The sequence below is a fragment of the Oratosquilla oratoria genome, chromosome 12 (assembly GCF_046742065.1).
Source record: "Oratosquilla oratoria isolate Oo_2021 chromosome 12, ASM4674206v1, whole genome shotgun sequence".
NCBI classification, from domain to species: Eukaryota; Metazoa; Arthropoda; class Malacostraca; order Stomatopoda; family Squillidae; genus Oratosquilla; species Oratosquilla oratoria.
The window spans coordinates 41,837,744-41,909,832 of NC_134788.1; the positions used below are offsets into that span (position 1 = coordinate 41,837,744).

The following is a 72,089-nucleotide window of genomic DNA, read 5'->3' on the forward strand; positions in this document are numbered from 1 at the left end:
GTGATCGGATGATCGGATAATCGGGTGATCGGATAATCGGGTGATCGGATAACCGGATGATCGGATAATCGGACCGCCCACCTCTAAGGTAACCGACCTTGAATTTACAAACGATGACGTCATTCTTGCAGAATCTTTGGAGGACCAGGTTCCAGTCCTCTAGTCACTTAGGAGACTGCAAGAGACCATAAGGCCTACGCTAGGCAGTCCCATGTCCATTACCATCTGTCATCCACAAAGTTGTCTAGCCAGGAGCCTGTGGGCTTATATAAGAACATAAGAATGAAGAAGACTACAAGAGACCATAAGGCCTACGCTAGGTAGTTTCATGTCCACAAAGTTGACTAACCAGGATTCTGTGGGCTTGCCTAAGAGCATAGGAGTGAAGGAGACTGCAAGAGACCATAAGGCCTACATTCGGCAGTTCCATGTCCATGACTACCCATCATCCATAAAGTTGTCTAACCTTTCCTGTAATACAACCGATAGTTTCAGCGCTCGTTAACTACATCAAGGTTACTAAGTCTATTCTATTCGTTGATCACCCTATTAGTAAACCAATTCTTGCCTATTTCCTTCGTAAATCTAAGTTTGTCCAATTTAAACTCATTACTGCGAGTTTTTCGATGTTGCCTTAATATGATGACCTTGTTTGTATCACCCTTATTAAAGCCTTTGATCCACTTGAGCACCTCTATTATATATGTATATATATATATATATATATATATACATATATATATATATATATATATATATATTACAGGTGAAAAATGTAATCACACATTTGTCAATCACGTTAAAACCACTGTTGGAGTAGAAAGGACTGGAGACGGGGAATCTATATATTTCGATTGCAAACTGCAATCCTCTTCAGCAGATACAAATAAGAGTAGTGAGAGGTCTCTACCCTCAGCTCACTCCGTGTGTGAGGTCAGGAGGCAAATGTGTTTTAATAGTCTGGTGATAAAAAGTCCTGAAATTATATCCGGGGGCCATTGCCCCTCTGAAATATTCATATTGGGCTGGTATTCAATTTATAAATAAGCTCAGCTTATTTATAAATCCAGGTGTGAGTTCAGGAGAAAAATGGTAGAATCTACTATAATTGAATACCAGCCCAATATGAATATTTCAATATTTGTATCTACTGAAGAGGATTGCAGTTTGCAATCGAAATATATAGATTCCCCGTCTTCAGTCTTTTCTACTGCAACAGTGGTTTTAACGTGATATATATATATATATATATATATATATATATATATATATATATATATATATATATATATATATCCTTACATGAATTTTATATAAATCATTGGAAGGGAAATATTTATATAAGTAAAGAATACCAGCGTAAGAATCTAACGGTGGTATACTTAGAAAAATATGCATATAAATATTTCCTTTCCAAAGATTTATATAAGATTTTTTATTTTATTTTATCTTATTTTGTTTTATTTATCTATTTATTTATTTATTATTATCAATATTATTATTATTATTATTATTATTATTATTATTATTATTATTATTATTATTATTATTATTATTATTATTATTATTATTATTATTATTATTATTATTATTATTATTATTATTATTATTATTATTATTATTATTATTATTATTATTATTATTAAGAATACCACCGTATTTGTCTTCGGAAAATCATGAAGTATCAATGAAATTATTTTGTATCAAACCAGAGACTACTGTGAGACTCAGTCTAGGCCAATTACCAGAATAATTCGTGAAAATCAACCTCGGCTAGAGATGTTTGGAATGGGAAGGGCATCTACATGGGAGATGGCTCGGAAATACCGCGGCGACAAGCATCGGCGTGTGAGTGAAGAGGAGGATCAAGCTTCCTGTCGTCGCGATTTTGGTTTATCCACTATAAATAACCCACAGGCAGAGACAGAAGCGCTTGGGATGGGTCGGGGGACTCCTTGGGAGCTTGATAAGACTGGCGAGTTGTGGATGAGGCTTTGCGTCGCCTACATGTCTGCCTTTACCGTTTGATTGACGATAATATGTGAAGTGACATCTTGATTTATCCTCGAATGTTCCAGCTTTGTTTTGTTTATATATAAAATTGTTTATTTGCTATTTACTTGTTTGTTTGTTTATTTGTATATATCTATTCAATTATGTATATGTGCTTGATTATCTATTTATGTATTCATTCGCTGATTTATTTTCCTGTTACCATGCAGATTTCTTCATTTCGCGCAGATATATTTTCATTCTGGCAACAAAATCAGCAAAATAAAACTTATTATATACTTCATTGACTGTACTCTATTTCCATGATCCGTTTCTATTCTATCGAGAGTAGTTTCCCGTTTGTTATGCAATTCACTATTATTTCTTTTTTGCTGTTAATCTATAGCAAATGCCGCATGAAATGGCGTCACAGAATTCTACCAATCATGACGACTCGTATGTTCGCGCGCGCGCACGCATACGTACATACAAAACACGTACTCGCTGGAGCGACAGTAATTACCGCAGGAGGGGAGGGGGAGAGGAAGTTTGTAGAAGAAAAAAAGAGCGAAATGGGGAAGACAGAAGAATGGGTGAGGTACAGAGGGTATAAAAATGAACGCTTGGGACGAAGAGATATGGAGGACGGGACGGAAAAACAAACGAGAAACAGAAGGCAGCCATATCTGAGGCCAATGTCTTTGTTCGCGGTCGTACATTCATACGTACGTCGTCATGTCGTCCAACCTGGTCGCTGGCGGCGGCGGCGGTACGTACGTGGCTGAACCAGACTGCAGGCGGCAGTCTTTGAGTCCCAAAAAATCCGTCCGACCTTTCCCAATATCGCGCCATTAGTCACATTTGGGGGGAAATTGTCGTCGTGGGCCGAATCCTGTAGGCGGCCTTACTTTGAACCGCGCGTGATTCATTATATGCGAGGATTTCCATTTCCGGCAGGTAGAAGTCAGTCCTGCGTTCCCACCTTCCCTCTATCCCCCACTCCCTCCCCTCCCTCGACCGTCCGTCCGTTCCCCCCATTTCCTCACCTCCTCCTCCTCTTCCTCCACCACCTCCTCCTTCCCCCTCGAGCGAGCACTTCCCACCAACAACGTATGGATAAGAGATTAGCATTGCTTGGGAATGATTGCCAATGATGCGCCAAGAAGCTCGAATTTTGAAATTATGTAATAAAGTATCGTAATAATCAAGGAAACAATTTACGTATTTCCTTGATTGGTGTGATCCACCTATCAAATATTAATGTGTGATGTTCAACAACCCGATAACCCAAATTACCTATGCCATGCAACTGCCATTTGATTTATTACGTAGCTCTTTATTTGTAATTGTGTATGACAAGCCTATTAATTACTGTAATCCTATAAGTGTCTAAATGTTGACATTATCATCATATAGATAATGTACAACACCAAATTTAGACAGTTTTTCTTGTAGCGGTGATTCAGTTCTATTTTAGCGTCATTTCTTTGACTTCGTTTCTATTCGTATGGCTTCGTTCATTTCAAACTTGATAAAATTCTTCGTGTAGATGTATTAAAAGAATATATCTAGTTGTACGATATGCATTAAAATTTACTGTTTTGTAATTTGTTTATCTGATATTTTGAATTCAGGGTCAATTAGTTTGTCGATTAAACTAATGACGATCCATCACGATCGAACTTTGTGTTGTTGATCAGCGTCAGAATCTCAGTAATGGCGGACAGGAGAGTGGAGGAGATAAGGATCTTTGTGTAATTAGTCCTTTGCACACCTAGTGAGATTAGGAATTGCGTCGTTTAAAGTTGTCTTTGGGTGTTGTTGTACAAAGAGATTGGTCCCCAGTGAGCATCAAGTTGCCCTAGGATGTGGAAAGACGAGAGTTAGTGTGTTGTTGGTAGAAATTCCTGGAGCTCATGTGAATCCACTGGATTCTTTTACATTGCGTTGCAGTCACGCGCGCGCTGCAATTTCAAGGTAAGTGGAGATATTAAAATATTGCAGCCTCTTACTCAAAATAAGTTATATGCAGTTTGTATTGTAATTAGTTGGGTAGGCGGGCAGTCATGTGGTTTGTTTATATGTGGCAATATGTGGGGCAAAGTTACGGAGTATAGGGGGATTCGAACGGAACCGATACCAGGAAAAGTGTATCCCGTCTTATCCAATATAGAGATAAATGGAGCGAGGGTAAGCGTATTAGCTTAGAAATGGTACCAGCTGTTGGTTTGTTTTGGTTGTGATTGTTTACTGTAAGATTGTGAAGAGTCAGGTGGCTGGCTAGCCTAGGCTCTAGCATAGTCGAGAGTCGAGATAAAATAGATGACAACAAAGTCTTTGTGTACAGAAAAGAAACTGTTTCAAAGATTAAATACCAGTGTTCACAGGATATATAAGTTTATAGCTCCTTTTTTTCTATATGAAAGATATTGTTAAATTAAATGCTGTTTAGAATGAAATTGTGAAGTAAGGTTTGGTGTGGTAATCTATAATACATTGTTTTGCCGTGGATAACGTTATGAAGAAAGTAAACTTTTTGAAAAGATATGATTAGTTAATCAAGTGTATTGTTCAGAATTTATAAGTTAGTTAAAACTTTGGTATTTTTACATCCACACATTGAAAAACTTTGACTTTTTGATAGAAATAAACAAATTGCCATGATTGATCAGTAAAACAAGTCAGTCTAGAACATAAGAACAAGAATGAAAGAGACAATAAGGTAAATAATATCGTAACTATCATTGTTACCTGACATCTTATATACATTGTTGTAAAAAGATAGAAAATTAGTCACACATGACTTACCCATGGAGAAACCATGCTGTGAGTCACAAATCAAATTATGTCTCGATATGATCTCTTGAGTCTATTAATTATTATTAATTCAAGCGTTTTACTTATAACTGATTGGCCTGTAGTTGCATAGACAACTTATCTCCCTTTTTGAAAACGCGAACAACATTTGCCTGCCCTAAAGCAATAGGCACAAAACTATTAGTAGTTTGCGTTACTTTTTATTTTATTTTATTTATTTTATTTTTTATTTATGTTGCTTGATGCCAGTCTAGAAACAGGTAAAGCATAGATATTGGCATTGCTTTTGGTCAGTATTGGTTATAGCTAAATATTAAAGAAAACAATTCTTATGTGTTTCTGTGGTTCTGATTAATAATAGTGGTCAGTATTGGTTATAGCTAAATTTTAAAGAAAAAAATTGTGTATTTCTGTGGTGCTGATTAATAATACATACATATACCAAAAGATTTTTCCCCCTTATAAGAGAGGTAGCCAATAAATGAAGGCAGAAAAACCCATCCCACCCATTCCATCCCCTACATACTCCACTCCCCCCCACCCTCTTCCCTCTCTCCCTATTATCTTGGCACCTCCTGGATGACGGGTCATCCCTGCATCTCACCACCTGCCTTAGATTATTAATAGTTCTGAAAATATTAAATAAAGGCTTGAAGAACTTGGGAAAGGACAAAAATATCATTATCTTAACATACCCATTAAGAATTTTTTCCCGAGGATATTTTCAATTAAATCATTGCAGATATTAATAATATTATATGGAAGGATAATGCTTAAGCATTATTTGTTTGGTTCTATAGTGTATTGTTTTAAGTACCGTGGATTATTTCAAAGCCAGTAATCAGAGGAATGTTATGTTTACAAGCACTTTGCACCTAAACACAGTGTACTCAATAAGTTCTCCTTGATATATTAATATGTGTGCTGTTTATATATATATATATATATATATATATATATATATATATTTTATGGACATGGTTTAGAAAAAATGTCAAGCGAAATAGAAAATTAAAATCCTTGCATACAGGAAAGTAATATAATTTATACATATACATACATATACCAAGGCTTTTTCCCCCTTACCAGGGGGGTAGCCAAAAAGGACAAGGCACAAAAACATTCCCACCCATTTCATCCCCGAAAACACTCCACACCCCACCACCCTCCCTCCCATCTTAGCACCTCTTAGATGACGGGTCATCCCTGCACCCTGTCCACTGCCCTGGGTCAGAAGCAGTGTCGCAGGACACAGCACATCCACAGCAAGGCCGCTTCATTAAATCGGCGACCCCCCATATAAAGGAGAGGACGGGGAGAAATCCCTTTGGGCTGCGTAAAAAATTTCTGCTCACACACACTACCTCACCCCCATTCCCCCGTCCAATCCACCTCATGCATCACAACACTTTCCGTATACAACCATTCTCCATTCATACCCATCAAAATAAATATAACTCGTACATTTGTCCCTGATATGAGAACATAGTAACATAAAATTAAGGAGACTGCAAGAGACCATAAGGCCTACACTAGGCAGTTCCTTGTCCATGACCACCTGTCATCCCCATCCATAAAGTTGTCTGTTTCTTAAAACGACCGATAGTTTCAGCAAGAAATTAAATCTATGAGTATTTGTGCATTATATTATTGTTTCAATCTATACAAACAAGGCTCGGTCTTGCGTAAAAGCTGGACAGGAAGACTTGCTACGGGAGTTTGGGTATTTCTTTAGACGTGCACACCGATGTGATATAGCATTAGAAAATTAAATATTAACTTTGTAAATTGTAATGTATCAATATAATAGATATTTTGGTAAATTTTTAGAAGTCCATACCAACGTGATATAGCATTAGAAAATTAAATATTAACTTTGTAAATTGTAATACATCAATATAATAGATATTTTGGTAAATTTTTAGAAGTCCACACCAACGTGATATAGTATTAGAAAATTAAATATTGACTTTGTAAATTGTAATGCATCAGTATAATAGATATTTTGGTAAATTTTTAGAAGTCCACACCAACGTGATATAGCATTAGAAAATTAAATATTAACTTTGTAAATTGTAATGCATCAATATAATAGATATTTTGGTAAATTTTTAGAAGTCCACACCAACGTGATATAGCATTAGAAAAATGGATATTAACTATAATGCATCAATATAATAGATGTTTTGGTAATTTTTTTAGAATTGCACACCTACATGATATAGCACTAGAAAATTAATATTAACTTTGTAAATTATAATACATCAATGTAATAAGTATTTTTTGTCAATTTTTAGAAGTGCACACCTACGTGATATAGCATTAAGAAATTAGATATTAACTTTGTGAATTATAATGCATCAATGTAATAAGTATTTTTTGTCAATTTTTAGAAGTGCACTCGAATGTGAAATAGCATTAGAAAATTAAATATTAACTTTGTAAATTATAATAGATCAATGTAAATATTTTGGTAAATTTTTAGAAGTGGCCACCTACATGATAGAGCATTAGAAACACATACGTAATATAGCATTAGAAAATTAGATATCAACTTTGTAAATTATAATACATTAATGTGATAAGTATTTTTCAAAAAAATTAAGTGTACATCTACATGATATATAGTATTAGAAAATTAAATATTAACTTTGTGAATTATAATACATCTTCTGTAATGTATAATTTGGCAAATTTTTAGAAATGCATGCCTGCGTGATATAGCATTAGGAAATTAAATATTAACTTTGTAACTTATAATACATCAATGTAATAGATATTTTGGTAAATTTTTAGAAATGCACACCTTCATGATACAGCATTAAAAAATTAAATATTAATTTTATCAATTATATCAATGTAATAGATATTTTTCTTGGCGGAAGTCAATAACAGAAAACATTGCTAAAAGCTGTGCGGAAATGAACAAGTTGCATTGTCTCGTTTAAATGCCATATTTGTTTTGAAAGATTCAGAAGTCGAGGATGACGATGGCGACCCGGATGACCTCTAGAATTACAGGTACCACATTAGTAAATACAGGTTCGGTTGGAATAGATAAATTTATTATATTTCACTTTCTTTGACTTCCGCAACTTTGAAAAAAAAATGGCATCTCAAGCAGTCAAAGCAGCTACATTTGTTTGTGTACAGCTCTTAGAACCTTTTCTGTTATTGATTTCTGCCAAGAGTAATGTATATTACATTGATGTATTATAATTTACAAAATTATCATTTGATTTTCTATTGCTATACAGTGAGTCCTCCTTATACGGCAATTCTTTATCCGGTAAATTCAGTTACGGTATTTGGTAATTACTACCCTCGATTCTATTTACGATAAGAAAAATTCACAGATACGGTATCCGCTCGTATTTTAAAGAGGAAAGTGCAGGATGAAGGTACGTCTGCCATATCCTATTATTATGCTTTATAATGGGTTCGGTATACGGTAATTTCGATTTGTGGTAAGGTTTTCAGGAACGCATATGTACTGTATAACGAGGACTTACTGTATCACGTACGTGTGCACTTCTAAAAATTTATCGGAGATGGTGTTGGTTGCAGACATGTGCGAACAACAATCCCAAGTAACGCTGTAGGAAGCAATGCAAACAAGGTCATCATATTAAAGTAACAGGGCAGGACTCGCAGTAATGGATTTAAACGGGACAAATTTAGATTTAAGAAGGAAATAGTTAACCCATTAAACTCCGATGACAAGATGTCTTGTCATTTGGTCAAATAAAACAAAAAATCATAAAACACCAAAATGTTTGATCAAACACCAGAAAAATATGACGTCAGTCCTCGCTTCGCTCGCAGCGAGGACTGACGTCATATTTTTCTGGTGTTTGATCAAACATTTTGGTGTTTTATGATTTTTTGTTTTATTTGACCAAATGACAAGACATCTTGTCATCGGAGTTTAATGGGTTAAGAATTGGTTTACTAATAGGGTGGTTGACGAACGGAATAGACTTAGTAACCATGTAGTGAGCGCTGAAACTATCGGTTGTTTTAAGAAACAATTAGACAACTTTATAGATGGGACGACAGGTGGTGATACACATGGAACTGCCTAGTGTAGGCCATATGGTCTCTTGCAGTCTCCTTCATTCCTATGTTCTTATGTAAGCCCTCAGACTCCTGTCTAGACGGCTTTGTGGATGACAGGTGGTCATGGACAAGGAACTGCCTAGTGTAGGCCTTAGGGTCTCTTGCAGGCTCCTTCATTCTTATGTTCTTATACTGCACTGTTTGAGTAAAGCAAGGGTAGGGTGGTGTTGTTTGGTGTTAAGCATGTGGTGGTTGCACAAGGGGCAATTGGAATCCGTTTCTAGACTGGGGCTACTAAACTTGGGATGTATGCCCCACAGATGGGACATTTGCCCCACAGGGGCGACATTTGCCCTACAGATGTGACTTTTTTTTTCTTTCTTTCTCTCTCTCCTCTCCTCCATTAGTGCCTTGTTCTTGTGAAGGAATTTTAAACCAAGGTTTTATGCCTCTTCAGCTGAAGGGGGTGTTGTTATTATTATTATTTATTTATTTATTTATTTATTTATTTTTTATTATTATTTTTTTTTTTCATAAGAATTTTAGACGTAATCTTTGTTGGTGCTGTTTCGTTGGTGGGTGAAGGTCCAAACACATTTGTGCCAGTGTGGTTCTTGTTTGCTGTTGGAGGGATATAGTTTGCGTAATGTAGGGGGGAGCCTAGGGAAGTTTGGAATCAGTCTTGGATTTTTTTTTTTTTTTTTTTTTATGATTATTATATATATATATATATATATATATATTTATATATATATATATATATTTATATATAGATCTGAGTCAACCTGTGATACACCATGATCTTGGATCACAAGTTTGATTTGTGATTGACAGCTATTACCCTCCTGGATGAGAGCTTGGAGCTAGTATACTGTATGACCAATCTATGGGTAATGCTGTGACCTTACACACACACACACACATGCACGTATACGTAGTGGCTTGCAACCCTTGCACCATCAAGCCATGTGTTTTTGTGTAAATGTGTTGTGAAGTATTGGTGAGAAATTGTTTTTTTGTATTATTATTATTGTTGTTATTATTATTATTATTATTATTATTTTGTTCTATTTAATTATTATTGTTGATTTTTATTTTACTTTTTATTTGTTTATTTGTTGAATTCTTTATTTTATTTATCTAATATTATTTATGTATTTTTATTGTATTTTATTTATGTATTTATATTTTATGTATTTATTTTTAGTTAGTTATTTTATTTATTTAATATATACATATATATATATGTATATATATATATTTTGTGTGTGTGTGTGATTGTGCAATGTGGCAGGAACGATGGGTTAGATTTAGAGGGAGGGGTTTAGGAGTATAACTTGAGACTAGGATCCTGCATAAAGGCTAGTTGGGGCAAAGATCGGAGTGTGGAGGGGGGGGGGCGTCCATGAACAGACCCTAACTAGCGTACAGGTGATAGAGCTGGGTCATTACGACTTTGTTAATCGCACCGTAGTTGGGTACGTTTTTACGTGGAATTCGTGGGTTCCAAAGAATACATACTGATCCAAAGAATAATGTGCGATGTTGTATCACATTTATTTACGTCCAAATGTCACAGAAGTTGTTTTCCTTCTTTGTGTATGGTAATAAAGAGAAGCGAGTAAAATGTACCCGAGGCCAGCACATCTGTTTTTATCGCAAGTCATGTCCCTCTTCTTGAGATTGTTTACAACTCTTCTCGCTCCCTCTTTTCTCCTAAATCTTTCACTAATATTCAGTTATTCATTTTAAACCTAGTCCATAATGGGCGACTCTTTAACTTTTTATTACGGGTCAAATTCTCACGGGTGGCGTCAGCTGCCTGATGGACGATGATTTAATGATGCACCACAATTCTCGTGTTGTAAAATATAAACTTTCAGCTGTAATAATCGTTCTTTTTCACTCTGAATATTAATAACCACGGGAAATATGATCTGGCCAGTTCACGGACTATGGGGGTCACGCAGCTACGACTACAAAATAAATATAATCAAGACGCCAATGCCGGCATCCTTGTATATTCACTCATGACGCCTACTTAGACATCATCATATGGAAGGGGTTAATTGTTTCCGCTGCCAGGTCGTAAACTGGGCCGTTACACTCTTCTCTGGCTTGTTTCCAGTCAACACTAACATTTACCCCATTGTTCTGGATGTTTTTATACAATTTAATTTTTGTGGCAGCCCCAGTTAATGCTTTATCGTACTGTCAAATACTTTTGACACATTTATAGATCCTCTGCATCTTTTCCAATTGCGGCCATATGGCATGAACTTTCATAAGTGATTAGTTACATTCGGCTCTAGACAAATTGTATACATACATATATTTTTGTAGTTGTACACAAGTTACACCCAGATTGTGTGAACCGGTTTGATGACGTTTTCTGTGTTAATTATTACAGTGAGTCCTCCTTATACAGTAGTTCTTTATCTGGTAAATTCACAGTTATGATATTTGGTAATTACTACCCTCAATTCTATTTACAGTAAGAAAAATTCACAGATGCGGTATCCGCTCGTGTTTTGGAGGTAAAATTAGATATTTTGAAGAAGAACAATCAGGGAGAAGGTACGTCTGCCATAAGTTTAAACTTGGGTTCGGTGTACGGTAATTTCAATTTGCGGTAAGGTTTTCAGGAATGCATATGTACCATATAACGAGGACTCAATGTACTCAGAGTAGAAGAGAACGAGTAATACAGCAGCGATTTTATATTTTACAATGCAAGTAGTGTGATGCATTGTACATATGGCAGTCGATGCTGTGCACAAGAATTTGACTCGTATTGAAGTGGTTAAGGATGAAAAAATCATACTAATACGACCGAATGCCTGGCTTTTGAATCGCCTGGCAATGCTTACAAAGCTGTTCTTGTTTGTTTAGTTGCAACGTAACTCTTACTTAATGTGAAGTCATTAAAGTTCTTAGGACGTATGATGGTTATTAATTAGGAAGGATAGTATAAACAAGCATTTGACCCCTTCGATACAATGACGCCTACGTAGGCGTCATGAGGAGCAAGTGGGTACGCAAGGATGCCGATGTCGGCATCTTGATTATATTTTTTGTAGTCGTACCTGTGTGACCCCCATACTCTGTAAACTGGCTTCGTCATATTTTCTATGGTTATCAAAATTCAAGGGTGAAAGAGAACGAGCAATACAGCGGTAACTTTATTTTTTATAATGCGAGTATTATGACGCAACATCGCACGTCTGGCAGCTAATGCTGCCCACGAGATTTTGGCCCGTAGTGAAGGGGTTAATCACCAGTTTAACATTAATGTGGGACGGGTAAACATCAATTACTTAATGTAAATGGAGAAGAGATGGAATATTGTTAGTTTAGCTCGTTTCCAGAAAGTTACAGAATAGTAAAAACACACACACACACATGCAAAAACTCATGTAAGAAATGGTAAACTATTGCAGATAAGTTAAATGGAATATGCTCGCAATATATATATATATATATATATATATATATATATATATATATATATATTTTTTTATAGCTTTTACTGTAGGAGTCAATACACTGACTCCTATAGTACATACATATACCAAGGCTTTTCCCCCTTACAAGGGAGGTAGCCAAAGAGGGAAAGGCATAAAATCATTTCCACCCATTCCATCCCTGAATACACTCCACACCCCTCCACCCTCCCTCTTATCTGAGCACCTCCTGGATGACGGGTCATCCCTGCATCTTGTCCACTGCCCTGGGTCAGAAGCAGTGTCGCAAGACACAGCACATCCACAGCAAGGCCGCTTCATTAAATCGGTGACCCCCCTCTCCATCCCCCCATTGCATAAAAGGAGAGGACGGGGAGAAATCCCTTCGGGCTGCGTCAAATTTTACTCACACATACTACCTCACCCCCCATCCCCCCGCCCATTCCACCTCATGCAATCACAACATCATCCATATACAACCATTCTCCATTCACCCCTATCTTCTGTCCTCTCCCGTCCTTCCTCAACAGACATTCCCCTCTTCCCCAAAGCCCCCTTCACCCCATCCATCCACCTTATCCTAGGACGTCCCCTCATGTTCACTCCCTCCACATCTGCCTTCCACACCTCTTTTACTAGTCTTTCTTCACTCATTCTTTCCATGTGTCCAAACCATCCTAATATTCTTTCATCAACCCTATCTCCCAGCTCCTTTTCCACCCCTGTTCTCCTCCTCACCTCCTCATTTCTCACTCTATCTAGCCTAGTAACCCCCATCATACTTCTCAGACACCTCATCTCAAACACATTCAAACTCCTTCTCTCTTCTTCTCTTATGTTCCATGTTTCTGCCCCATACAGTGCTGTTGGCACAATCACTCCTTCATACAGTCTCCTCTTAGCATCCATTCCCAAATGTCTATTCCTCATTACACTCTTTAATCCACCAAGGCATTTACTTGCTTCTCTCAATCTACATACTACCTCCACCTTCACTCCACCTTTTCCTGCCACATTTGCACCCAAGTATCTAAAACTATCCACTTCCTCCAGTCGCTCTCCCTTAATGCTCACTTCCAGTCTACTTCCACTTTCACCCCTTGTACATCTCATCACCTTACTTTTACCCACATTTATCTTTAGCTTTCTTCTATCACATACTCTCCCAAACTCTGACACCAACTTCCTCAATCCCTACTCCGATCCTTCCACAAGCACAGTGTCATTCGCAAACAACAGCTGGCTCACCTCCCACTTTTCTCCATTTTCTTTAACCATCTCCAATCCCTTGCCCACTACCCTTGCATTTACCTCTCGCACCACCCCATTTATGTACAAGTTGAACAGCCAGGGCGACATACCGCATCCTTGACAAAGTCCCACCTTTACCACGAACCACTCACTCTCTCCTATTCCAATCCTGACACAAGCTCTACTACTCTCATAAAAACTCTTGACAGCTCCCAGAAGCTTTCCTCCTATCCCGTATATCTGCATAACCTCCCACAGTGCCCCTCTGTCTACCCTATCATAACCCTTTTCCAGATCCATAAAAGCCACAAAAACATCCTTCCCCTTTCCTATAGCTTTCTCACATATCTGTCTTACCACAAAGATCTGATCTACACAACTTCTACCTGTCCTAAATCCACACTGTTCCTCACCAATTACTCCTTCTGTTCCTCTCCTAATCCTCTCAATCAAGATCCTCCCATAAGCCTTCCCAACTACACTTAACAAGCTAATCCCTCTGAAACTACTACATTTACACTTGTCCCCTTTTCCCTTGTAAAGAGGAACTATACAGGCACTCTTCCAGTCCTCCGGCACTCTACCCTCTCTCCAGCAAACATTAAATAACCTCACCAGCCAGTCGACCATCACTACCTCCCTTTTTCAGACATTCTGCATGGCATCCATCCAGACCAGGTGCCTTACCTGCTTTCATCATCTTAACAACTGCCTTCACCTCATCCTTCCTTATTTCTCCTCCATTCTCCTCACTCATCACTCTCATTTTCTTCGCATTTCCCACTGCAGCTATCTTTCCCTCCCTATCATCCTTCACATTTAGCAACTCCCTAAAATATTCTGCCCATCTTCCCCTTACTGCCTTCTCTTCCATTATCATCTCTCCATCTGCACCTTTTACCTTTTCTTCTCTACTTGATTTGCCTCCTCTTCCTCTCTTAATTTCTTTCCAAAACATCTTTCTATTACTTTCAAAATTTTTGTCATACTCTTACACCATTTCACATCTGCTCTCCTCTTTGCCTCCTTTACCTTTTGCTTTACTTCTCTATTCTTTTCTTTGTACCTCTCATATGACTCCCTCGTCCTATTTTGTAACCAATCTGTGAAAGCTCGCTTCTTCTCTTCTACAACCTTCTTTGTTTCCTCATCCCACCATTCACTACCCTTTCTTCTATTTCCCCCTGTCCTTCTTGTTCCACACACTCCTATAGTAAAAGTTATTAAAGAAATTATGAGTCTCTTCCAGTTAACTTTTTGTGCGAGTTTTTGCCTGTGTATGTATGTGTGTATTTACTAAAGTGGCCTTGCTGTGGATGTGTTGTGTCTGGTGACACTGCTTCTGACCCAGGGCAGTGGGCGAGATGCAGGGATGACCCGTCATCCAGGAAGTGCCAAGATGTGAGGGAGGGAAGTGGGTGGAGGGAAGTGAAGTATGTTAGGGTTAGAATGGGTGGGAGTGGTTTCTGTGCCTTTTTATTTTGGCTACCTCCTGTATAAGGGGAAGAAGCCTTTGGTATATGTATGCATGTGCTATAGGAGTTACTTTCAGCAGATTAAAAGTGCTTGATAGTTGATGAAAGTCCGATGATGCAATTGTATCGGGGTGGCCAATGAAAGAGTCAATCCAATAATGAAAAATATTGTATTAGTTATAAGTACTACAAAAATGAGCATGCAGTCGCTTCATAAACATAAACAAGACTGACGCTAAGCGACACGACCAAGCTCCGATTTGGCGGGAAAACATACACGCTCAAATGAACACTTGGTTCTCACAATAATGTATAATATATAATGTGTATAATAATGTCATATCTCACAATAATAATAGATAAACAATATTACAAATACGTATGTACAACACACAAAGAATATTCTATGTCACCATTACACAGTGAGCGTTCACAAAACATCCTCATTATAACCTTGCTAATATTTTCCAGGTGGCAATGAGCGACAGGATGCTGAAATAAAAAGTGCTTGATCGTTGATGAAATTCCGATGATGCAGTGAGCATTCACAAAACATCATTATAACCTTGCAAATATTTTCCAGATGGCAATGAGCAACAGAATGCTGAAATAGAAAATGCTTGATAGTTGATGAAAGTCCAACAATGCAGTGAAAGAATATGCAAAACATCGACATTATAATCTTGCAAATATTTTCCAGATGGCAATGAATGATGGGATGCTGAAGCTGCGGTGGAACAACCACCAGGCCACCATCTGTCACGTTCTGGCCAAACTCCGATACAAGGTGACCTATTTTTACTGTTATTATCATAGGGATGAACGATAGGTATATGAATGTTGGTCTTCACAGAGGTTACTTCAAAAGTATGTATATATATATATATGTATATATATATAATTTTTTTTTTTTTTTGGGGGGGGGGGGGCTGTCCATATTAATTTGCCAGAAGATTTCCAAGGATAGTTTAAAAGTGTTGAAAATGTAATTTTATCATGGCCTAAGAGAAATTGAGAAACATTTTAATAATGGAATTTTAACATATTCAAAGGGAAGGGACAAATGTAATTATGAGTACCTCAAAATAAAAAAGCCAAGATGAGAGGGGGAGTGGAATGGGTGGTTGAGGGGAGTTGGAGTGGGTGGGAGTAGGTATGTGCCTTTGACTTTGGCTACCCCCCTTATAAGGGGGAAAAAACTCTTGATATAGATAGATCACTGAATGGTGTCAATGTACAAGTTGCCTTTCCTAATGCACTCAACCCTCGATTTAGCAGACCTCAAATTTGTGGACTTTCGATTTAGCTGACAAAAAAGAGTGTCTGGTAGTAACAGTGAAATACCGGACAAAGTCCGTAAAACGAAAATTTGTCCGATAGGTGTCCTCCTGTAGTAACAGTCAAATGCTGGACAAAGTCCGTAAAATGAAAATCTGTCCGATAGGTGTCCGGTAGTAACAGTCAAATAGTACCTGTATTGTACATATGTAAATATCAGCGACTAGATTTAAAGTAAGAATTGGTTCAATGTCTTCTTTATATGTAATGTACATCATTTTACATATGTACTGTAACTTTTTATTACATATCTAATAAGTATGTGCACGCCGAAACCTAACGGACAATTTTCTACATAATGGACTTATGTCTGGTATCCAGTGTTGGTAACGGATGGACCCGATTTTCAAATAACAGACTTTAGCAAATAACGGACAAGGGTTTGCACGCATTTGTCCGTTAAATCAAGGGTTAAGTGTACACTTTAGAGTTTGTTTTTGTGTGCAGGAGACCTGTGTCATGATAGAACCAACGCACCGAAAACTCGATACATTTCATTACACCCCCCTTCACCCACTACAAAGAGGTCCACACAATCTCCTCACCAGATGATTTAGGGGCTTGGCAGGTGGGGTTCAGTTTTCTTGAAAGGACCAAAGGATGGCTTGGATGAAGAATTACATATGAAACACACTTGATAACCGTTTTAGCCACCAAGTAACATCTTGGTTTCTTATGTTAGGAAGAACTGTCTTGCTACATTGCTTCTGACCCAGGGCAGTGGACAGGATGCAGGAGTGACCTGTCATCCAGGAGGAGCTAAGATGAGGGGGTGGGGAAAGTTGGTGGAGGGGAGTGGGTACATGCCTTTGAATTGGCTACCTCCCTTATAAGAGGGAAAATGCTCATGGTATATATAAATAAATGTGTTAGTGACATGGGATTTTGTTTACTTGGTGGGGGAAGAATTTTTTAAATATTTGCCTCATACGCTATAGATTAACGAGTATATTGAATTACACCTTTGAAAATATTTTATGTTTGGGTTAATAAAAGATTGTATGTCTAAGATGAGCCAAGAAAAGAGGGAGGGATGGAGGGGGGTGGATGGGAGTGGAGTATGTGGGGATGGAATGGGTGGGAGTGGATTTTATGCCTTTTGACTTTGGCTACCTCCCTTGTAAGGGGGAAAATGCCCCTGGTATCTATATGTATATTTGTGGTTGTCATTAATTTATCTTTGGCAGTCTCGTTACTCGGATGCAACGCTGGCGTGCGACGGGAAGGTATACGCTGTGCACAAACTCGTCCTGGCCACCTGTAGCGACTTCTTTGACGAGATTTTCGAGCAGACGCCGTGCAGCAATCCGGTCATCGTTCTGAATGATGCCACAGCTCACGACATCGAGGCGCTACTCGACTACATGTACCGTGGACACGTAAGTAAACGGTCGTCTGGTTTGTATCCAGTGCAGGAATACCTCACTATATGACCGAGTGCTATAAGAACATAACATAAGAATGAAGGAGACTGCAAGAGACCATAAGGCCTACACTAGGCAGCTCCGTATCCATCACCACCTGTCATCCCCATCCATAAAGTTGTCTAATCGTTTCTTAAAACAACTGATAGTTCCAGCGCTCACTACTACATGGTTACTAAGTCTATTCCATTCATCAACCACCTTATTAGTAAACCAATTCTTGCCTATTTCCTTTTTAAATCTAAATTTGAATTTTATAAAGTAGGGAAAACAAATGTTAGGTGCATATATGTGAAAGCCCCATGAGGCAAAAATAGAGGAGGGGGGGTTGACAAGGTCCGTGAGCACAACCCTCCCCCCTATTTATGTACACATAAAACCCTTAAATCGATATACAGTACTACCTCTCATTAGCGGACTAAAAGGGGGGGGTAACGGTGTCCGTTGATGTGAATAATCCGTTAATTTGGAGTGGTTTTTGGGTGGCATAGTGATTGCATGCTCTAAACAACAGCACCGAAAACACAGCAAAAAAACCCGCAAACACAGCTAATTAACGTCCGTTAATGAGAGGTCTCACTGTACACATTTTCGCATTACAACCTGTCAGCTTGGAACACAACTCAGTTGTATAGTGAGGTATTCCTGTACCTGGGACTGCCAAACCCTGAAGACCTCATCTTATGCTCTCTCTCTCTCTCTCTCTCTCTCTCTCTCTCTCTCTCTCTCTCTCTCTCTCTCTCTCTCTCTCTCCTGCCCTCCCCCCCTCGAGGGGTACCAACTGTCACGTCAGTTGTGACGAGTAGTTACTTGCTGAATTTTCTGGGAATGGGTGTCTGTGGAGTATCTGGGCTCAAGAATTCTCTGTCTCTCTCTTTCTCTCTCTCTCTCTCTCTCTCTCTCTCTCTCTCTCTGTCTCCTCTGCCCAGGCATATAAAGCTTTTTTTTTTTTTTTTTTTTTCTCTCTCTCTCTTCTCATGGAAAGGAAAATGCTGAATGTATTTTCAAAGTGTAATTTCACAGGGAATTTACCATATAAGTTCTCACTGGCTCACATGTGTACTGAATTCAACGCCCGCTCACTTGTGACTGCTGCACGATGGTTCCATGCTGTTCACGTCTCAAAATAGTTGCCAATTGAATTAAATTTTCTACATTCATTCCTTACACAAAGAAATCAGCATATACCAAAAATGTAATATAATGATTCAAATTTTGATAATATACTAATCTCTCTCCCATTCATTCAACTTTTGCATACAAGAATGAAATGATAATTAATGTAAACAAAAATGGCAATTTGATTGTTCTAGAAGATTCACGCCCACTAACACATGTACTTACATACGTACACACTTCCAATTACGCATTTACTTGTATCCCCTATATGTATACAAAGTGCTACAATCTATAAATGCTCGGCCAGCTATCAGGAGCTGACCACAGCGATGTATAATGTAACTTACATGAAAGATATATTTGAAATGAACATGCAGGCATATGGAACATTATATATATAATCTTATAATAGTATGATTGGAAAGGACGGTAGTGGAGAACATTTTGGCAGCTAAAGGTTTGAAAGTTCAAGAAGTATGACAGCTGCAAAGACTATAGGGGTGGGAGGCAGGGGACATTGAATGGGGACGGTAAGGAGGAAGGTTGTCCTTGGGAGTTGGAGGGTCATTGTCACAGTCTACACCTCGAGAGAAAAGCTTAACCACTTCCATACGGTGACGCCTACGTAGGCGGCATGAGGAGCAAGTGGGTACTCGATGATGCCAATGTCGCCACCTTGATTTTATTTATTGTAGTTGTACCTACGTAATTTTCATTCTCTCTAAACTGGCTTCATCAATTTTCTATGGTTATCAAAATACATGGGTGAAAGAGAACGAACGATTGAGCACTGACTTTATTTTTTATAATGCGATTATTAAGACGCAACATCGCACGTCGGGCAGCTAATGCTGCCAGATGTGCAATGTGCCCCGGAGTGAAGAGGTTTAGGGTGTCCAGGTGCATGATGGATTCTGTGTCTGAAGGTAAATGTTTGACTTTGACTTTGCAGGTTCTAGTGCGAGGACACGGAAGGGACCAAGGAATATTGATGAAAGCTTGGAAGATGGAGAATGGTTCTGGGCATAGACTATGCCACCTATTGCAATGTTAGATTCTCTTGCATTTTTATTGTGAAAACGGGCCATCTCGTCTTTGGCGAGAGAAAGAGAATGAGTAATTCTCTTGAAGAGAGAGCTGAAATTTGAAAGTGAAACCTTTACAAAATCATCAAGGTTGTAAATGGGACCTATTTCTGAAGCAAGAAGGTCACATGGGAGTCGCTTGTCGGAACCAAAGATAACAAAGTGAGGTGACTCTGATATGGACCTGTTGATGGCACTGTTGAGGCAAGACTGAATCATAGGGACATGGTGATCCCAGGAGAGATGGAGGTCAGAAGCGAGGTGTCGGAGAACATTGAGAATCTTTCTGTTTTGGCGTTCAACAAGGCCATTTGAACTGGGGTGGTATGCAACGATATTACATTTTGTTATTTGAAAGAATCTCGTTGTTGAATTCCGTGCCATTGTCAGAGAGAAGAACTTTGGGAGTAGTGAAGGGGCAAATAACTTTGTTAATTGAATGTCTTTGCATTTGTTGTCGCAGTCTTGTCGGGAATAGGTTCAAGGATGCAGAATCCGGAAAAATTATCCATATACACAAACAGGTACTGATTTCCACTAGAAGTGAGTGGTAATTTGAGAAGGTTAATTGCAACCATATCAAGGGGTTTGCTAGGGATTGGGTATTTCAACATGGGAACTTTACTCTGAGTATGACCTTTATGGCTAGCACAAGAATGACAGGCGTCAATGTGGACATGGATGTCCTTTCTCGTAGTAAGCCAAAAGTACTGAAGTCTGGCTTATGTCAAGCATTTGTCCTTACCTGGATGTGCAGTAAATGGAGAATCATGTAAAAGGAACAGAACTTCAGGTACTAAGTCAGAAGGAACTATGAGTTGTTGTACAAATCTTTTTGGTTCATGCTTGTTGGAAAGTGTGGTTTCGTGATAAAGAACGTCATCGACAAGTCTGAAATGGTCCGAGGAGGTAGGGAAGTCTGTAAGATCTGATGTATCTCCTGACTCGAGAGAAAATATCACACGTTTCCACATTGGGTCGGATCTTTGAACTGCATAAATACGCGCACGAGTAAGAGTGACTGGCTGAGGGAGGGAATTGATAGCAGCAACATTCCGAGAAAGTGCGTCTGCAACATGGTTTGCTGATCCACACACATAAGAGAAGGTGGGATTGAATTCTTGAATGGTCAAGAACCACCGAGCAAGTTTCCCGGACAAGTTCTTGCCTTTGAAAAGTCGAAGAAGTTCCTGTTGGTCTGTATGGACGGTGACAGGATAGCCTAGTATGATTTCCTTATAATGTCAAAGAGCACATACGACAGCAAGAGCTTCAATTTCTGTGTCAGAATAGTTACGTTCAGCTTTGTTAACCTCTTCACTCCGGGGCACATCACACATCTGGCAGCAGTAGCTGCCCGACGTGCGATGTTGCATCATAATAATCGCATTATGAAAAATAAAGTCAGTGCTCAATCGTTCGTTCTCTTTCACCCGTGAATTTTGATAACCATAGAAAATATGATGAAGCCAGTTTAGAGAGAATGGAGGTTACGTAGGTACGACTACAATAAATATAATCAAGACGCCGATGTCGGCATCATCGCATACCCACTTGCTCCTCGTAACGCCTACATAGGTGTCACCGTATGGAAGTGGTTACGGAGTCTGCTGGCAAAGGCAATAGGGCGAAGGTGTGTATCTTGTTCTTGCATGAGGACACCACCAAGACCTTGGAAGGAGGCATCGGTGTAGAGAATAAAGGGTAAGTCATAGTTAGGGAAAGCTTAGACAGGAGCAGTGGTAAGGGCATTCTTTAAGTCTGCAAAGGCTTGTTCTTGGGCAGATGACCAGTGGAAAGGTACATCTTTCTTTAGCAGTGAAGTAAGAGGGGCTGCAATTTTTGTATAATTGCGGATGTACCTTCGGTAATATCCTGAAAGACCAAGGAAGGAGCGAAGGTGCTCGAGGTCCGTTGGACGGGGGTAGTCAGCAACAGCCTTGACTTTATCAGGAACAGTAAGAATGCCATTGGAAGTTAGGACGTGTCCAAGAAAACGAATCTCTCTTCCTCCTCCTCTTTTTTTTTTTTTCTTCTTCTTCTTCTTCTTCTTCTTCTTCTTCTTCTTCTTCTTCTTCTTCTTCTTCTTCTTCTTCTTCTTCTTCTTCTTCTTCTTCTTCTTCTTCTTCACACTATATTGGGTATTTACTGCATAAAATTTTAGCATTTTGGATTTACTAACACTCTGACAGACCGAACACATACGGCATTGTTTTACGACTGGAGGCTAATCACTGTATGAGGACCTGATAGCCAAAGCATATGATTCCCTTATCTTGTTCAGGTCAACATAGCAGAGTTCGTTTCACTTAGGATTCCCATATCTTCTACAGGTCAACGTGCTGCAGAACAACTTGGGGTCGCTCCTGAAGACAGCGGAGTGTCTGCGGATCAAGGGCCTGGCCGTACCAGAGGAGTCGCCGTCGCCAGGTACGACCGAAGGTGGCTGTTCAACAGAATGTTTACGTAACTCCAGATGAGCCTCAGCGGTATTTACCTTGAGAGCAGAGTACATACAATACATATACCAAAGGCTTTTTTCCCCCCTCACACGGGGGTAGCCAAAAAGACAAAGGCATAGAAACCACTCCCACCCTTTCCATCCCTTTCATACTCCACTCCCTTCCACCCTCTTCCCTCCTTCTTATCTTGGCACTACTTTTTTAAATTAAATATGTTTTTAGTTGGAAAACTCGTCCTAGACCCTTTTATGCCTTTACTTTTTTTTAGGAATGTCCTCTTTGGGCCAGGAGAAGAGGGTGGAGAGGAATGGAGTATGTAGGAGATGGAATGGGTGGGAGTGGTTTCTATTTTTGGCTACCTCCCTTATAAGGGGGGGGGAGCCTTTGGTATATGTATGTGTGTATTTGCAGAAACCACATGGAAAATAAAAGAATTGAACACCAAACATTTTTGTCAATTCAAGACATAATTTGTACCCTGACAATGTCTTGAATAGAGGAAAACATTAGGTATTTTTATTTTCCAAGTGGTTTCTGCAAGTATTGTTATCACGTGTGCTTTGTGATTTGCTTTGTATGAATGTTTTTAGTGATGTGCAGTATGAACAGGACCCTGACATGGGTAAGTACCGACCACCACACACACACACACACACAGATAATGAGCACCCCAGTTAACGAACAAGTTTTATTAACAATATTTTGCCTCTGTTAACAAACGATACCTCGGAATACGAACATACACATACGCTTTTACACCAGCTCAGTAGTGTTTTGGCACATTTGCCCCAAAATTATTTCAGTTTGCAAACATTTCAGTATAAGAACAGAGTCACAGAATGGATTTAGTTCGTAATCCAGTGTTTCACTTTACACTCTTTGTTTATTTGTCCACTGTCTACTTTCGCAGGGAAAATAAATACAGTTGAGCCTCAGTCAACGAACAAATTTTATTAGCGATATTTTGCCGCTGTTAACAGACGATACCTCGGAATATGAATATACGCATACACTTGTACACACCATCCCACTGTAATTGTTTTGGTTTGCAAACATTTCGATTTAAGAACGGAGCCACAGAGATTAAGTTCGTAATGTGAGGTTTCAATACACGCTTTCTTCGTTTATTATTCCACTATCCACTTTCTTTTGTAGGCGGACGAGAAGAAGGACGATGGTCAGGCCGAGGAAAGAAGCGCAAAGTTGGACCGGGCAATGCAGACGGAAACTTCACCATGAACCACAAAGCCCCCAGCAAGGCCGTGCCTTCACCAACAATCGTAAGTAACGAGACGATAATGGGTTGTAATCGACGTTCCCTCTAGATTTTTTGCCGCAAGTGTGTGCAGAGATTTGCTTGTGCACAAACTTTGCCGTCTCTGGAAAGTACGTGTGCACCTGTGTGAGTCACTGTCTGATCGTTTAAGCAGATACGCACAATTTGTAAGTTTGTATTACGTCTTACCTCCAATTTGATGGTTGGCAGTGTGTGTGATGTTAAACCATATCATCATCATGTATATATTATTATTATTTATTTTTTATTATTATTTATTTATTTGTTTTACGATTCTTCATTCTTCAGCTGTCGTCATCACCCTGTGTTCCTCGCATGGTGCCCCTGCAAGTCGGGTCTCCTCCGCACATGCCCTCCCCACTGCAGGGGCCACTGCAACCCACACAGAGCGAGTCGCCAACACTCCAGGCCTCCCCAACCGACCTCAGTACCTCAAACACGTCTTCGAACCCATCCGCTGCCTTGCACAATCCCCCCGCCTCCACTTCCTCTACCTCCTCCTCGGTCACCACCACCACGAACCCCAGCAAGGACACCAAAAGCTTCCCCACGACCATTTCTACCGCGTCATTGGGAACCTGGCAACCGATACGGTTAGTCCTCCAGTCGAAGCTGTCGTCGCCTTCGACCACACCCTCCGGCCTCACCACCACCACGCACCACTTCCATCAGAAACCGGTGGCGGTGACGACCAAGGCCCTGGAAAACGTTCGGGTACCAAAGGTGAGTCTGGGTTGTTGCGTGCGTCTTTTCGTTTGTTTTTGTGTCAGAGGAGGGATATACGGGATAGGAGGAAAGCTGTTAAGAGCACTCGAGTTTTTACGAGAGTAGTAGAGCGTGTGTCAGGATTAGAAAGGGAGAGAGTGAGTGGTTTGAGGTAAAGGTGGGACTTCTTCAGGGATGTGTTATGTCGCCCTGGCTGTTCAATCTTTACATGGATGGGGTGGTACGAGAGGTGAATGCAAGGGTGGTGGATCAGGGATTGGAGATGGTTAAAGAAAATGAAGAAAAGTGGGAGGTGAGCCAGTTGTTGTTTGCTGATGACACTGCACTTGTAGCAGGATCAGAGGAGGGATTGAGGAAGTTAGTGACAGAGTTTGAGAAGGTGTGTGAAAGAAGGAAGCTGACGGTAAATGTGGGCAAAAGTAAGGTGATGAAATGTACAAGGGCAAAGAGTGATAGCAGGCTGGAAGTGAATATTAAGGGAGAGAGACTGGAAGAAGTGGATAGTTTTAGATACTTGGGTGCAAATGTGGCAGGAAAGGGAGAAGTGGAGGTGGAGGTAGAATGTAGATTGAGAGAAGCGACTAAATGCCTTGGTGGATTAAAAAGTGTAATGAGGAATAGACATTTGGGAATGGATGCTAAGAGGAGACTATATGAAGGAGTGATTGTGCCGACAGCACTGTATGGGGGCAGAAACATGGAACATAAGAGAGGAGGAGTTTGAATGTGTTTGAGATTGAAATGCTTGAGAAGTATGGTAGGGGTTACTAGGCTAGAGTGAGAAATGAGGAGGTGAGGAGGAGAACAGGGGTGGTAAGGGAGTTGGGAGATAGGGTTGATGAAAGAGTATTAGGATGGTTTGGACACATGGAAAGAATAAATGAAGATAGACTAGTAAAAGAGGTATGGAAGGCAGAGGTGGAAGGAGTGAATATGAGAGGGCATCCTAGGATGAGATGGATGGATGGAGCAAAAAGGGCACTGGGAAAGAGGGGAATGTCTGTTGAGGAAGGAAGGGAGAGGATAGAAGATAGGAATGAATGGAGAATGGTTGTGTATGGATGATGGTGTGATGCATGAGGAGAAGTGGGTGGGGGATGAGGGAGTATGTGGGTGGAGAGGGGGGGTTGCCGATTTATTGACGCAGCCTTGTCGTGAATGTGCTATCTTGCGACACTGCTTCTGACTCAGGGCAGTGGACGAGATGCAGGGATGAACCATCATCCAGGATGAGTCAAGATAAGAGGGAGGGAGGGAGGCGGATGGGAGTGGAGTATGTGGGGATGGAATGGGTGGGAGTGGATTTTATGCCCCCCTCCCCCTTGTAAGGGGAAAAAAGCTGTTGGTATATGTATGTATTTGTTTTGTGGATGAGATTGGGTATATGCATTTTGACTTTGTTACCTACCTAGTATAGAGTTAACTTTTGTCTTAATGGAAAAAAATAATAATAATAAAGAAAAAGAGAAAGAAAATAAATATCAGTGGGAGGAAGGTGTGGTGGATGGGAGTGGAATAGGTGGGAGTAAGTAACATGTCTTTGTCTGCTACCTCACTGACACTTTGATCTTCCGCAGATTGAAATAAAGGAAGAAAAGGAAGACTTGTCTGTTCAGCTGGGTCCGGACGACCCACTCGCCGTGGACGACAACAGCTGGGACGACGGCCCGGAGGAGGAAGAGCAGAGCATGTCAAGTCCTCGGCTCCAGGGTGGCCCACCTCCCCCGCCCCAGGCTACGAGCGGACCGCCCCCGGCGGGTGCCTGCACGCCCCTGCTGCCGGTCCCGTTCCTCAGGTTCACCCCATACTCGGTATGAAGACCGGTCTTGTTGGTGACCCTGATCTCATTATTAAGTCGTTTTTCTTGTATAGTTTGTGCTAGTTAATTAGGACCAGTGATGAGTCTCGGTGGTGCCTGTGATCTCGTTATTAAGTCGTTTTTCTTGTATAGTTTGTGCTAGTTAATTAGGACCAGTGATGAGTCACGGTGGTGTCCGTGATCTCGTTATTAAGTCGTTTTTCTTGTATGGGTCGTGTTAATTTATACCAGTGGCTTTTCCTCCTTACAAGAGAGGTAGCCAAAGTTAAATGATATAAATCCACTCCCATTCACCACCCCTCCCTCCTTCCCTCCCTCCCTCCCTCCCTCTTTTCTTGGCTCCTCCTGGATGACGGGTCATCCCTGCATCCCGCCCACTGCCCTGGGCCCTGAGTCATAGTACATACATATGCCAAGGCTTTTTCCCCCTTACAAGGGAGGTAGCCAAAAAGGAAAAGGCATAAAATCATTCCCACCCATTCCATCCCTGAATACATTCCACCCCTCCACCTTCCCTCTTATCTTAGCACCTCCTGGATGACGGGTCATCCCTGCATCCGGTCCACTGCCCTGGGTCAGAAGCAGTGTCGCAAGACACAGCACATCCACAGCAAGGCCGCTTCATAAATTCGGTGACCCCCCTCTCCATCCCCTCATGCAGAAAAGGAGAAGACGGGGACACATCCCTTCGGGCTGCGTCAAAAAAAATTTCTTCTGTCCTCTCCCGTCCTTCCTCAACAGACATTCCTCTCTTATGTCAAAAATTATAAGTTATTCTTCTATGGCCTGGCTGTGGATGTGCTGTGCCTTGCTGCACTGCTTCTGACCCAGGGGAGTGGGCAGGAGACAGGGATGACCCGTCATCCTAGAGGAGCCAAGATAAGAGGGCTGGAGGGGGGTGGATGGGAGTGGAATATGTGGCAATGAAATGGGGTGGGAGTGGATTTATGCCTTTTGATTGTGGCTACCTCCCTTGCAAGGTGGAAAAAGCCCTTGGTATATATATATATATATATATATATATGTGTGTGTGTGTGTAAGTATATGTACATCTGGGGGGACAGAGAGCGGGGGTAGCCGATTTAATGAAGCGGCCTTGCTGTGGATATGCTGTGTCTTGCGACACTGCTTCTGACCCAGGGCAATGGACAGGATGCAGGGATAACCTGTCATCCAGGAGGTGCTAAGATAAGAGGAAGGGTGGAGGGGAGTGGAGTAGAGTGTATTCAGGGATGGAATGGGTGGGAATGATTTTATGCCTTTTCCTTTTTGGCTACCTCCCTTGTAAGGGGGAAAAAGCCATGGTATATGTATGTATGTACAGTGAGACCTCTCATTAACAGACGTTAATTAGCTGTGTTTGCGGTGTTTTGGGTGGCATAGTGATTGCACACACTAAACAACGACACCAAAAAAACACCGAAAACACAGCTAATTAACGTCCGTTAATGAGAGGTCTCACTGTATGTACATCAGTATGTATTCTACGAAGGACAACGGGTCTCCATCACGAACAAATACTACGTGACTCTGGTCAGAAGGGGTGCCACTCAAGGCCCTAAGTATTGACTGCGTAGTTATTACACGGCCAATCTCCCATCCAGAGAATCATGCTGGTTAGAGCTTCATATCTGGTACCTCACAGCCAAATACATAAAGCTTGTAGATCAAAGTCAGAATGAAAGTAGTCTTTAATTTTTTCTTCATTTTATTGATTTATTTTTATTACTCTTATTATTATCTTATTATTATTTATTATTATTATTATATATATTTTTTATGAATATTATTAGTAATGGACAGGAGTGCATTTCATGCCTTTATTTTTTTTGGCTACCTCCCTTTGGTACACATATTATTGTTATTTAATTTATTTTTACATGTTTGTGTTTTGGCTGTCTCCTTTGTCGGGGGAAAAAGCCTTTGGTATATATCTTATTTTATTTTATTTATTTGTTTACTTTTTTTTTTTTTTATTTGTTTCGTTTGTTTTCTTTTATTTGTTTTGTTTGTTTTTTGCTTTTCCATGTTCGGCTCCAGACTTACAGTCAGCAGCCGTGGGACGGAGTGGCCAACTCGCCTGGGGACCGAGTAAGTTATTATTTATTTATTTATTTATTTTTGAGTTTTGTTTTAGAAGTATTATTTCATTTTTGTTATAGGTCTCAGTGTTCTCTCTCTGTCTCTCTCTCTCTCTCTTCCCCCATTCCCTCTCACCCCCTCTCCTTCCCTCCTCTCTCCTTCCCCCCTCTCTATCTCTGTATTTCTCTCCTTCCCCTTCTCTCTCTCTTGCTCTCTCTCTTGCTCTTACTCCCTCCCTCTCTCTTTCTCTCTCTCTCCCCCTTCTCTCTCCCTTCTCTCTCCCTTCTCTCTATCTCTCCTTCCCCCTCTCCCCTTCTCTCTCCCTTCTCTCTATCTCTCCTTCCCCCTTTCTCTCTGCCCTCTCCCTCTCTCCCCTCTCTCTCTTTCTCCCTCTTTCTCTTCCTTCCTTCTCTCTCTCTATCTCTCCCTTCTCTCTTTCTCTAAGACTTCTCATCCAGTAATAACAATTGTCCATCTGCCTCCCCCCCCTGTTATCCCCTCCTATCTACCTCACCCTCCTCTCCACATTCTGAAATTTTTAATTCAGATTGACCTCTCATTAATGGACTAAAAGGGGGGTAACGGTGTCCATTGATGTGAATAATCCATTGATTTGGAGTGGTTTTTGTGTGTGTGTATTGGGGGGGAAATCACCAGAAACACCGGAAACACCGCAGACACAGCTAATAAACGTCCAAACCGATCACGATCTTGTTAACTAGTAAACAAAACAAAGTGTGCGTCATCACACCATCAGCCACTCAGCGGACAAACACCGAACTAACGGATGCATTCACCCTATCCGCGAAATTTAGACTGTCGGACCGGACCAGCGGATTTTGTCCGTTGCATCCGATATCTGGTAATGCAGTGTCCGTTAATGAGAAGTCAATCTGTACATACATATACCAAAGGCTTTTTTCCTCCCTTACAAGGGAGGTAGCCAAAAAACAAAGGCATATAAACCATTCCCAGCCATTCCATCCCTAAATACACTCCACTCCTCTCCACCCTCTTCCCTCCCTCTTATCTTGGGTCAGATGCAGTGTCGCAAGACACAGCAAGGCCGCTTCATTAAATCAGCGACCCCCCCCCCCCCTCCATCCCCTCGTGCAGAAAGGGAGAATATGGGGAGAAATCCTTTCGAGCTGCGTCAAATTTATTTCTCATACTCCCTCACCCCCCATCCCCCCACCCATTCCAACTCATGCATCACTTTCATTTTCTATTAATTCCAAAAGTAAGTGTCTATTCATTTCCACATTCAACGTCTTACCTACCTCATGTGTTTCATGGCATTGCCTTGGGCGGTGTTGACGTATGAATGATAATTTCAATGCAGCCCGAAGGAATTTCTCCCTGTTTCCACTATTTTCTGACATCTTACCTGATGTGTTTCACAGCATTGCCTCGGGCGGTAATTACGTAGGAATGATAACTTGATGCAGCCCGAAGGGATTTCTCCCCGTTTCCTCTGTTTTCCGCATAGAAGGATGGAAGGTAGATGGGATCACCGATTAAGTGAAGTGACCTTGCTGTGGATGTGCTGTGTCTTACTGCATTGCTTCTGACCCGGGGCAGTGGGCGGGATGCAGGGATGACCCATCATCCAGGAGGAGCTAAGATGGGAGGGAGAGTGGAGTGGTGGATGGGAGTGGGTATGTACCTTTTGACTTGGCAACCCTCCTTATAAAGGGGAAAATCCCTATCTCTCTCTCTAAGGGAGGTAGCCAAAAAACATGTATACATATACCAAAAACTTCCCACTTACAAGGGAGGTAGCCAAAAATTATACATACATATACCAAAGACTTTTTCCCCCCTGACAAAGAACGTAGTCAAAAAACATACATACATACATACATACACCAACAGGTTTTATCCCCCTTACAAGGGAGGTAGCCAAAAATTAAAAGGCATAAAATCCACTCCCACCCATTCCATCCCCAATACACTCCACTCCCCTCCACCCTCTTCCCTCCCTCTTATCTTGGCACCTCCTGGATGACGGGTCATCCCTGCATCTCACCCACTGCTCTGGGTCAGAGGCAGTGTCGCAAGGCACAGCACATCCACAGCAAGGCCGCTTCATTAAATTGGCGACCCCCTCCCCTCTCCGTCCCCTCATGCAGAAATTGAGAAGACGGGGAGAAATCCCTTCGGGCTGCGTCAGTTTATTTCTCACACATACTCCCTCACCCCCCATCCCCCACCCACTCCCCCTCATGCAGAATTTGAGAAGACGGAGAGAAATCCCTTCGGGCTCTGTCAATTTATTTCTCATACATACTCCCTCACCCCCACATCCCCCTCACGCATCACAACATCACCCGTAAGCGGAAGATCCAAGTACCCATGAAAGACTAACAGAACCCAATTTCTCTGTTAGCAGCAGCAGCAGCAGCCGTCGCCCAAACACATGGAGGTCATGTGCTCGAACTGCACCACAAACAACACGAAACTCTGGAGACGTAACGAGAAAGGTGAGTCGTCGCGGCCCTGGATTGCACGTGTACGCACGGCTTGGGAAGTAATTTAACCACTTCGGTACGAGTCAAATTCTCATGCACAGCACCTACTGCCATATTGTACAAGGATGGCTAATGAAACAATACTAACAATGTAAAATATAGTATTAATCGCTTAAATAAGCGCTACAACCAAAAGCATTTGTACGCTTGAAAGCGTAATTGAATGTGTGGTTCTTACAACATGTTTATAAATACAAAATACAAACAAAATATACAATGATGATAATGCACAACATGTTTATAAATACAAAATACAAACAAAATATACAATGATGATAATGCACAACATGTCTAACCAACCACATGCCGGTCCCAAGCCCGGATAAAAAAGGAGGGTTGTGCGACAGGCCTAGCAAGCCGGCATTTAAAACAAGAAAAGCTCACGATACGCAAACTGAGCCTCGGAATGGACGGACTTTTCGGCTACGACACGAAAATCGTTCATCGGGACTCAGTGGCTGACAGGCACTAGCCTACCAGGTGTCTGGTGAAAAAAAAAAAAATGGGAAACCACGTATCTCCTGATCCAACAATATACAAACATACCAAAAGCTTTTTCCCCCTTACAAGGGAGGTAGCCAAAAACAAAGGCATAAAAACCATTCCCACCCATTCCATCCCCAATACACTCCACTCCCCTCCACCCTCTACCCTCCCTCTTATCTTGGTAACAATATACAATAATAAATGTACAATGATGAATATACAATGCTACAATTACACCATTACAATATGTTCAGTGCGTCACACTTCTCGCAATATAAAATATAAAGTCACTGCTGTATTGATTGTTCTCTTTTACTCTTGAGTAATAATTAACACAGAAAACGTGATCAAACCAGGTCACAGAATCTGGGGTTAACTGAGTGTACAAAAAGAAAAAAATAAATAAATAAATAAAAGTATAATAGATAAATAAATAAAAAAGTGTAATCAAGATGCCGATACTGGCATTTTTGTGTACCCACACGCACACCTCATGACACCTACCGTATATTTCGGGGAATAAGACGACCTTCGGATAAGACTACCCCCGAGCTACCAAACATTCTGTGGCAAAGTTTAAGTCAGTATAAGGTTATATACTGATATAATGAATTACATATCTATATGTATTACCAATAATAACATACCTTGATGTATTACCAATAAATGCTGTTGTAAATACCTACAGTATTAGGTTAGTATGGTATTTTGAGTAAAATTTTAAAGAAACTTTTTTTATATCTTGCCTATAAGACGACCCCCTAATTTTAATGTGTGTTTTGATGCTTTAAATGTTGTCTTATCCGCCAAAATATACGGTACTTAGATGTCATCATACCGAAGTGGTTAAATGAGTATTTGTGTTTTGTGTCGCTTAAGAGGGATTTTTTACGCAGTCATGCGGAAAAGAACGTTTATGCAGCTTCTTGAAGGCTTTTGTGATGTTTGCTGATTAATTATTTGTGGGTTGTTAGTCCTGTTTGTGTGGGTCTTTGTACTATTTTGTGAAGTTATTTGCGTTTATTGATGTCGGTATTTGTGCCGTCGCAATGCAGGTGAGATTGTTTGCAACGCTTGTGGGCTGTACTTCAAATTGCACGGAGTCAACCGGCCAAGCCACCTGTTCCGTGACGCTCCCATGACCCGTCGACGGCTGCCCAAAAAGAAAAAGGAGATTCTTGTCCAGGCTCAAGGTACCTCGTGCAGACGGGTTTCTCTTACGTAGTTCTAACCATACGTAGTTCCTTTTAATCTACTTACCACTGTAGATCATTCTTCAGATAGTTCTTACCATTTATGTTATTTGTTTCTTTGTTTATTATTATCTGCTTGATTATTACTTATTATTATTTATCTGTTATTATGTACTATTTACCTGTTTGTTTATGTGCAAAATTCACTAGTAGACAGTGACATCAATCAGATCATTTTTATGGCCGTTTCGCATAGGACTCGAATCTACCGCTCTGAGGCCAAGTGTGGTCGTTGTAGCCTCTTGGCCTCAGAGCGGTAGGAGTCCTATGTGTGACGGCCTTAGAAATTATCTGTTTATGATTAAACTTTACCTATTTATTTATTTTTCTATATGGATGTGTGTGTATATATATATATGAAGTTTTTTTTAATCTGACCTAGTTATGGACCAAAAGGTCTCCTATCGACGTGCTCCTCCTTTGTAATCCTTTGTAAATAGTCACCCCCTCCCCATCCCTTCAGAGTTCCTTCCATAGATAATTTCTATTACAGACCGTTCCTCCCATAGGTAATTCCCATTACAGATGACCTTATGTTGATTCTTCATGAATTAAATCGATTCCGTTCGCTTGGTGTAAACGCAGCCTAAAGGTAGCTCTTTCAGAGTCCAGCAGTTAACAGAAGAATGAAGGAGACTGGAAGAGACCATAAGGCCTACACTAGGCAGTTCCATTTCCATGACTACCTGTCATCCCCATCCATAAAGTTGTCTAACCGTTTCTTAAAACAACTGATAGTTTCAGCGCTCACTACTACATGGTTATTAAGTCTATTCCATTCATCAACCACCTTATTAGTAAACCAATTCTTGCCTATTTCCTGCTTAAATCTAAATAGGTCCAGTTTGAATCCATTAACCCCTTGAGTACCGGATGTGTGTTTTGTGACACCTGCGTGTCACGGCTGAGTGCACCCGCCAGGAACCGAGCGTGCTCCCCGTGACACGCACGTGTCACAGTTATACGCTGTGTGTATTGAGGGCTCTCAAGGCCTCGGTTTCTGGGTTATTTCTACCCACGTGGTGGCAAGCATCTGTGTTTACAAACATAAGGCTCCAGCCATTCATGGGATGGTTTGAAACGTTTGTTTACGTAAGGTTGACGGGTCGGTAACGAAGGGGTTAATGTGAGTTCTTCCTTGTTCTCTCTCAAAACTGCCGTGTTCTCATAGGCCTACTCTTTACAGACGGAACCTCACAAGACAAGACGGATGAGAACCTTGCGGTGCTGAATGCCGCCCTAACGCTCAACTCCCTCCTGGCCAACGCCAAAGCTCACGAGGCAGCAAACGCCTTCATCGCCTCGAATGCACCACATAAGGTACGTTTCGAATTACATCATCCCACTTACCCTAAGTTGGAGAAGGAAAGGTGGGTTTGATAATACACAGATCCTGTACATACATATACCAAAGACTTTTTCCCCTGTATAAGGGAGGTAGCCAAAAAACAAAGGCACAGAAATCACTCCCCCACCCCACACACACACACACACGACAGTCGAAGTGACAGCGAAGATTAGAACTCCAGAAAAAACACCAATTTTCTTGGATATCAACAATGAAGGAGTACCTTTTTGTATTTATAGGGAAGGGGAAAGCTCGTGGTGTAGTGGGAAGGTGATGGAAAAAGGAGAAGGGGAGAGATTACTGAGGAAAATGGAAGGAAATGAGGAAGGAGAAGACTGGGTCCTGGAGGCCAGGCGCCTTGTAAACAAATGGAGGCCGGATGATTTTAGTGAAGAAGAAGGGATTAGCAAAAATATAAAGATTAGAAATATAGATAAGAGCAGCACAATGGAAGGTGAAGATAATAATTTCCATGGATTTAATGAGGGGGTGGATACCAACCTCCCCTGATTAGCAAGCCTAGAGGAAAAACTTGAGAAAATGACCAAACATTGGGAGAGTAGGTTCAGTCAACTTACACGGACTGTGCAGATAGTTGAAAAATTGGAAGAACTAGAGAAGGTGAACAAAAACCTAACTAAAGAAATAGAAGAATTAAAAAGACAATTAAAAGAAGTAAAAGATGAGGATGAGGAATTAAAGAGGAATAATAAAGAGAATAAAGAGTCCATAGCAAAAGGAGCACAAGGTTGCAAGAAAATCCAAGAGAACAACAAAATTATATTTAATGATATAGTGACACAGCAGATGAAAGAACAAACTGAAGACACAGTTATTAAAGTGATAAGGGAGGAGAATATAGTAAGAGACTTAGATAAAAAGAAGTGTATAATTATATTAGAGATGGAAGAGAAGTATAATCTAAATAGAACTACAAGAATAAAGGAGGAAAAGGAAAAAGTAAATAATGTATTACTGTAGAAGTAGTTCAATAAGATGAACCTGAAATAGGAAAACAAATTGAAGAAATATATAGGCTCAGGATATATAATACAGATAAGACCAGACCAATTAAGGTTAAATTCAGGTCACAAACGACAGCAGAGAATATCTTAGCAAAACCAGGGAAACTAGCAGACAGTGAGCAACATAAAAAGAGAAATGAATAAAGAGGAGAGGATGAAAAATCAAAAAGGCTAGAAGCTAAGGGAAAAAACGAGAAAAGAACAGAGACAGAAAAAGAGAAATTCTATTGGAGAGTAGTGAATATGAGAGTGAGGAAATGGATTATAACGGAAAAACAAAAGGGAAACAGAAAATACAATGGAAGTAGCAGAAAATTAATTGTCTTACACAAATATAGATGGATTGATAACAGGCTTGAACGAACTGAAAGATTACCTGAAGGAAAAAGAACCTGACATAATGGGAATTGTAGAGACAAAATTGAAAGGTCCACTACCACCCAATAGTGTAGGACATGATGCATATAATTGTTGGATTAGAAACAGAGAGGTAAAACAAGGGGGTGGAGTTATGTTCCTGACTAAGAAGGATATAAATGTGAGGAATGTCGCATATGGAAAGAATAGTGTAGAGATGATTACGATGGAAGTGGAGAACAAGGATAAGAAGAGCAGAAAGTTTGTAGTAAATTATGTGCCTCCTAAAATGGCTTCGTGGGAAGAGAGAGAACACAAAAATATGGTAGAAGACACAAGGATATCACTAAGATAATGGAAGATGGAGGACAAATAATTATAATGGGTGACTTTAATTGTAAACAAATCTACTGGGAAGAGATGACCTAAGGGGAAATGTATTACTTGATATGATTATTGAACATACAATGGCACAATAGAATACTAGGTATAGAAATGAGGAAGAACCATGGAGACTGGACCTAATAATCACATTAGAACCTGAAATAGTGGACAAGATCGAATATAAAACACCAATAAGTAAAAGTGACCAGATATTGGTTGAACTGGAACTAAACAAGGAAAAATAAATGAAAAAAATGAACAATATAGAAAGGGAAGATTGATGTATGAAAAAACAAACTTTGACAAAATGAAAGAATTCTTCCAAAAAGCTGACTGGGAAAGAATACACAAGGAGGAAACAACAGTAGAAGAGAAATGGAGTATTTTAACAAAAATTTATAAAGGAGTGGAAAAGTATGTGCCATGACAGAAGCAAGAAAAAGGATATATAAAGTGCTGGTACAACAAAAGATGTAGGGAGTTAAAAGTCAAAAGTGATAAAGCTTGGATAAAATGGATAAAAGAAAAAAAAAACTGAAAAATGGAAAATATATACTAGTTATAGAAATGAATATGTACAAGTGCGCAGAGAAGAAAAGATAAAATACATAAAAGATGTCATAGAAAAATGTAAAGATCAACCAAAATTATTTTACATATTTTTAAACAAACTGAAAAGCAAACAAGAATTAGAGAAACTATGACAAGGAAGAGTCAAATACACAGAGGAAATAGAAATGGCAGAAATTATGAATAAGCATTTTAAATCGGTGTTTACAAGGGAGAACATACAACCTAGAGATATCGTATGGGAGGAGAGAGTTCCCCCTATGAAAGAGATAGAATTATCAAGAAATGAAATAATAAAACACGAGTAATCTCGATATCGGAAAATTGCATGGACTGGATGAAATGGCAAACTGGATTTTGAAAGAATGCAGGAATGAAGGGAAAAGTTCCAGAAGATTGGAAAAGAACAAATATAGTACCTATATATAAAGGGAGAAACAAAGAAGACCCTATTAACTATAGACCGGTCTCCCTCACAAGTACGATAGCTAAAATCTGTGAAAGAATGATCAAAATTAGATGGGTAAAGCATTTGGGAAAAAAAATAATGTACTAAATCCAAGACAATTTGGATTTAGACAAGGACGATCATGCGTCACAAATTTAATGTGTTTCTACGCAAGGCTAATAGATGTAATACAAGAAAGAGATGGGCTGATTGTGCATTTCTAGACCTGAAAAAGCTTTTGATAAGGTGCCACGTAAGAAGTTGCTTAAGAAATTAGAAACTGCAGGAGGAATACAGGACAAACTACTGAAATGGATGGAAGTCTTGCATGAAAGAAAAATGAGAGTGGTGATAAGAGACAAACACTCTAATTGGGATGAAGTGGTAAGTGGTGTTCCACAAGGAACAGTTTTGGCCCCAATAATGTTTGCTATATGTATTAATGATATGGATGAAGGAATTGAAAGTTTTTTGAGTTTCTTTGTGGATGATGCAAAATTGTTGAAAAAAGTGAACACAAGATTGTGAGTCGCTACAGAGCGATCTCAATAAAGTATGGGAATGGAGTAGGAAGTGGGAGATGGAATTCAATATTAAGAAGTGTAGTATAATGGAATTTGGAAGAAGCAAAAAAAGAATAGTGGGATCATATAAATTGGGAGAAGAAGAATTTAAAAGATTAGAAAATGAGAAGGACCTGGGAGTCAGTATTATGAATAATATGTCCCCCGAGAAGCATATAAACAAAATTTTTGGAGAAACTTATAATTTAATAAGAACAATCAAAGTGGCTTTTACATACCTGGACGAAGAAATAGTGAAGAAAATACTAGTTACCTTGATAAGACCAAGATTGGAATATGCATCAACGATGTGGTCACCAAGTACAAAAAAAATGTATAACAACTTGAAAGAATACAAAGAGCAATTACAAAACTAGCACCAACACTCAGAACTATCATATGAAGACTAGCAAAACTTGAACTACAGACATTAAAACAAAAAAAGAGAGAGAGGAGACTTGATAACTATTTATAGAATCATGAAAGGCATAGAAACTATTGATAGAGAGGATCTAATAAAATGGGATAGTAGAAATACAAGAGGACACGAAAGAAAATCAAGAAAGACAGTTATAGAAGGGGCCTGAAAAAGAACAGCTTTCCCCATAAAGTAATAGACATCTGGAACAAGTTGGATGAAAAAGTGGTGTGTGCAAAAACAATTCATGAATTTAAAAACAGATAAAATGAGATATGAAAATGGGACACCACGAGCATAGCTCCCCTTCCCGTAAAATACAACTAGGTAAATACACACAATACAACAATTTAAGAACAAATTTGATCTTGCGAGATATAAAAACGGGTCACCACGAGCATAGCTCCCCTTCCTGTATAATACAACTAAGTAAATACACACACACACACACGCACACAAGAAACTAAAAAAAATATATAATTACAGAAGAGATCTGAAAAAAAAAGCTTCCCACCCAGAGTGATAGATACTTGGAACAAATTAGACAAAGAAACAGTATGTGCAAACACTATTCAATATTTTAAGAAAAAACTTGATGCTGAGAGATACAAAGATGGGTCACCACAAGCATAGCTCCCTTCCCGTAGAATACAACTAGGTAAATACATTTTTTGACAGCATGAGGTCATTACAGTCCTGTAAGTGTTTAACAAGCAACTGTCAGGAGATAGAAATGTGGGGCAGGAACTGTCTGGAAAGTAAACATTGGTGGAGGAGGAGTGTTTTATTTATAGACTGGAAGGCATTACCCATAGATCGGTCATACAAGCTCTGAGCTCTCTCCCGTGAGGGAAATAGCTATTGATCATGAGTCCAACACGTGATCCAAAGACCAAGGTAAAAAAGGTGAATCACACACACACACACATCCCGATGCCTCCCGGATGACGGGTCATCCCTGCATCCCGTCCACCGCCCCGGGCCAGAAGCAGCATCACAAGACACAGCACATCCACAGCAAGGCCACTTCAAATCCTGTAGGAAAGATAAACAGAGCTATTTGGGTGTGTGATATACTTACATATACCGAGGGATTTTTCCCCCTTACAAGGGAGGTACATACATATACCAAGGCTTTTTCCCCCTTACAAGGGAGGTAGCCAAAAAGGGAAAGGCATAAAAACACTCCCACCCATTTCATCCCTACATACACTCCACACCCCTCCCACCCTCCCTCTCATCTGAGCACGTCCTGGATGACGGGTCATCCCTGCACCCTGCCCACCGCCCTGGGTCAGAAGCAGTGTCGCAAGACACAGCACATCCACAGCAAGGCCGCTTCATTTAATCGGCGACCCCCCCTCTCCGTCCCCCCTTGCATATAAGGAGAGGACGGGGAGAAATCCCTTCGGGCTGCGTCAAAATTTACTCGCACATACTACCCCCACCCCCCCGCCCATTCCTCCTCATGCAATCACAACATCATCCATATACAACCATTCTCCACTCACCTCTGTCTTCCGTCCTCTCCCTTCCTTCCTCAACAGACATTCCCCTCTTCCCCAAAGCCCCCTTCACCCCATCCATCCACCTCATCCTAGGACGTCCCCTCATGTTCACTCCCTCCACATCTGCCTTCCATACCTCTTTTACTAGTCTTTCTTCACTCATTCTTTCCATGTGTCCAAACCATCCTAATATTCTTTCATCAACCCTATCTCCCAAATCCTTTTTCACCCCTGTTCTCCTCCTCACCTCCTCATTTCTCACTCTATCCAGCCTGGTAACCCCCACCATACTTCTCAGACACCTCATCTCAAACACATTCAAACTCCTTCTCTCTTCTTCTCTTATGTTCCACGTTTCTGCCCCATACAGTGGAGTGAAGGTGGAGGTAGAATGTAGATTGAGAGAAGCGAGTAAATGCCTTGGTGGATTAAAGAGTGTAATGAGGAATAGACATTTGGGAATGGATGCGAAGAGGAGACTGTATGAAGGAGTGATTGTGCCAACAAGGGAGGTCTAAAAAAAAAAAATTAGGATGGAGGGGAATGGAGTGTATTTAGGGATGGAATGGGTGGGAATGGTTTTATGCCTTTTTCTTTTTGGCTACCTCCCTTGTAAGGGGGGAAAAAGCCTTGATATATGTATGTATGTACAAGAGAGGTAGCCAAAGTCATATGAAATATATATGACAGAATGAGTAGGAAGGGTGATGAGGTAAATGCCAAAAGACCGTAGTAGTTTTATTACTAACGTTTCATCCTCTTAAGAACGAAACATTGGTAATAAAACTACAGTTTTTTGGTGTTTACCTCACCACCCATTCCAGTTATAAATTCATATACCAAGGTTTTTTTTCCCCCCTTACAAGGGAGGTTGCCAAAGTCAAAAAGCCGTAGTTCCACTCCCTCATATTCCATCCCCAACATACTCCACTCCCATCCACCACCTCTCCCTCTTTTCTTGGCCCCTCCTGGATGACGGGTCATCCCTGCATCTTGCCCCTCGCCCTGGGTCAGAAGCAATGCAGCAAAGCCGTTTCATTCAATTAGTGACCCCCCCATCCCCTCATGCAGAAAAAGAGAAGACGGGGAGAAATCCGTTCGGGATGCGTCAAAATATCATTCGCACATACTCCCTAACCCACCCACTCCCTCCCATGCATTTTCCATACACAACTATTCTCCATTCACCCCTATCTTCTGCCTTCTCCCTTCCTTCCTCAACAGACATTCCCCTCTTTCCTCAGTCACCCCCTCATGTTCCCTCCATCCAACCGGAAACTAACATAAGTTTTCTCACCCTAACAGGCAAGTGCAGACGATGTCAGCAGTAATAACCACAAACCGCCTCTTCCACCGCTCCTGAAAATCCCGTCACTGGAAAAGGAGCCGGAAAACGCGAGCGCCGGCGAAGATGACAACGGAGAGATGGGCAACCAGCACATGACGGAAAACAGCCAAAATCTGGTCATCGACGAACAGCCACCAGAGCCTCCGCAGCCACCGCCACAGCCTTCGCAGTTGGCTGCGGCCCTGAGCCAGCCGCCGCTGGTGGCTGAGAAAAAACCTCAAGTGCTGGTCATTCGGAAACAGTCAGCCTTGGCTGAACAGCAGCAGCAGGTGTTAGTGATATCGCCTGGGGAGAGCAACCGTACAGGTAGCGGCAGCTTAGAGGAGACGATTGAAGACACCAATTCTCCAGCCAACTCGGACATGTAGATCCATGTCCGACGTCAGCGACAACCGCAATGACACATGACTTCCCACTGATCTCCGTCTCAAGCGCGTGTGTTCCGGTCATCCTCGCGGATCTCTACACACGGCCGCAGGGGCGGACGGAGTGGGATTCTTTATTTTTGTGCACGGCACCCTGCGGGTCACAGGACGGTTTGACCGACATGTGCAAGTTACCAAACTATTTTTGATATTTAAACGTACAAGTGTAAGTTTGTAGCCCGTAAGGTCCCAGGTCGTCTCAGGCAACCGACTCTACCCAAAAGCTCCGACCTGACGCTCCAAACCGCCTTATCTCAGCCACACAATACTCATCCGGAAGAAGAGACCTCAGCCGTATCCAATGACGGCACACCAGCACCCAAGCTGAACCTCCTGTCACCGCCTTCTTCACAAACCGTGACCTCGGATGGCGGCCTTACGCGACGTCGTGGTACGGGACAGCACCATGGCTGTCCTTGCCTTGCGTCTTCTCAGAACCTCCTACCATGACTGTTGTCGTTTTAAGTTCGGTGTACAGAAACAAACGTAAAGAATCACAGCCGAGTCGGGCTGTGCATACGAACTCGTTCCACCTGTGGTGGAAGAAGGAACAACTCCGCCGTCTCCCGCACGAACTGATTCCTCCCGACGCAGGCACAAACACCTCATTCGTTGACCTGTCGGGAAAAAGAAAACTGTGCTTAGTGACGGCTGTGTTGTGTGACGCGGCATCTCCAGTCGAGACGTCGTGTCGTTTGTGCGTTTGTCCGCACACGTCTCTGTAGTTTGTGTCCACTTATTTATTCAACACTTTCTCGTGCTGAGCATTTCGTGCACTGAGAAACCGTAGTCATTTCAGTATTTTTTTCTGGTGAAGGTTCCAGCCGCCGGCCTCGCTTTCGAGGTCGGCGAGCCTTTCGAATCTCTAATAGAATCTGTTGATTATTTTTTATACGGACTTTGGTAATTTTTATTCGTTCACTGCTCTCGCCCCCATAATCTTGTTCCATTTCCCGTTTGTCTCGTGTGCTGTTTCACGCGTTTTGCCATAGACGGTGGTAGCGGAAAGATGTGGCACTACTCAAGTGAGTGACAACAGGATTTGAGACGGTCTCATAGTCGCTTGTCTTCTTTACTCATAGTTTTGCTTGAATTGTAATTCGTTTTAAAGTCTAAAAGCTCTGGGTGTAGATCACCCATATCCCCCGTATTGTTTCAAGCCCGTAATGTCGTAGGAGCAATGAATTTTCACTTGAACACAGGCGAATTAAACAAAAATGTATTTTCCGCTCCGCTGTTTAAAGTGGGGAAGGGAACAGGGGATGGGGTCAACAACCGTATACTACCTACATTCAACTGTGCCTCGAATTGTGATAATCTCATTCGGGGGTGGGGGGGGGACAGAAAGGGACGGGCAGGCCAAGAGGTATGCATCAGCAGGTTGAATTCATGGCGTACTGCTCACAGAGTCGTCAGACGATTTTAACAAAGAGACGCTCCGCTCTTAAGAAGGTGGGTAAAGTGTCGTCACCTAGAAATCTCAGACGCGAATCTCAAGGAAGATCTGCTTCCCGTGGCCTATGACGATGCTCGTCGTAAAATCGTAATTTATGCTCTTTGACCCATTCGGTACTGTGTTAAGCCGTAGGTTTTACGTCCAGCTAGATGACACCAGATTGCGTTTTAATGGGGGTTGGGGGGTGGGCGGGGATTGGCCAAACATGGGGCTCGGTTGGTTAGGAACCACGACCCTGTACAGGCCTGGAACCAGCTGCTGAGCTGCTGTACGAGACGAATCACGTCATTCCGTACAGCTGGTTGAGTGTATTGACAATAAAACGTACCACCGAGAAGACACTCGTGTGCCGCAGTATGGACAATATTGACGGGCCACTTAGTGGAGAATTCCCTCTCGGTCTGTCCAAGACAGACGTCAACACTGTTCTTGTCCGATCCCACGGAATGATCCATTTTTAGACGACACCGCTGTTCCTACTCAACTAGGTTTAAAACTCGTTTCTTCTCGTCATTATTTCTTAAATTATATTTCTCTCTCTCGATGTCTTGTTTTTCCTCTTTTATGTAATGAATTAAAATCAGTGGCCATTGCAGGAAGACACAAGAGGCCCAGATATACGGACTTGCTCACACAGCGCTTTAATGTAAATAAAGAAAAAATCTTCCCACATCTTTTAGTCGTAAGTGCGCAAATTAAACCCGACATTGCCTTTCGTCGTCCAAGTGACGCGGCAGGACACCGAGTCTCCTCTCCCGTGCGGAAGGCGACATTGTACGCTTCTTCAGGTACTCCTCGTAGCCGTTGACGTCCCATCCTCTTCCTTGTTCTTCCCGTTCCACCCATACACCGTATTTACCTAGTTGTATCTTACGGGAAGAGGAGCTACGCCCGTAGTGTCTCGTCTCCGTATCCCACCATGTCTAATTTGTTCTTAAATTCTTTTATCGTGTTTACAAACACTATTGTTTCGTCTACCACTCTCTGGGGAAAGCCGTTCTCATTCGGGTCACTTTTATAGCTGTCCTTTTTGAGCTTCCATGTCCTCTTGTGTTTCTCTTATCCCAATTAACCCATTCAACTCCGATGACAAGATGTCTTGTCGTTTGGTCAAATAAAACAAAAAATCATAATAAAACAACAAAATGTTTGATGATCAAACAGCACCAGAAAAATATGACGTCGTCAGTCCTCCTCTTCGAGGAGGACTGACGACGTCATATTTTTCTGGTGCTGTTTGATCATCAAACATTTTGTTGTTTTATTATGATTTTTTGTTTTATTTGACCAAATGACAAGACATCTTGTCATCGGAGTTGAATGGGTTAAGTCTTTTCTATCAAGGACTTCTATACATCTCGTAATTTTGTAGATGGTCAACAAGTCAACTCTTTCTCTTCTTTGTTCCAGAGTCGGTAATTCTAGTTTTGACAGCCTATGCCACTCCACTCTTGCGTGTGGACTTGTTTCTCTCCCCCTCTCCCCCTCTCTCTCTCTCTCTCTCTCTCTCTCTCTCTCTCTCTCTCTCCCACTTCCAGTGTAACTACTCCCTTTCTCTCTCTCTCTCTCTCTCTCTCTCTCTCTCTCTCTACCCCCCCACTTCCAGTGTAACTACCCACTCTCCCTCCACTTCCAATGTAACTTTCTCTCTCTCTCTCCCCACTTCCAGTGTAACTACTCTCTCTCCCACTTCCAGTGTAACTTCTCTCTCTCCCACTTCCAGTGTAACTTCTCTCTCTCCCCCCCACTTCCAGTGTAACTTCTCTCTCTTCCCCCCACTTCCAGTGTAACTTCTCTCTCTCCCCCCCCCCACTTCCAGTGTAACTTCTCTCTCTCCCCCCCACTTCCAGTGTAACTTCTCTCTCTCCCCCCCCACTTCCAGTGTAACTTTCTCTCTCTTTCTCTCTCTCTCTCTTCCTCTCTCTCCCCACATCCAGTGTAACTACTCTCTCTCCCACTTCCAGTGTAACTACTCTCTCTCTCCCTCCCCCCACTTCCAGTGTAACTTCTCTCTCTCTCCCCCACTTCCAGTGTAACTACCCCTTAACCCATTCAACTCCGATGACAAGATGTCTTGTCATTTGGTCAAATAAAACAAAAGATCATAAAACACCAAAATGTTTGATCAAACACCAGAAAAATATGACGTCAGTCCTCGCTTCGCTCGCAGCGAAGCGAGGACTGACGTCATATTTTTCTGGTGTTTGATCAAACATTTTGGTGTTTTATGATTTTTTGTTTTATTTGACCAAATGACAAGACATCTTGTCATCGGAGTTGAATGGGTTAAGCAACATGACGCAAACTTCAGGTCCATCGCAACCTCCCATGGGCCTCCTTACTGAATAATTCGTCTGCGGTACAAACAAAATTCCGAAAGGTTCGATTCCCTCTATTCCTTTGTCTCCTCTTTGTCGGTATCCCGTTTTCTGACTCCCTCTTCCTTCGTCTCCTCTTCGTCGGTTTCCTGTTTTCCGCAAAGCAAGACGGTTAGGCATAAGATTTCCTGACAACTTTCTTTCACTCCCGCTTACTCCTTTCCGCTTAAATCACGTGAAAATTCCACCTTAGTCTAGATTCATTTTTTTCTTGATTTTAGACTTTAGGGGGTAGGTGGGCTCCTGGGAACCTTGCCACTGGCTTGATCCGCTAGCTAAGAACCTATTCTCTGGGGACTGAGTGCCAGTCCACAGGGCTCCACCTGTACTTGGACGCAAGTAAAACGGGAATCTCAACAGGTAGCGGTCATTAGGTGTAGGATTGGGAGCGGTGAATACTAGCGATTTCACTCTAGTTCTGCACGTTTGAGAGTTGATCGTCATAGTGTCTTTTGCCGTTACTGCCATTTTATTGTTTTGGTTGCAATTTCAATCTGATCATGATGATATGACTTAACGTCACACACTTCCCCCCTATCAGAAGGTTAGAACAGTGCCCCTCACAGAGGTTTTTGTGGCGTGGAATTTAACCCATTCAACTCCGATGACAAGATGTCTTGTCATTTGGTCAAATAAAACAAAAAATCATAAAACACCAAAATGTTTGATCAAACACCAGAAAAATATGACGTCAATCCTCGCTTCGCTGCGAGCGAAGCGAGGATTGACGTAATATTTTTCTGGTGTTTGATCAAACATTTTGGTGTTTTATGATTTTTTGTTTTATTTGACCAAATGACAAGACATCTTGTCATCGGAGTTGAATGGGTTAATGAACCATAATGTCCCTTGGTTCAACTTCGCCAGTGGCAGGGTTCAAACTGCCATCCCCTCAACCTTCGCCGCAAGTAACGACGCTCTAACCCGCTCAGCCACTGAGCTTCCGTCAAAATCTGATAACGTTAAGATGTTTTTTAAAGAAGGTACAATATTCCTGTTTGGGTTTCAAACCCTATAGTTTGAGGATATTTCTCAAAATACAATAATTGTGGCCGCCTCGGTTTTCACCGGAAACTCGCAACCTCCAGCAACCCCAGGGATCGATTTGAAGTGGGCGGGAAGAGGAAAGACTGGAGTCTTATTCCGAGTTTTATTATCTTTCCACGTTAAAAGCGTTACGAGCCGTGGTGGGGTTTGTACCAGTTTGTACGAACCTGTTCTTGGAATATGAGCTCAGAAGAACAAAAAGATGAAGGAGACTGCAAGAGACCATAAGGCCTACACTAGGCAGTTCTATCCCCATGACCACCTGCCATCCCCATCCATTAAGCTGTTTAACCGTTCTTGTCATTTGGTCAAATAAAACAAAAAATCATAAAACACCAAAATGTTTGATCAAACACCAGAAAAATATGATGTCATATTTTTCTGGTGTTTGATCAAACATTTTGGTGTTTTATGATTTTTTGTTTTATTTGACCAAATGACAAGAATCTGGTTATCAGATTTTAATTTTAACCAATAGTTTCAGCGCTCACTAACTACACGGTTATTAATTCCGTTCCATTCGTTAACCACCCTATTGGTAAACCAGTTTTTACCTATCTCTTTGTAATCAAAATTTGTCCATGAATCGGTCATTAAAAATTGTCTCGTACAGGCTATAATACAGCCTAAGTGATGTCTATATAAGTACTACCACTCATTAACGGACTAAAAGGGGGGGTAACGGTGTCCGTTGATGTGAATAATCCGTTGATTTGGAGTTGTTTTTGGGTGGCATAGTGATTGCACGCACTAAACAACAGCACCGAAAATACAGCTAATTAACATCCGTTATTGAGATAATTAACGTCCGTTATTGAGAGGTCTCACTGTACTACGGGCAAAGTGAGAGAAACCGGTTAAACCAGATTTTCCCTATCTTATTTTTGAATCAAAATTTGTCCAAGAACCAGTTACTAAAAATTGTCTTATACAAGCTATAATACAGTCTAAGTGATATCTATACGCTGGCAATGTGATAGAACCTGTTTGCTAAGACTTTTGAATCCCGTCACTGTTTACGAGAAAGAACGAGTGATTTTTGCTCCGAGATCTTGATTTATCTTTAATTCTGATGGTGCAAACCGGTGTCTGTGTCAAAGTCGGCATTTGCACCGAAGAACAAAACGAGCCTGGGAACGCACACCGGTTGCCCAGGACATAATTGCTTTGTGGGGTGCCAGGTTTTGTGTTGACTTGCATTTCTCTCTCTCTCTCTCTCTCTCTCCTTTTCAAACTATGGCAATAGTGCTCTCTCTTCTCTCTCTCCTTTTCAAACTATGGCAATAGTGCTCTCTCTCTCTCTCCCCCTCCCTCTCTACTTTTCAAACCATGGCAATAGTGCTCTCTCTCTCTCTCTCTCTCTCTCTCTCTCTCTCTCTCTCTCCCCCTCCCTCTCTCTACTTTTCAAACCATGGCAATAGTGCTCTCTCCCTCTCTCTCCTTTTCAAACCATGGCAATAGTGCTCTCTCCCTCTCTCTACTTTTCAAACCATAGCAATAGTGCTCTCTCTCTCTCTCTCTCTCTCTCCCTCTCTCTACTTTTCAAACTATGGCAATAGTGCTCTCTCTCTCCCTCTCTCTACTTTTCAAACCATGGCAATAGTGCTCTCTCCCTCTTTCTCTCTCTCTCTCCTTTTCAAACTATGGCAATAGTGCTCTCTCTCCTTTTCAAACTATGGCAATAGTGCTCTCTCTCTCTCTCTCCTTTTCAAACTATGGCAATAGTGTTCTCTCTCATTTTCAAACTATGGCAATAGTTCTTTTGACTGCGAGACGAGTCAGTGGCGGCTGTAGCCCTCCTGAGAGCTACAAAAGAAAACGGGGGGGGGGACCGATCGATGGACTGATTGGTCGATGTTAAAAAAGTTGATCTTCAGCTATAACGAAAACCGTAGGTACGATATTGTGCTCCATGACGTAGGGTAGAGAGGTTTTATCGTTTCGTAGTGACGGCAATTTTACTTTTTTTTTTTTATATATATACCATGACATGGCACGTCGGGTCTCATGACATATTGATATTAGATAAGAGTACAGTAACATACGCACACTCGCTCTCTCTCGCTCTCTCTATCGCGCTCTCTTTCTCCCTCTATTCTCGCCCACACAATGGATAATGTGTATTTTAGTATTTCTAGATTGATCGGAATGAATGAGAATGCCGTGAGTACGTATTCTAATATGCTGGTGGCAACAGGAGGGCGATTGCATTGGGACAGGAAAACGTGTGAATACGATCAAATACTCATTTTTTTCTTCTTCTCGTTTTTCTCTCTGCTTTACTATTTTCAGGGATAAAGACATACTTAGGTGGTGCACGCGACAAGGTAAGGGGGGACGATGGAGTGCCCCTCCATGCTGTGCCAACCGAATGTTGGTCAGCCTTCGATTGTATGCAAACTGGTAAACTCTCTGACCTCAGAATTGAAGCGTCTTAGCGTGCGCGCAGGTGCGGACGCGCAGAAACACATACACACACACACACACACACACATGCATACGTTTACACGTGTATGTATGTACTATCTGATCGCAGGTAAAAACCATGCCTTTGATTTTGGAATCAATGTCGGACGTAATTTTATACAGACAATATATTTCAGGGCGATTTGTTTTGGCGACGGTGTGATATTGTTGACGTTAGCGTTTTATACTCCGCATGAATTTATGAAGGGCCTGAGGCATTTGTACAAAGGTTGATTTGCCGCAGTGTAGTCTCATGGTGTAGATTGCAGTTTGATGATTAATTTTAACGATCATTTTCTCATCTTGAAAGGTTTATGTTTTTGTATTTTTGTTACGTTGTTATTATTTCGCACTGTTGCTCAGCTGCCTCGGATGTCTTTGTTGCATGGAAGAAGAAAGAGACGACAAAGAATTTTTTAGTGATAATTCTCCAGATTGGTCCCAGAGTGTATACCAAACTGTACAAAGCAAATTACTTTTTTTCTTAGGTAAGATCAGGACTTTTAAGATCTAGCAGCTACTAGGGACGGGATTGGGGTCGTTTTATTGGGGAGGTTGGCGAGTCGTCACACCTATACAAAGGGACACATCGATTTACCCTCGGCTTCTGGTCGTATATACTAGGAGCAAGAATTATTATTATTATTGTTATTTTTTATAGCAAGAATTATTATTATTATTATTTTAATTAACGAATTATTATTGTTATTATTAATTTTTTTTTTAGCAAGAATCATTAATATTATTTTCTTTTTGGCTACCTACTTTGTAAGGGGGAAAAAGCCTTGGTATATGTATTTATGTATTATTATTTACCCTCTGCTTCTGGTCGTTTGTACTTGGAGCCGGAATTATTATTTTTATCTTATTATCATCATTGATATTTTATTATCATTATTATTATTATTTTCTTTTTTAAAGTTAAGTGAATTGATGTACAATTTTTGAACGGACCCAATACTCTGTAAAGTGTAAAGCTGGAGAGAAGTAATTTTGTGGTGTGAAATGTTTCCCTTGTTGTAGATAATTCGTATGATCAACTAAGTTATATGTTGTGTTGTTTTTGTTTTTTCTGCGAAGTCTTATGTTCGGACTTGAACGGTCGCTGCCTGTCGACGCGTTTGGAGAACCGTCTAGTCTTCGGAGTAGGGACGGAAGACTCATCAAGGCCTAAGAGTATGGAGATAGCTCGGGAGTGGCTCATAATTACGAATCAACTACAAAGTTTTAACAAAATAGAGTAATAAATATTCTTAACCACGGTATCTTGACATATCAGGTATCAAAAGTAAAGGGATCTTAAATATATCCGTTTTGTGGTGTGGGAAAAGATGTTCAGAAAAGAAAACGGAATTTGTGGAGTTGATGTTAAAAAGGAAATACACTTGCTGTAGTCGGTTGGTTCGTCGTTATGGAGAGGCACTCCTGAGCTGTATAATCCTTTTGATTGCCAAGGAATCCCCGTAGACGAAAAACTTTCCCGTGGACTGTTCAGCACAACGTGACAGATATTCGATTAATCTCATCCACATGCTGTGTAACCCTATAGTCTGTTCTTCCCGTTGATGTTAATGTAAAATTTAACGAAAATAAGCTATACCATCACACGCGATTCCTTGTTAACACATTGACGAGATTTACGTAATAGTTGTCCTACAATGGGGGGGACTGCATTAATCAGAATGACGTCCATAAGTCGAGGACACGAACAGGTGGAAGAGTTACAGGACTTGAACTTCTTTTGCTGCAATGATGCCTTTGGCGTATTGGAATCGGGTCAATGATCAATAATTTCATCTGTAGGTTCGGGGGGGGGGGCAAAATGGGTCAGGGTCGTATTTTAGCCCTGAAATTTAATCCATACCCCTCTCTTTCCCTCTCTCACTTTCTCTCCTCTCTTCCACGTTCCCACTATTCTCACCTCTCTTCGTCTTTCCCTCTATCCTTCCTCCTCCTCTCCTGCCTCCCTCTTTCCCCCTCTCTCTTCTTCTTTCTCCCATCCTCTTTCCCTCTCTCTCTCTCTCTCTCTTCCTCTTTCCCTCTTTATCCCTCTTTCCCTCTATTTCTCCCTTCCATTTCTCCCTCCGTTTCCCTTCTCTTTTTCCCTCCCTCTTTCTCTCTCTCTCCCTCTCTCTCTCTCCCTCTTTCCCTCTCATGTCCTCTCCCTCCTTCAACTAAATTTTTTTTTTTTTTTTTTAATTAGTCAAGATAAGACCATAGGAAAAAGTTACACCGATGTGGAGACGAATTAATCTCGAAAGAAGAATCCCCCACCCCACGAGTCAAAACAGACTCGGAACCGCCTTGGCACGTCAAAAGGGTTTGAACTACGGCCGGAGCCGAGAACCGGGTTCTCCGTGGTTCGGTCACGACATACTTATGGGCCGGACATTGGCAAACAAGTCTCTGGTCCCATCCTGGGTTTCCCTTCATGTTTTTCTATTGTTTCTGTCGTCTTCGGGGCAAACACCAATATGATGATAACGCATGTCTCAATTTTGCCAATAAACTTGGAATTATTCTCGTGTCGTTTCAGTCTTCGTCCTCGTTATACAAACTGCAAGAGACCATAAGGCCTACACTAAGCAGTTCCATATCCATCACCACCTGTCATCCCCATCCGTAAAGTTGTCTAACCGTTTCTTAAAACAACCCACAGTTTCAGCGCTCACTACATAGTTACTAAGTTTATTCCATTCGTCGACCACCCTATTAGTAAACCAATTCTTGCGTATTTCCTTCTTAAATCTAAATTTGTCCAATTTATACCCATTACTGTGAGTCCTGCCCTGTTGTTTTAATATGATGACCTTGTTTGCATCACCTTCGTTAAAGCCTTTGATCTACTTGAACACCTTTATTAGATCACCCCGCACTCTGCGTCTATCCGTCTATCACCCATCAACTCTCGTCCAGAAGACCTGGGGGCTTTCCTCATTACAAAGGAAGAGACCTTTTGGTACATAACTAGGTCGGATGCGAAAAAATAATAATAATGTATAAATAAATAAATAGAATTTATAATACATATACTAAAGGTTTAACCCCCATACACGGGATGTAGCCAAAAAGCAAAGGCATAGAAACCACTCCCACCCATTCCATCCCTAACACACTCCACTCCCCTCCACCCTCTTCCCTCCCTCTTATCTTGGCACCTCTTGGATGACGGCTCATCCCTGCATCTCGCCCAGTGCCCTGGGTCAGAAGCAGTGTTGCAAGACAGCGCATCAATAGCAAGGCCGCTTCATTAAATCTGCACCCCCCCCCTCTCTCCTCATGCACAAAAGAAGAGGATGGGGAGAAATCCCTTTGGGCTGCGTCAATTTATTTCTCATACACCTTCGCCCTCAGTCTCCCACCCACTCCCCCCTCATGCATCACAGCGTCATCCATACACAACCATTCTCCACTCACCCCTTTATTTTGTCCTCTCCCGTCCTTCCTCAACAGACATTCCCCTCTTCCCCAAAGCCCCCTTCACCCCATCCATCCATCTCATCCTAGGACGTCCCCTCATGTTCACTCCCTCCACATCTGCCTTCCATACCTCTTTTACTAGTCTTCATTCATTCTTTCCATGTATCCAAACCATCCTAATACTCTTCAACCCTATCTCCCAACTCCCTTTCCACTCCCGTTCTCCTCACCTCCTCATTTCTCTCTATATCCATCTTGGTAATCCCTATCATACATCTCGGCACCTCATCTCAAACACATTCAAACTCCTTCTCTCTTCCTCTCTTTATGTTCCATGTTTCTGCCCCATACAGTGCTATTGGCACAATCACTCCTTCATACAATCTCTTCTTAGCATCCACTCCCAAATGTCTATTTCTCATCACACTTTTTAATTCCCAAGGTATTTACTTGCTTCTCTCAATCTACATTCTACCTCCACTCCCTTTCCTGCCACATTTGCACCCAAGTATCTAAAACTATCCATTTCCTCCAGTCTCTCTTCCTTAATACTCCCAGTCTGCTGTCACTTTCTCCCCTTGTACATCTCATCACCATTTACCCACATTTATCTTCAACTTCCTTCTTTTGCACACCTTCCCAAACTCTGTCACTAACTTCCTCAATCCCTCCTCTGATCCTGCTATAAGCGCAGTGTCGTCAACAAACAACAACTGTCCTACCTCCCACTTTTCTCCATTTTCTTTAATCATCTCCAACCCCTGACCCACTACCCTTGCATTTACCTCTCGCACCACCCCATCCATGTATAAGTTGAACAGCCAGGGCGACATGACACATCCCTGAGAAAGTCCCACCTTTACTTCAAACCACTCTCCATTTCTAATATTAATACACACACAACTACTCTCGTAAAAACTCTTGACTGCTCTTAACAGCTTTCCTCCTATCCCATATATCTGCAATACCCTGTCTACCCTGTCATAAGCCTTTTCCAGATCCATAAAAGCCAAAAAAAACATCCTTACCCTTTCCTATAGCTTTCTCACATATCAGTCTTACCACAAAAATCTGATCTACGCAACCTCAACCTGTCCTAAACCCACACTGTTCCTCACCAATTACTCCCTCTGTTCCTCTTCTAATCCTCTCAATCAAGACACCCTCCCATAAGCCTTCACTACTACACTCAACAAGCTGATCCCTCTGAAACTACTACATTCACACTTGTCCCCCTTTCCCTTGTAAAGTAGAACCAAACAACTACCTTCCCTTCATCCTTCCTTATTTCTCCTCCATTTTCCTCACTCATCACTCTCATTTTCTTAGCGCTTCCCACTGCAACTACTTTTCCCTCCCTATCCTCCTTCACATTAAGCAACTCCCTAAAATATTCTCCCCACCTTCCTCTCACTGCCTTCTCTTCCATTATCATTTCTCCATCAGCACCTTTTACCTTTTCTTCTCTACTTGATTCGCCTCCTCTTCCTCTCTTAATTTCTTTCCAAAACATCTTTTTATTACTTTCAAAATTTTCTGTCATACTCTTACCCCATTTCACATCTGCTCTCCTCTTTGCCTCCTATGCCTTGTGCTTTACTTCTCTTCTTTGTATCTCTCATATGATTTCCTCGTCTTATTTTGTAACCAATCTGTGAAAGATCTCTTCTACAACTTTCTTTGCTTCCTCACCCCACCTCTCGCTACCCTTCCTTCTATTTCCCCCTGTCCTCCTTGTTCCACACACCATCTTTGCACACCTTGTGACTCCCTCCTTGAACCATCCCCCATTCCTCCACTCCTAGTTCTACTCTATCCTTCACCCCCTCCCACTCTTCCCTCAGCTTCTTCTTGTACTCCTTCTCCTTTTCCTTTTCATTTAAAGAGTTCACTCTAAGTACCTCCCTACCTTCTGCCCTTTTCCGCTTTCTCCTCCTATTCTCCACTCTCAACTTACCTTCCACCAAAAAAGGATCTGATATTCCCCCACTCTCTCCCCTTAGCACATGTACATCCTTAACTCTTCCTACCATACTCCTGGTCACCACTATATAGACCATTAACGCTCTATCTGCCACCCTTCCATCCACCACCCTCTCCCATGTGTACTTATGCTTGACTTTTTTTCCGAAACACTGTATTTGCTATCATCAACTCTCTTTCAAGACACATCTCCACCATCAATTTTCCACTACGATTTTTACCTGGAACTCCATACTCCCCAAACACTCCGTCTATTAGTTCGTTTCCTATCCTAGCATTAAGGTCTCCCAATACAACTACATTGACATTTCTCCCTTTCCTCTACGCTCTTCTCACTACCAGGCCCATACGCACTTACAAAAACCCACATCTCCCTTCCCAACTTCACCTTCATCCACATCAACCTTGATTAAACCTCCTTCCACTCCACTACCCGCTTACTTATCTCTTCACTTACTAGTATAGCCACCCCTTCTCTCCCTCTCCCTCGCCCTCTCTTCACTCCTGATAACCTCCCACTTACACTCCCAAACTTACACTCACCCTTCCCTTTCAACTTTGTTTCACTCAAAGCCAGCACATCCATCTTTCTTCTCACAAGCATACTACCTATCTCTTCCCTTTTACTCTCATCTGTACCACATCCACGCACATTAAAAGACCCAAACCTTAGGGTGCTGGTTGGAAAACTCCTAGACCCTCTTATGTTTTTACTTTTTTTAAGGAATGTCCCCTGTGGGGCTACAGGGAGAAGGATGCCTAGTCCTAATTCCCGTCCCGTTTTTGTCGCCTCTTAAGACTCAAGTGGGAAGACTTGGTGGCAATATTCTTTCCCCCCACCACAGGAGGGGGGGCGGAATTTATGATATAAATTTATAATGTAAATAATACATACATACATTTACCAATGCTTTTTTCCCCCTTACAAGGGAGGTAGTCAAAAAGAAAAAGGCATAAAAACCATTCCCACCCATTCCATTCCGAAATACACTCCACTCCCCTCCACCCTCCCTCTTATCTTGGCACCTCCTGGATGACGGGTCATCCCTGCACCTTGTCCACTGCCCTGGGTCAGAAGCAGTGTCGCAAGACACAGCACATCCACAGCAAGGCCGCTTCATTAAATCGGCGACCCCTCCCCTCTCCGTCCCCCCCTGCAGAAAAGGAGAAGACGGGGAGAAATCCCTTCGGGCTGCGTCAAATTTTGCTCACACATACTACCTCACCCCCCATCCCCCCACCCATTCCACCTTATGCATCAAAACATATCCTTATACAACCATTCTCCATTCACCCGTCTTCTGTCCTCTCCCGTCCTTCCTCAACAGACATTCCCCTCTTCCCCAAAGCCCCCTTCACCCCATCCATCCACCTCATCCTAGGACGCCCCCTCATGTTCACTCCCCCGCCCCCACATCTGCCTTCCATACTTCTTTTACTAATCTTTCTTCACTCATTCTTTCCATGTGTCCAAATCTTCCTAATATTCTTTCATCAGCCCTATCTCACAACTCCCTTTCCACCCCTGTTCTCCTCCTCACCTCCTCATTTTTCACTCTATCGAGCCTGGTAACCCCCATCATACTTCTCAGACACCTCATCTCAAACACATTCAAACTCCTTCTCTCTTCCTCTCTTATGTTCCATGTTTCTGCCCCATACAGTGCTATTGGCACAGTCACTCCTTCATACAGTCTCCTCTTAGCCTCCATTCCCAAATGTCTATTCCTCATTACACTTTTTGATCCAAGACATTTACTCGCTTCTCTCAATGTACATTCTACCTCCACCTCCACTCCACCCTTTTCTGCCACATTTGCACCCAAGTATCTAAAGCTATCCACTTCCTCCAGTCGCTCTCCCTTGATGCTCACTTCCAGTCTGCTGCCACTTTCACCCCTTGTACATCTTATCACCTTACCTTTACCCACATTTATCTTCAACTTTCTTCTATCACACACTCTCCCAAACTCTGACACCAACTTCCTCAATCCCTCCTCCGATCCTGCCACAAGCGCAGTGTCGTCCGCAAACAACAGCTGGCTCACCTCCCACTTTTCTCCATTTTCTTTAACCATCTCCAACCCCTGACCGACCACCCTTGCATTTACCTCTCGCACCACCCCATCCATGTATAAGTTGAACAGCCAGAGCGACATAACGCATCCCTGAGAAAGTCCCACCTTTACCCCGAACCACTCTTTCCATTTCTAATTCTGACACATGCTCCACTACTCTCGTAAAAACTCTTGACAGCTCCTAGAAGCTTTCCTCCTATCCCGTATATCCGCAAAACCTCCCACAGTGCCCTCCTGTCTACCCTGTCATAAGCCTTTTCCAGATCCATAAAAGCCAAAAAAACATCCTTCCCCTTTCCTATAGCTTTCTCACATATCTGTCTTACCACAAAAATCTGATCTATACAACCCCTACCTGTCCTAAATCCACACTGTTCCTCACCAATTACTCCCTCTGTTCCTCTCCTAATCCTCTCAATCAAGACCCTCCCATAAGCCTTCCCAACTACACTCAACAAGCTGATTCCTCTGAAACTACTACACTCACACTTGTCCCCTTTTCCCCTGTAAAGCGGAACTATACAGGCACTCCTCCAGTCCTCCGGCACTCTACCCTCTCTCCAGCAAACTTTTTTTTCACATTCTGCACGCCATCCATCCAGATCAGGTGCCTCACCTGCTCTCATCATCTTAACAACTGCCTTCACTTCATCCTTCCTTATTTCTCCTCCATTTTCCTCACTCATCACTCTCATTTTCTTAGCACTTCCCACTGCAACTATCTTTCCCTCCCTATCCTCCTTCACATTAAGCAACTCCCTAAAATATTCTGCCCATCTTCCCCTTATTACCTTCTCTTCCATTATCATCTCTCCATCTGCACCTTTTACCTTTTCTTCTCTACTTGATTCACCTCCTCTTCCTCTCTTAATTTCTTTCCAAAACATTTTAATTACTTTCGAAAAATTTTGTCATTTGACATCTGCTCTCCTCTTTGCCTCCTTTACCTTGTTCTTTACTTCTCTTTTCTTTTCTTTTTACCTCTCATATGACTCCCTCGTCCTATTTTGTAACCAAACTGTGAAAGCTCGCTTCTTCTCTTCTGCACCCTTCTTTGTTTCCTCATCCCACCACTCACTACCCTTCCTTCTATTTCCTCCCATCCTCCTTGTTCCACACACCATCTTTTTACACGTTATATAAATAATAATTAAACAAATAAATAGGCAAATAAAAATAATAGCAAACAAATAATATAAAATTAATATCAGGCATTGCAGCATCTTGCTAAGGTGTTTATCTAAATGAACCTTAAATCTTCGAACTGAACTACAATGCACTTCTTCTGCAGGAAGTTTATTCTATTCATTAACTACACGGTAAGATCAGTATTTGTAGTTCTATTTTTGGAATTCACATTTTACTTGTGTTAATGAAAAATAGCTGTACATTCGGTGAGATCATTATTTGTAGTTCTATTTTTGGACTTACTTTTATTCTATTTTTTTTTTTTCTAAAAAATATATTTACACAATGAAATCAGTATTTATTTCATTTTTATTTTATTTGTCTATTTATTATTATTATTATTAATGTTAGTATATCATTACTATTATTATTATTATTATTATCATTATTATTATTATTATTGTTATTACTATTATTATCATTATTATCATTATCATTATTATCATTATTATCATTATTATTATTATTATTATTATTATTATTATTAATGTTTTATTATTATTATTATTATTATTATTATTATTATTATTATATTTATTTATTTATTTGTTTACTTTGTCTAGTTCTTTGCAACATATCAGTTATACTGAACTGTATTGCCTCGGGAATTCACAGACTAGAAAACTAGAGCCCCACAATAACTGGCGATGGTGCTTGTGGCCTCACAAAGATCTCTGGGAAGAAATGCTGTCCTGGTGTTTTATTAGCGCAGATTGTGCCTGACTTGTCTACATAAAGCTCTGAGGCCCGTTTGTTATAAAACTGACATAAAAACATGAGATTTAAGATTAAAGTTATTAACTTAATTAGTTATTTGTGAAGACATTTTAAAAACGTACACACAACTTGTCATACAACTAATTTCATTAGAGAGAAAAATGTAGCATCACTAGTCACTACTTCTGAAACTGTGAGGTTGTACTGTTGTTTGTTTAGCAAGTGACCAAGTCGGCACTGAATGCTTGAGCGAGGTCAAAGTTTTCTCCTAAAAAACAAGTAAATATAATAGAATAAAATCAAATAAAACAAAAGATCAAATAAATATCATCGCTAAATCTAAAAACTTGAGGCACTTTGTTTATCAAGTGCCCAAGTCGGCACTGAATACTTGAATAAGGTTAACGTTTTCTCCTAGAAAATAATAAATAGAATTGAATTAAATTGAAATTAAAATAAATAACACTAAATATAAAAAATTGAGGCACTGTTGTTTGTTTAATTAACCAATCGACACTGAATGCTGTGAATTCAATGTTTCTTCTGATGATTGGCGTAATGATTATTCAGACCATCTAAGTGTCAAGATGAATTAAACTGATTCCAAAGCCAAGAAAGGGGTTCATTTGAAAAGAGATCTGTTCTTTTAGGTGTGCATTCACTCAATATGATGACAATAAAACCAAGATATCTGGAAGTTCATGGGATACCTTGTTTCTTGATGCCAGTAAATCTCATGAAAATAAATAAATATATATGCGGCCCGAAAATTTAAAAACAAAATATACTATATACCAGATGTCCTTTTCGCCTTTGCAAAACCCATTCATAAAAGATATTCACTTGGTTTAAATGAGTTAATCAGGGTCTGTATCTAGGGGCGTCGGTGGTAGATCAGCCAGTATGTCGGTCCTGGTCCCAGAGAGCAACGTACTAATTCCATTGGAATTTCTGAAAAAAAAAAAAAAATCAATTATGTTAGGTGTCGCGAAAACTCAAAGATCGGTATTATTTTGATTATTAATTTCTTTACTTTCACTTCGATGCTGAGGAGGCCATGGACTTCTCAGCTGGAACAGTTTGATAGAAAAAAAAAGACAAATATAAATTGATTAATTTTTCACCTAATAATAAACACGCCATAACTTATCAAATAATAATAATAATAATAATAATAATAATAATAATAATAATAATAATAATAATAATAATAATAATAATAATAATAATAATAATAATAATCATAATCATAATAATAATAATCATAATAAAAATAAGTGACAAAGAAATTTTATTGGTTTTGAAATTCTACATTTTCTTTCATTAAAGATGTTAGTGTCTCCTTGCCATTCCATCAGAATATTATACACCATATTATGGTGTATCATATAAATATACAAATGTCGATGGCCAAATATTATATATATTATTTAATTAATTTGTTCATTTTTTCAAATATTTATCTTAAGTACTTTTAATAGGTGGGAGTGGATTTTTTTCTACCTCCCTTGTAAGGGGGAAATAGCCATTGGTATATGTATTATATACCAATGGTATTATATATTATCTAGTCCCGTTTTCTTTCACCCACCTCCGCATACAGGTTTATTTATATATCTCAGTTATTTATTAATTATTTGTTCATTTGCATGTTACTTTTTGTCTCTGTTCTGGCGTCAGACAGTTTTTATTTTTTTCTCAAACGTGATCGTTCCAGAACTTTGAATGACGTTCACAGAATTTCCATAGTCGGAAGCGTGGGCTCAGTTGAAAAATGACATTTAATAAAAACATTAAAAATTAAGTATTCCTGTATAGGCTACAGTATATTTATTTAATCATAGTGGAACCAGTAGATAAAAAGGAAATGAGAGTAATGTGTCTCCTATTAAGATATTGTATTTTTAATAAGCGGGAGCATTTGATAAAAAAAAAGAGAAAACACAAGAAATCCATTACTCCCACCCTATTCCGATTTAAAAAATCCTCTGGATTTTATGACACTAAAGCCAAGGTGACATCATTTTTCCTTTCGTTTGACGCCAAGCGATTTTATTCACTACAGGACCTCTGGGCAGGGGAGAATCGAATTCTGAGGTACAATGTCGAGAAGGAATGGGCTTCGATCAAGGATTTGATGTAACGACGCCACCTCTCCCTCCGTTTGTCGTCTTCCCCATTCAGGTGTCTTGTCACGGCGTTGGATGACAAGATTTGTCGTCTGTCCTCGTGTCAGATAACATGCAGATAGAGGCATGTGATAATATATATATACATATGTATATATATATATTATATATATATATATATATATATATATATATATATATATATATATATATATATATATATATATATAATACGATTATCTTCAAGACATGAAGATAAGGTATAAGGTAAAAGGTGCAGATGGAGATATGTTAACGGAGGAGAAGGCAGTAAGGTGGGCAGAATATTTTAGGGAGTTGCTAAATGTGAAGGAGGATAGGGAGGGAAAGATAGCTGCAATGGGAAGTGCTGAGAAAATGACCGTGATGAGTGAGGAAAATGGAGGAAAAGTAAGGAAGGATGAAGTGAAAACAGTTATTAAGAAGATGAGAGCAGGTAAGGCACCTGGTCTGGATGGATGCCATGCAGAATGTCTAAAAAAAAGGAGGTACAGTGATGGTGGACTGGCTGGTGAGGTTATTTAATGTTTGCTGGAGAGAGGGTAGAGTGCCAGACGACTGGAGGAGTGCCTGTATAGTTCCGTTTTACAAGGGAAAGGGGGACAAGTGTGAGTGTAGTAGTTTCAGAGGGATCAGCTTGTTAAGTGTAGTTGGGAAGGCTTATGGGAGGGTCTTGATTGAGAGGATTAGGAGAGGAACAGAGGGAGTAATTGGTGAGGAACAGTGTGGATTTAGGACGGGTAGGGGTTGTGTAGATCAGATTTTTGTGGTAAGACAGATATGTGAGAAAGCTATAGGAAAGGGGAAGGATGTTTTTTGGGCTTTTATGGATCTGGAAAAGGCTTATGACAGGGTAGACAGGAGGGCACTGTGGGAGGTTTTGCGGATATACGGGATAGGAGGAAAGCTTCTAGGAGCTGTCAAGAGTTTTTACGAGAGTAGTGGAGCATGTGTCAGAATTAGAAATGGAAAGAGTGGTTCGGGGTAAAGGTGGGACTTCGTCAAGGATGCGTTATGTCGCCCTGGCTGTTCAACTTATACATGGATGGGGTGGTGCGAGAGGTAAATGCAAGAGTAGTGGGTCAGGGATTAGAGATGGTTAAAGAAAATGGAGAAAAGTGGGAGGTGAGCCAGCTGTTGTTTGCAGACGACACTGCGCTTATAGCAGGATCGGAGGAGGGATTGAGGAAGTTGGTGTCAGAGTTTGGGAGAGTATGTGATAGAAGAAAGCTAAAGATAAATGTGGGTAAAAGTAAGGTGATGAGATGTACAAGGGGTGCAAGTGGCAGCAGACTGGAAGTGAGCATTAAGGGAGAGCGACTGGAGGAAGTGGATAGTTTTAGATACTTGGGTGCAAATGTGGCAGGAAAAGGTGGAGTGAAGGTGGAGGTAGAATGTAGATTGAGAGAAACGAGTAAATGCCTTGGTGGATTAAAGAGTGTAATGAGGAATAGACATTTGGGAATGGATGCTAAGGGGAGACTGTATGAAGGAGTGATTGTGCCAACAGCACTGTATGGGGCAGAAGCATGGAACATGAGAGAGGAAGAGAGAATGAGTTCGAATGTGTTTGAGATGAGGTGTTTGAGAAGTATGATAGGGGTTACTAGGCTCGATAGAGTGAGAAATGAGGAGGTGAGGAGGAGAACAGGGGTGGAAAGGGAGTTGGAAGATAGGGTTGTTGTAAGAGTATTAGGATGGTTTGGACACATGGAAAGAATGAGTGAAGAAAGATTAGTAAAAGAGGTATGGAAGGCAGATGTGGAGGGAGTGAACATGAGGGGACGTCCTAGGATGAGGTGGATGGATGGGGTGAAGGGGGCTTTGGGGAAGAGGGGAATGTCTGTTGAGGAAGGACGGGAGAGGACAGAAGACAGGGATGAATGGAGAATGGTTGTATATGGATGAGGTTGTGATGCATGAGGTAGAATGGGCCGGGGGATGGGGGGTGAGGTAGTATGTGTGAGCAAATTTTGACGCAGCCCGAAAGGATTTCTCCCCGTCCTCTCCTTTTCTGCAGGGGGTGGGGAACGGAGAGGGGAGGTCGCCGATTTAATGAAGCGGCCTTGCTGTGGATGTGCTGTGCCTTGCGACACTGCCTCTGACCCAGGGCAGTGGACAAGGTGCAGGGATGACCCGTCATCCAGGAGGTGCTAAGATAAGAGGGAGGGTGGAGGGGAGTGGGGTGTATTTAGGGATGGAATAGGTGGGAGTGATTTTATGCCTTTTTCTTTTTGGCTACCTCCCTTGTAAGGGGGAAAAAGCCTTGGTATATGTATGATGTATCTTCAAGACAATGAAATCAGTCATTTGTTTTTCAATTTCATCATGGTACAAATAATATACGATTGCATTGCCTATACCACCAGAACAAAGCCAATCATCTATCTTATCATATTTATCGTAACAATTCGTTGATAATTGCATTTCCGAAAAATCAAGCTACCAGGGGAATTTTCATGCCATTCTTTGTATGTTATATCATGAATGATTTCAGCATTTATTTTAGATTTGGGTGACCCGAAGAACCACATGAAAAAAATATGATAATTGGAGTTATTTTCACAATGGATTTAGTCTTGTGCATAAGTTTACATGAAAGATGATGAAAGACATTACTAAACTTTCAGACGATAATGAATTGTCGTCATGTTGATAAATAAATCAGAATTAAACCATGGATAGGAAAACTGTTAAATTTATAAGGAAATTGCGCAAATGAATGCGAGGAAAGGAAATTTTGAGTTCAGAAACGAGCTTAGCAAATATGGTAGAATAAATATTATCTTATAAACGACATTATTATTAAACCTATTTATTATTCATCTTTATTTTTGTTATGTAATTATTAACTACATATAAATTGTTACAATCTATATATTTTTATTATTATCTATTTATTTCGTTTATATACTTAATCGTGTATATTATATATATATATATATATATATATATATATATATGTATATATATATATATATGTTTTCTTTTCTTTTCCTTTTTTTATTTTTTGCAAATGCCTCCTGTCGACATGGTCTTCCTTCGTAAATATTAAATGTTCGCATACAATGTTATAATAAAATTATAAGACTTCGCAAGAGGTTGACATAGATGAATGTATGTGTCATCCACACTCCCCTTTATATTAGACTTGTACATCGATAAACATTATATATTATTTCATTTGACATCCGGTTTCAACTGATCGTATGCAATTTATAAACCGTGATGTCATACAGATGCAAGACGTGCGGCATACCTCTGGTCTACTGAATTTACAGTTCAGAAAATAAATTTGAAATTCGAATGCAAAAGAAAAAATAATTCATTTGGAATTGTTGGAAAATAAAGACGAGAAAACCACGAGGAGAAACAAGAAAATAATGAATAAAAAAATCTTGTCAGGAAACGGTACTCCATCCAGGTAGTGATCATATGACAGGATAGCTGAAAAGAGGCAATAATATCTACCCCAAGAATAAAAATGAATATATAAATGAATAAATGAGTAAATAAATAAAATAATAAATTAATAGATAACCAGAATAAAATTAATCAAATTCAAAACCAAGTTTGATCACCACAAAGAGATGAAATTTATTACTGCACCTCTTTCTGGCAATATTACGATTAGGTCGTGGGAATAAGTTGTAAAAAAAAAAAATAAATGTGTCACGACGACGTACAATATTCCACATAGGTACATGGGAATTGGAATAGCTTAAAAGCTAAGGTTTCAGAGCTAAGTATGGTAACTGTAGACAAAGAGAATGGATCTCACGAGTGTAGCTTATTTCTTCCATGTTAAACGATGATGTAAGTACAATGAAGTATAGGCTACAATGAAAACATGCGCGTGAATTGACTCTGATTAGTTTGTAGTTAAAGTAAATAACTATTTTCGTTTTATGCAACAGTAGGGTTCGTAGTGGTTCATTTTCTAACTGAAATGGGTGTATTACAATTCCTGATAAATTAGTAGCATTTGGTAAATATACAAATATAAATACACGCATTGCATGCTCACGGACATTGCATATCCAGTTTTTTCCCCGAGCAAGGTGGGGTTATTAGCGCCATGGTGTTCTTCACTTGTCTAAAAACATCGATGCAGTCATTTGCAGTCGATTGCAAGAGGGCATGACCGGAATTTATCTGCTTTGCAGGAGATTGAGCACGGTCTCGCTGCGGTTAGGCGGAGGGGGGGGGGTCATGGGCAGTAAGAGAGTGAATAGGGAATTATGCTATTATACATGTTACTGATATTTTTCCATGCTTAGTAGCATGATTTAACATTTCAGTTTCCATTTCACTTTTGGTGGACATGTCATATAATATGGAGCCCCTATCCTTTCTCTTGTTTCGTGACTAAAGTTTGCGTGAGTGTTGCAAAGGTGGGATGTTCGTGAGATGCTAAAATCTTCGTTCAGCTCGCTCTGATGTTTTGCATTTTCTGGCCATTATTAACATATCTTAACACATATTTGTTGTTTTGCAATTATATAATATTTCATTATATTAAAATGGGACTTTCTTTACAAGTAAATTTTCCAGCATGAAAATACCCTCATAGAGTATGAAATATTTTGAACGATACGTAACATTTTGAAATTTCTTAAGGTGCTGTATTAACTGTCGTCATATTATGTAGAATTATGTAAGCCATTAGAAATATTTCCTTTTTGTTTTGTTGCATCAAAAATGTGTGTAAACATGAAATTACAGAAATTTTGCAATTTTCGTAAATAAATCGTACAATTTCTTCATTTATTCATTCACTGCGTTTGATCGCACTGCGAGCAAGAAGGACGTGTTGTTGCTCGTAGTTTGTGTTTGCGCCGCACGAGGTCGCAGTGTGTTGTGATGGGAGACCTGTCAAGTGGACCTATCGACCTGCCCTGTTAATTGCAACAAGTCTGGTCCACTTACACTTTACTGGATGGAAGACTAAGGGAGATACCACCGAGCATGTCCATTCGGGAGTTGTTCGTCAAGGTATGTATCGAATGTCTGTGAGGTTTGGATCCGACCGAGCCGGGACGAGTTTTCTTGCGGTTGGGAGGAGAGGGGGGGGGGACGGGGGGAGAGGTTGGAGCAGACTACCGATCTAGCTTATCTCAAACGTCTCGCCTTTCGTCTTCCCTTTTTGTATCCCTCAGGGAGTATTGGCAGCGAGGAATTGGGGGCATGAAGGATGCTGTCGATGGCGGAGCCATGAGAGGGAAGGGGAAGGTGGCAAGTCGTGACACGACAGGTGACGTGTTGGTCTCGTGACCTGACACGGGGAGTTGGGGGGCATAAATAAATCTGCTCACCTGTCAAAATGACCCTTGGGGGGGAAGGTGCAATTCAGGGGAGATTTTTTTTTAATTAACGTGAAAATGGAGTTGTGGGTGGTTTCAGGCCCCGCAGGAAACTCACGAAACTAGGCCAGGTCGTGACCTCTCCAAATGACACAATCTGGTAACCAGATCTCTCAGGTCATCCTCAGACCCTTACAGCTGCTTATCTAAGGCAGCTGTAGCAGCTGTCCCAGTGGACAGGTGTCAAGTTTGGTAGAAACACCAGAAGACAGAATTCTGGTGTGAGAGATTTGGCAAAAGAAAATGGGATTTTTGATGTTTTGAGTTGAGTATGGGAAGAGGAATAGTACAGTTACATGAACGACCTTGAAATATGTTTTTTTATATATTTAGAGAACTAAATTGCAGAAAATATATCATAATACTTGAAACAATATCCTAAATTTAACAAAGAAGATAAATTAGCCTGTGTTAGTTTTTGTTTTATAGTGTGATATTATTATTATTATTTCTTTACATTATGTTAAAGTTACAGTGGAAGGGCAAACTACCAGGATTTCTTTCTATTCATAAAAATATTAGGCATTTATTAGACAAAGAAATATAAAAATATTAGACAAAGAAACATTTGTATGAAATAAACAAACAAAACTCAGATCATCCAGGTGAGATAAATTGACACATTTCTCAGGACAGGGGCTGGTAACCATAGATGTGAGACGGATCTTTGTGTCATAATGCTTAGTGCCTAATTCCGTTACATTGAGTATAGTGCAATGTGCTATTTTCACTTATTTTTGTTATTTATCTATTTATTTGTTTTGTCAGAAAATGGATCCATTCATTGAATATCAATATGATATGTTAGGATAGCTATTGCTAAATTGCATATTTTTTTTATCAAAGGCAATGATGTTGATAAAAAAAACAGGTTTTATTTTGACTATATATATATATTCTCTCTATTTTCCTATACTCTAATCCAGTAAATCTTGTCGTAGTATATAAAAAATAATAGTTTGTTGAAATGATGGAAATTGAAAATATTGCATGGGTGATGATGGTGTAGGGAAATGCGTTACATTAAAGTATTTAGACATGAAAGGCTGTTGCACCCAAAGGAAGCTAAATGCAAAGCCAGGACGACACAGCGTGGGGCTTGTAACAAAAAAATGTGTGTGTATATATATATATATATATATATATATATATATATATATATATATATATATATATACACACATTTTAACAATCACAATGCACCTTAATTCTAAGCCATCAAAGGCTGACTTGCAGAAATTGAAATGTGGTACTGCCAAGGACTCGAACCTGGCATCCTCATGACAAGTGCGGCAGTGACTTACCAACTAGCCTAGTTGGTATGTCACTGCTGCACTTGTCATGAGGATGCCGGGTTCGAGTCCTTGGCAGTACCGCATTTCAATTTCTGCATATCGGCCTTTGATGGCTTAGAATTAAAGTACATTGTGGTTGTTAAAATATATCTCTAATTACTGGGACCCATTCAGTGTTGTACATGTATATATATATATATATATATATATATATATATATGTATTTATATATATAAATATATATATATGTATCTATATACATATATACACATACATACAGTGAGTCGTCCTTATACAGTAATTCTTTATCTGGTAAATTCACAGTTACGGTATTTGGTAATTACTACCTTCGATTCTATTTACTGTAAGAAAAATTCACAGATACAGCATCTGATAGATATTTTAAAGAGGAAAGAGCAGGGAGAAGGTACGTCTGCCAAATCCTATTATTACATGTTATAATGGGTTCGGTATACGGTAATTTAAATTTGTGGTAAGGTTGTCAGGAATGCATATGTACCGTATAACGAGGACTTACTGTGTGTATATATATATATATATATATATATATATACACTCGCATACACATGTATACTGTTTTCTCTCTTCTTTACTGTAGCCAACCAAGTCTTGTATTGACAAAAATAAACAAAATTAAGTTGAAGATAAAATCAAAGAGGAAAGATTGAAAATTTCATTACAATTAGGAGACTGTTTACGGCCAGGCCCATACTGAGCCTCATGCAGCACTGCACAAGGCAGCTGGCGGTGTCGAATGCAGTGCCGAACATCCACACTGTCTCTCGGCACTGTCAGTGGGGACCCAGGTGAATGGTGAAAGTAGCCTCGATGTGTTCAAGTAAATATCGTCGCATAGTATATTTATTTGTTTTTATATTTATTTATGATATTACTGCAGAAGTACCTAAGTCATATATCAAAAAAATATTTAAATATTAATTTTGTAAATTACAATACATCAACCTATATATATATATATATTTTTTTTTCCTCTCCCTAAAAGTGATATAATGTCTGTTTTCATTTGTTGTGGAAGATAAAATTATAGAAGTCTGATGAAATGGTCTAGTCTAGTCTGATGACCTCTAAGGATACTAAATGGATACCTCATTGGACATTAGGTTAGGTTAGACTAGACCAATTTACGAGACTTTCATTAGTTCATCTTCGACAACAAACAAAAGTAAACAAACATGGTGTCTCGAAGATCACCAATGTCCAACTTGTCGCTAGTGTATCTTGCCAATAACATCATATATTAAGGTGTATTAGAATTTACAAATTAATTTAATTTTCTGTTGATATATTGGATAGGTGTGCACTTCTAAAGATTTACCTAGTTTATTTATTTATTTATTTTTTTTAATTAATTTATTTTATTATTATTATTATTGTTACTATTATTATTAATTTTTATTTGTTTTATTTATTTATTTTTTGTCTATTGATTAATTTAATTGATTATATATATATATATAATTTTTTTTTTTTTTTTTTCTTTCTTTCTTTATTTTTCTTTTTTTTTTCCCATCCTAGAATTTATAAAAATATAAATTTTTGTACTGGAGTTTTGTACTTTGAAACAATGTCTAACTAGATGAGTTGCTAGGTTGGTTGGAACTGGATTACTAGATACCTGTGTGGCAAACCAACTTGGTGGCATATTTTCAAATCTTCAGAGCACCCAATAGGTCAGTTGGTGGTAGGGACTGGTGGTGGTAGTGGTAACACTGGAGGTAGTATTTGTATCTCATCACTGATACCCAGCATTTGCAAAAGATTACAAAGAAAAGAGCATGTTGACAGGAGACCTTTTGGTCCATGACTAGGTTGGATAAACAACTAAGGAAGATGCTGTAATGACTGCCATTTAATTTTGTATTATTTGTTTATTATTTGCTTGATTTTCATTTATTATTAATTATCTGTCCATTATTGTTTACTATTTACCTGTTTGTTTATTATCTAACTATACCTAGGCATTTATTTATTTGATTTATTATTCATATTATAGTTTTTATTTTTATTTTATTTATATATTATTATAATTTTTTTCCACATCTGACCTAGTTATGGACCAAAAGATCTCCTGTTGGCATGCAAATCCTTTGTAATCCTTTGTAAATGGATAAGTATACAAATAAATAGATAAAATGAATGAATAAATGGTAGATGATAAACAAATCAATAAATAATGTTAATTTATATTAAAAATTATTCTATCCTTGGCGGCAGTGGTAGCATTTGTATCTCGTGACTGATACCCAGCACTTACAAAGGATTACAAAAGAAGACATTGATGACAGAAGACCTTTTGGTCCATAATTAGGTCAGATGCGGGGGGAAAAGGAGAAAATATATATTTAAAAATTTAAATAAAAGAAATAAATAGATAAATAAGAAAATAGATGAAATGAATACATAGACAATGATAGCTAATAAACATATATATATATATATATATACCAAATGCTTTTTCCTCCTTACAAGGGAAGTAGCAAAACAAAAACAAAACAAAGGCATAAAATCCACTCCCACCCATTCCATCCCCACATATTCCACTCCCCTCCACCCCATTTCCTCCCTCCCTCTTATCTTGGCTCCTCCTGCATACACAAACCAATACATAATGATAATTTATATTAAAAATGATTCAATCCTTGGGGCCAGAATTTATATGAAGAGGTGGCGCTGTGGTAAGGAAGCAATTTAAGGATGGAGGGGAAAAGAATGGAGGAATGTTAGAAGTATAAAAGTGATGGAATGAGTGAGAGTGGATTTTTTTTTTTTTTTCTTCCTCCCTTGTAAGGTGGGAAAAGCCTTTGGTATATGTATGTTTGTTTATTGTTTATCATTATGTATTTATTCCTTTTAACTATTTTCTTATTTACTTTTTTCCATATATATACTTTTTTTTTTTTTTTTAATTCAACCTAGTATGGACCAAAAGGTCTCCTGTTGGCATACTCCTCCTTTATTATGAATCAAATACATGAAATACAGATAATGAAAAGAACACAAAGTTTGAAATTACAATTGCTGAGGATAACACAAAAAAAAAAGCATGTAAGCATTTTTCCATCGTGATTCTCTGCTATGCCGCCACTGCCACCAAGGATAGAACAATCTTTAATATAAATCAATTTGTATATGTATTTATGTATAAAAGGGATCAACAGTCTTTTGTTCAAGCCGAGAGGTGTCTTCAGTCATAACAGATTGTTGCGTGACATGTCCGTAGGAGTGTGAATGCCCTAAAATGATAATCTCGAATAAATCCTGTGCAGTCAGTACCCCAGATGAGGCGGTGATTGTGGTTATTGTGGTGGTGGAGATTGTGAATCGCCTTGGTCTTTGGAACATGTGTTGGACTCGTGATCGACAGCTATTTTCCTCCTGGAAGAGAGCTCAGAGCTCGTATGACTGACCTATGGGTAATGCTTTGACCTTACACACACACACACACACAACTCCCTGCTCACTAGAGTTGGAGTAATGACTTGAAGCGCAGCGATACTGAAATTATTTTCAGCCCTAGGCAGGATTCGAACCTGGACCGTCATAGTGACAGTCGGGGACTCTACCAACCGTGCCACTGAGTCGTGGTAGTGGTGGTGATTATGGTTATTGTGGTGGTGGTGGGGATTGTGGTGGTGGTGCTCGGTAATGGTTTGCAGTCATCTTTTCGAGAATCTGATGTACGGAGTCAGGGCAGTGGTAGATCCAGGATTTTATTATTTTATTTATTTATGTATTTTTATTTTATTTATTTATTTATTTTTTTTAGTGGGGGGCTCACCTGAATTTTGTAAATATAGATGACGCTTTTAAACAGATGGGCTCTGTAGCACAATTACGATGATTTTGAATAGGAATTGAAGTATATGTTCTCACTTGATACAGTTTCTTTCAAAGTATTTGGCAAAAGTAATACATTTTTAAAGATTTGCCTTCAATTTGAGTCTAGGTATGTTAGTAGGAAATGGGACCTAACGAGCATTCATCCAGTCTTGAATATTGCAATTAATTAAACACACACACACACACTCACTCACTCACTCACTCACTCACTGTACATCAGGGGTGTGAAACCTTTTTTTCCCAAAGGGCCACTAGTCACTACTCTGTAAGTATGGTGGGCCACATAACCTTACTATTTCATGTTATTTACTACGATCGAAGACATATTATGTGAGATTATACTGATAAAGATAGATAAGTAGTTTGTTACTGATTTTATTTAAATTGGGACCACAAAAATAAGAATTGTCCAAAACAAATGTATTTTCCTTACTATAAATGAGCAAAAGAAAGGCTACCATACCTTATTATTATAATGTACAAACATAAATAATTACTTAATATTGGTTACCTGGGATCATTATCATAAGAATGATCAAACACAGACATTTTTCAGACCATTAATTAGCAAATGAAAGGCTGCTACCCTCTCTCTGAGGGACACATTATAGATTATTTATTGTTAGGAGAAAGGGAGGGCCGCAATGAAAGCCTTTGAGGGCCGCATGTGGCCCTTGGGCCGCAGGTTGCACAGGGCTGCTGTACATGATCTTGAAGATAGGTACACTTAACCCTCGATTTAATGGACGATATGGCGACAGGGGTCTGTCGTTATATCCGATGATCCCTTGCTATGACGGATGAAAATCCGTTATAGAGAGGGTTTGTCCGGTCCGATTATTTTGTCTGTTATATCTGATATCCGGTATATCGAGATCCGTTATATCTAGGATTTACTGTACACTTAACCCTCAATTTAACGGACAAATATGTGCAGACCCTTGTCCATTATCTGCAAAGGTCCGTTATTTGAAAATCAGGTCCATTTGTTACCAATACAGCACTGTATACCGGACACAAGTCCGTTACGTAGAAAATTGTCCGTTAGGTTTCGGCGTGCACATGTGTATTAGATATGTAATAAAAAGCTACAGTACATATAAAGAAGAAATTGAGCCATTTCTTACCTTAAATCTAGTGGCTGCTATTTACATATGTACAGTACAGTATCTCCATTGAACAAATTTTCATTTTATGGATTTCATCTGGAATTTCACTGTTACTCCCATACACACTTTTTTTGTCCGCTAAATCGAAAGTCTGCAAATTCGAGGTCCACTAAATTGAGGGTTGAGTGTATGTTAGAAGAATAGAGAATAGGAGACGAGACCCAGGGAGCATTGCTCCTTTCCCCTCTACTACAGTTAGGTAAAGTTGAGATTGACAGAGATCTTGAGTGGATTCCTGAAACTAAATGCAGGGCTGAACCTCCAGGTTGGGCTTGACGGATTGACAGGTTGTGGTGGATGGCAGGGAGGGTATCCTTTCTGATGCCCATCAAACGAGGCTACCATTTATAGGTACTCATTGTTGAAGTGTGCAGAAATAACTTTGCCAACCGTGTAGTTAATGAA

The 72,089-nt window shown here is 40.2% G+C and overlaps 2 protein-coding genes across 17 annotated transcripts in view; both read left to right on the top strand.

Moving 5' to 3' along the window:
- Positions 1–3,691: 3,691 nt before the first annotated feature.
- Positions 3,692–43,669, top strand: LOC143031539 (uncharacterized). 6 transcript variants are annotated; one of them, XM_076195513.1, is made up of 12 exons: positions 3,692–3,969; positions 15,759–15,845; positions 17,584–17,775; positions 22,358–22,466; positions 23,642–23,766; positions 24,072–24,506; positions 26,087–26,320; positions 28,369–28,419; positions 30,803–30,893; positions 32,483–32,620; positions 33,867–34,000; positions 40,607–43,669. In XM_076195513.1, exons 2-12 carry the CDS (start codon positions 15,759–15,761, stop codon positions 41,015–41,017), a joined length of 2,007 nt encoding a protein of 668 aa, XP_076051628.1. In that variant the 5' UTR covers positions 3,692–3,969; the 3' UTR covers positions 41,018–43,669. The 6 variants fall into 6 exon arrangements, with proteins under 6 accessions (XP_076051628.1, XP_076051627.1, XP_076051629.1 ...); XM_076195512.1 differs by having other exon boundaries at positions 30,800–30,893; positions 40,607–43,668; XM_076195514.1 differs by having other exon boundaries at positions 22,358–22,454; positions 30,800–30,893; positions 40,607–43,668.
- Positions 43,670–64,793: 21,124 nt separating this feature from the next.
- didum (dilute class unconventional myosin) overlaps positions 64,794–72,089 on the top strand; it is a 203,544-nt gene continuing 196,248 nt past the window's right edge. For 8 of the 11 annotated variants that reach the window (XR_012967009.1, XM_076195521.1, XM_076195520.1 and 5 more), the window contains exon 1: positions 64,794–64,970. Coding sequence is in view for 10 of the 11 variants with exons in the window: in XM_076195521.1 (XP_076051636.1) it covers positions 64,944–64,970 (27 nt within the window). In the remaining variant the exon portion in view is untranslated. The remainder of the gene's footprint in view (positions 64,971–72,089) is intronic. The other 3 variants (XM_076195527.1, XM_076195528.1, XM_076195529.1) reach the window with 1 other exon arrangement.

What these genes read in the sequence shown, in the direction of transcription:
- LOC143031539 (XM_076195512.1), top strand. Translation starts at nt 15,759, where the DNA reads ATGGCAATGAATGATGGGATGCTGAAGCTGCGGTGGAACAACCACCAG. An exon ending in GTCGCCAGGTACGACCGAAG is followed by an intron (nt 22,467 to 23,641) that starts GTGGCTGTTCAA and finishes TTTCTTTTGTAG; the next exon opens with GCGGACGAGAAGAAGGACGA. An exon ending in CCTCGAATGCACCACATAAG is followed by an intron (nt 34,001 to 40,606) that starts GTACGTTTCGAA and finishes TCACCCTAACAG; the next exon opens with GCAAGTGCAGACGATGTCAG.